General features: G+C 32.2%; 6 protein-coding genes and 1 long non-coding RNA gene across 12 annotated transcripts; 3 read left to right on the forward strand and 4 right to left on the reverse strand.

Annotated features, from left to right (window-relative positions):
* Window positions 1-2883: 2883 nt before the first annotated feature.
* On the reverse strand, window positions 2884-5873 carry LOC122586778. 6 transcript variants are annotated; one of them, XR_006322072.1, is made up of 8 exons: window positions 5851-5873; window positions 5462-5543; window positions 5280-5350; window positions 5084-5179; window positions 4658-4718; window positions 3497-3637; window positions 3358-3413; window positions 2884-3278 (listed from the first exon to the last, which is right to left on the reverse strand). It is a non-coding gene; the product is annotated as an uncharacterized LOC122586778 (long non-coding RNA). The 6 variants fall into 6 exon arrangements; XR_006322067.1 differs by having other exon boundaries at window positions 3358-3637; XR_006322069.1 differs by having other exon boundaries at window positions 3358-3637; window positions 5462-5540; window positions 5851-5871.
* A 3651-nt stretch (window positions 5874-9524) lies between these two features.
* Window positions 9525-11841, reverse strand: LOC122588257 (protein FAR1-RELATED SEQUENCE 5-like). Its single transcript, XM_043760375.1, has 3 exons — window positions 10272-11841; window positions 9646-10181; window positions 9525-9563 (listed from the first exon to the last, which is right to left on the reverse strand). Exons 1-3 carry the CDS (start codon window positions 11839-11841, stop codon window positions 9525-9527), a joined length of 2145 nt encoding a protein of 714 aa, XP_043616310.1.
* A 4606-nt stretch (window positions 11842-16447) lies between these two features.
* Window positions 16448-19641, reverse strand: LOC122586777 (protein RER1B-like). The gene is made up of 4 exons (XM_043758764.1): window positions 19487-19641; window positions 18025-18398; window positions 16781-16961; window positions 16448-16688 (listed from the first exon to the last, which is right to left on the reverse strand). The coding sequence occupies exons 2-4, from the start codon at window positions 18372-18374 to the stop codon at window positions 16632-16634; spliced, it is 588 nt and encodes a 195-aa protein (XP_043614699.1). The 5' UTR covers window positions 18375-18398; window positions 19487-19641; the 3' UTR covers window positions 16448-16631.
* A 2890-nt stretch (window positions 19642-22531) lies between these two features.
* LOC122587072 (gamma carbonic anhydrase 1, mitochondrial-like) lies at window positions 22532-27198 on the forward strand. Its single transcript, XM_043759145.1, has 5 exons — window positions 22532-22722; window positions 24108-24251; window positions 25384-25509; window positions 25620-25771; window positions 26662-27198. The coding sequence occupies exons 1-5, from the start codon at window positions 22608-22610 to the stop codon at window positions 26854-26856; spliced, it is 732 nt and encodes a 243-aa protein (XP_043615080.1). The 5' UTR covers window positions 22532-22607; the 3' UTR covers window positions 26857-27198.
* A 942-nt stretch (window positions 27199-28140) lies between these two features.
* On the reverse strand, window positions 28141-31789 carry LOC122589653 (proteasome subunit alpha type-1-A-like). The gene is made up of 2 exons (XM_043761973.1): window positions 31332-31789; window positions 28141-28819 (listed from the first exon to the last, which is right to left on the reverse strand). Exons 1-2 carry the CDS (start codon window positions 31680-31682, stop codon window positions 28349-28351), a joined length of 822 nt encoding a protein of 273 aa, XP_043617908.1. The 5' UTR covers window positions 31683-31789; the 3' UTR covers window positions 28141-28348.
* A 4753-nt stretch (window positions 31790-36542) lies between these two features.
* On the forward strand, window positions 36543-43045 carry LOC122588425 (auxilin-like protein 1). The gene is made up of 6 exons (XM_043760535.1): window positions 36543-36908; window positions 38792-42008; window positions 42087-42152; window positions 42243-42332; window positions 42430-42606; window positions 42691-43045. The coding sequence occupies exons 1-6, from the start codon at window positions 36574-36576 to the stop codon at window positions 42724-42726; spliced, it is 3921 nt and encodes a 1306-aa protein (XP_043616470.1). The 5' UTR covers window positions 36543-36573; the 3' UTR covers window positions 42727-43045.
* A 1388-nt stretch (window positions 43046-44433) lies between these two features.
* LOC122587233 (50S ribosomal protein L31, chloroplastic) lies at window positions 44434-45163 on the forward strand. The gene is made up of 2 exons (XM_043759344.1): window positions 44434-44619; window positions 44700-45163. Exons 1-2 carry the CDS (start codon window positions 44542-44544, stop codon window positions 45039-45041), a joined length of 420 nt encoding a protein of 139 aa, XP_043615279.1. The 5' UTR covers window positions 44434-44541; the 3' UTR covers window positions 45042-45163.
* The last annotated feature ends 26926 nt before the right edge of the window (window positions 45164-72089 follow it).

The raw sequence follows: 72089 nt of genomic DNA on the forward strand, positions 1-72089 counted from the left end.
CTAACTAAGTACTAATCTTGCACCAATATATAATATAATATTAAAGAAAAAGGATCATCGTGTTACCTTTGTCATTTCCGGCTCCACCATGGGCCCCTTTCCTTTATCCAGGTTTAAAAGGATGAGCGCATCCACCATGTGACGGAATGACGCCTGAAGCTCTGAATTCATTTTCTTGAGTTTTCGCGAATGAAAGAATCGCTCATGGATCATCCTACGCTTAATTCTTATACAATCAACAATCAATCTCATAGCATCTCTTAATTTGTAAGCCATCCTCAGAATGAGGCCATGGTTAACTGGAAGCTTTTTAACAACGCTGGCTATGCTAGTAACTATCGCATTTAGTTCAAGCAATGTCTTACTAAAGAAGACACAGGATTTTGCAACTTTTGCTACTGCCTTGATACTAATATCGTAAATATCTTCTGTGGGATCCATTATTGTTCTGTTTCCAAGAAAAAGATTAATGGGTTTTGTGATTGTAATTTCAGTGAAGGGTGTTGACCAATCTTGATCGGTTTTAATCAAGATTTTATAGCTTTATTTTTGACTGAAAGAGAAATCTGAAAGAAAAAAAAAATGAAGAAGAAGAAAGAAAGAGGTTGTTAGTGATGATGATGATGATATTTTTTTGAAGGTTGTTGACAAGGGCGGGATGATCTGGGGCCTTTATATGGCTTGACGCATATTTCACGAACCAGTCCCTCACAAATGGGCACTTTGTTTAATTAAGCAGTTTCTTGTTTTTGAAATCAAACTTAAACCATCGAATTCTTCTTTCCAAATGCATATGGGCTAATGAAGCCTAGGCCCACATGTGAAGTTCAAAAGTGTGGATTCGATTTTACCCGGTTAAGCAGTAAATTTGGTTTCGCGATTTGGCTTTTACCCGGTTAAAAAGTAAAGCAAACCATTTAAAAAACCGAAAAAAACCAAGCACCGATTTTAAATTTGGTTTTGCGTATAGTTTGTAACCGAAAACCGATTTTTATATTTGTGTTTTGTTTTGATTATGGGTATACAATAATGAACTTGGTTAAATCGAAATTTCTGAATAACTTATACTATTATTATCTATTAGTTATGGTTGATATTCTTTTTGAAACACAAATTCTGGCCAACTGTCGAATACTCCAATTGCTATTAGTGCCTAATAAACACAAACTAAAAAGATATAATCAACTTTTGTGAGAATAACTAAAACATCAATACATTTTTAGTTTTCCACAGAGGTTTTACAATGGAAAATACTGGCCACTAATACAATTATGGATGACAAAAATACTCGTATTTGCTGGGAATCCGATAATCGAACCCGATTTGACCGGGCAATCCCCTAGTTGACCGAGGATAGGGACTGGTACGGGAATGTAATACTATTCCTCGATGGGAATGGGGACGGGCCGGGGATGGGAAAGAATAAATCTCCAATCTCCATACTCAAACCCGAGAAAACTATAAATGTTCATTAGTTACACTTTAAGTTTTTTTCTATTTTTTAGAATCACTTTAAGTTTATAGCTTTTCGTTTCAATACTTTAATATTTGTTTGAATTTTAATAAATACATAGGTTTCATAAATTTTATGATTATAAAAACTAAATGTGAGGATTCCCCAATTAATCTTAGATGGAAGACAACTTCATATTCACTTCCCTTTACAAAAATGGGTGAAAGAACACCAAAAGCAATTCATTATGGTGAATATATAATTTATAGTGGACATTTTTGCTTGGTGAATTAACAATTCCTTTCGATACACGAAATCACACATTTGTAACCATCCATCTGTTCAAGTTTCCGATTCTTTAAGTTTTGAATTTTGATCCTTCTTCCATGTAGAAGAAAAACGGTTCCTGATAAAAATATGAAGGAAGATGGAGTTGTCCTTTGTTGGTGAAAAACAACCACCATTTCTTCCCTGATCCAATTCGCCTTAAAGACGACAACAACAAGGTCATATTAATAGTTTTCCCCAATTCTTATAATTTCTTATTTGACTTATTTTTCGTTGCTTCTAGTGTTTTTGAGCGTTGAGATTTCTTTATTAGTCAAGAAAGTAGTAAACTTTGAGACCACATACAACATTATATAGTGAGCTAGAATTTAACCCCGCGCGTTGCTGCGGGCTTCCACATAGCTACTCGCCCGCATTATGTATACATGCCATAATACATGGACTTGTAACACAAATGGATAAACTTAGGAGGATTTGCAGAAAGAACAAACCCCAACTTCAACTCTTTGCATTGTTATGTGTCCTATATCTTGTAGTAAAAACATCATTGTATTAGAAGAATAAAATTTACTAAATGACTACATGTATAATGCATAGTAAGGAGTATATCTGGCTTCATTTACATACTTGATATCTTTTCTTTCTCGGTTGTTCCTAATATGTGTATTTATGGACTAAAGGTGGGAATTGGTGTTTTGGACCAAGTGTGACTGAAAAGAACTTTAAGTCAAATTTGTAATGTTCTAAGTGGATCGAAACTGGTCCTCTCGAGACATCAAATATTATTTAACCGATTTCTTTTAACGTTAATTTTCAGATAAGTAACGTTGTAAATATGATTCACTGGTTTAACAGGTTAAAAACTAAGGTTTAACAGGTTAAAAACTAGCTTTTATTCTATAAAGGTAGAGTAAAATATTACTTAATTTGACAGCAATGGTGTCAGGTTAAACACGTTTGAATACACTTTGGGTAGCGTCCAAGTTTCGATGCATAATGCCATTTCAGATGAGGTTCACATGAGACAGCTTGATATCCAGTGTGATTACACAAAAACTCTCAGAAATCATAACCTTTTAGAAGGGATTCTCAAATCTCAACCAGATAAAACCATGCAAGTGTACAAAGTAACAGCAGTGCTCTTTAATCAACTAAGGTTAAATACCATCAAATTTCAGTCAAAAACATACGAAATAAGTTGATAAAAGGCTTCATGATGGCATTTCTTTGCATTGACTTTCAAATATTCATCATGGAATTAATCTCACTTAGTGTAATGCAAAAGATGTGGGGTCCTTCTCATCATATGAAAACTAATTTTTTAGAGTAACATATGCATCTCTAAATTTACACAGGGAATAAAGCTGAATTTTATGTACCTTGCTAAAAAACGGTTTTTCAGCAGTATTCAGTAATAAGAGCATTCAATCTTTTTCAATAATGTTATTGTCCGTCTGAGGATGCATTTGGTTGTTAACCTTTGCCAATCCCTTACCGGCTTACCGTATATCAGCTGACACTGTTGAGGTCAGGATACCTTAAAATGTTTATAAGAATAGTATGAGATCAAAAGCAAGCCAAAACAAACTGACAAACATTAAACACATATTACTTACCCATAAGTCACATACGGCTCCACTTCCTGTAGAATTTTCAATATCCTCTCGTTTGCCTTGACAAAAACACCACTAAAGAATCGGCTCAGTCTAGTTTTACAAAAAGAATCGGAGAACATAAATAGTACACAAAACATACATAAGACGTGAAGAAGAACAATCTTTGATGACAGATCCCTGTATACGCATGACGAATAGAAGCTTTGATTTGAAAACTTGGATGCTTTAATAGTTCAATCAGACGTTTTGCCTAATGTGTCATCGTAATGAGATCGAGTTCCTGGAATTGAGACATAAATAAGCATAGTAATATTAGTAAACAGAGATTCGTCCATCAAGTATTAGTTGAGTATGAGAAAAACGTTCACTTTATCACGAAATTCTTTGATAAACTGTTTGGGTTTCTTGAATCTTAATAATTAATCTATCAACCAACAGCATCAATGATATCCTTTAATAAAAGCATGTAAATTTAGCATGTATCCGCCAGTATACCAACCATTTAATAATACATTACTTTATATAATGATAATGAGTTAAAGATGCCCATAATAGATTTATAGAACATAAAATACATAACTGATACCTGATAGAGAAAAAAAATGAAATCCTTGCAAGGGGTTTCTCTGTCCTTGTTATGTTCTTGAGTTTTTTGAAGGGATGAAAAAAAAAGGAATCCAAATGATCTTAAAATAATTTGTGTTCTTGAGTTTTTTTTAAAGGATGGAAGAGAAATGAAATGATAGGAAGTGGAGTGATAATCTAGTCGATTTTGTTCCTTAAATCTTCCTCCCACTTTTGGGATGATTTGAAAGGATTGATTATCTTCTAATCTCATCTCATCACTTCTTTTCTTTTCTTTTAATAAGAAACTCAAGAACATAGGCTTCCTTGCAATGAAAGAGTTATTTCGCTGATGAAAAAGTGTTCCACCTCTTTTGTCATTTGATGAATTTTTATTAGTTCATCAGACTTACAGTTCACTTAATTAGCTTCTGATCAAGGTTATATCGTAGACTTTTCTCTAAACGGGTATAATCCAATTATAACTCTGTTTCTCATTTTGCAAAATGTACCTTTAAAATTGAAACGATTTCAGGGGATATATGAAATGATAAAATGTGTGTTTTAGTATGGCATAGTTGGTAAAAGTAATAGTGGGTATACTCTATGGCACCGCTATAAATGGCTTGAACTTGCATTGTAGCTGGTATGAACTGCTGCCTCATATTGCAAAGTTTTGACATTGACCAATATTAGATAATGCTCATGTGACATAAACCCAAGAATCAATACTTACCAGCTCGTAGATAGCATTCACATAAAGAGTAGCTCATGAGCAGGTCTAGCTGTTCATATATCTGCAGAAAAAGAAGTTATTAGCGCCTTTTAGTTGGCCATTGTGCGAATGGATAAAATCCTAACAAACCCCTTTAATACCCCAAACTAACTGATGCCCATAGGTCCAAAATGCCCAAAGACATATGCAAATGATGATCACTAAAGTAACAGAATGCTTAAACAAAGCAAACATGGAGTTTTCACCAATCATAATGAGATAATAGTACTTGAAAGGTTTAAAGGTTTATTTATATATCACTTATCAATAAACTTTTTTAACTTCATAACCCAAACAAACATCTAAAGGCAGTCTAAAAGTAGAGGGGCAAGCAAACGCACACATAAATAGAAAGAGACCAAGGATTAACGAATAAAGAATGTACACCTTCTTTTGATAGACCAGCTAACGTTCGTCTGTGTTGGATATGGGATAAACGGCAAAAGTGTTAGAGCCACTCTTCACAATATTTGCACCTGGAACCTGCAAAATTAAATGATCTCACAATCTATCATGTGCTGCATATGCATCAAGAATGGATTATACTGGTCTAATATAAAGTTTACTTGAAAATTAAGCTTACCTGTTGCATTGGACAGCAAGTACTTAAGCTTTATAAAAAAAATTTATCTGGAATATGATCAGACATTCAAACTGATGCAAAAAAAATCAACTTAGAGATAATTAGTGATTAGAAATAACCAAAAAAAAATTAACACAGGATGACCGTTCATTAATCTGTTAGAACCATAAGTGGGATCATACCTTTCCAAATTACCAATGTGGCTGGAATAGTTTCAATTTTCAAACTATATGCTTTGTAGTCTTAAATATATCCTCATCACTTCTACAGCATAAATGGAAGAAATATAGGGTTATTGGATTTCAAACCATTCACAATAAAATGATAACTATTGAAATTTAAATTAAAAAAGAAATTAAAAATAAAAGGTAAAAATCTAACTCTGCAAAGTGTGGGTGATTAGTAAATTAAAGGAAGAAGAAACATATGCAAACATATGTTGGTAACAAAACAAGCAAGCTTTATAGCCCTAGATTTCTTTAACATAATCTACGGAACAACTTGTAAGCAAATATTAGATATTTAACACTTGATTTTATTACCGGTAATGAAGATTCTGGAAAAAGAATACCTGTTGAGTGTTGACGAACTGAGCGGCCAAAATTTAAGGTTAGTGACAAAATTTAATATTTATATTTAGGAAAATGATAATGACAGCTCTAATAACATATTCCATGCTTAAAAACTTGTACATTATATATTAAAAACCGCTGCCTGATTTTTCTAACAGCAAGATACAAATTTTAATACACCCAATTAGTTTTTACTGACAACCCTAAGGGTTGTCATTAACAAAACCCTTATATTTATACTAATATATTTACTATAATGTCAATTAAAATAAACTAGTTTTTACCCCCGGGCGTTGCCCCGGGAGGCGTTGCGTCATGTAAACATTTAACATAACAAAACTTTTGTGCCAAAAGTTAAAAAACTGAATGAAACTTTCATGTCAAAAGTTAAAAAAACGCAAGTTATGTGGTAAAGAAAATGAAACTTTTGTGACAAAAGTTAAAAAACGTAAGTTATGTTTTAAGAAGTAAAAAAAAGGAAATTTTGGTGACTAAGGTAAAAAAAAACTCAAAATTATGTGGTTAAAAAAAACGAAACTTTGCTGACGAAAGTTGAAAGACCAAAAGTTATGTTGTAAAAAAGTAATGAAAATAAAATTTTCGTAGCAAAAGTTATAAAAAACAGCAAGTCATTTGCCGAAAAGTAAAGAAAACGAAACTTTGGTGGCTGAAGTTGAAAAATAAAATTCAAAAAAAAAAAAAAAAAAACTTTTGTGTGGAAAGTCGAAGAAATGAAAGTGATGTGACAAAAAGTAAAAGGATGAAAAATATAATAAATTTATGTAATAAAAAATAAAATAATGAAACTTTCTTGACAAAAGTTAGAAAAACTAAAGTTTAAAAAGTAAATAACACGAAAATTTCGTGCAAGAAGTAAAAGAAATAAAAGTTAAGTGACAAGAAGTAAAAGTTTAAAAGTTTCTGTGATAAAAAAATAAAAAAGATTGAAGTTTCGTGGCAAAAATTAGAAAAAACAGGAGTTTAAAAACTAACTAAAACAAAACTTTCGTGCCAAAAGTAAAAGAAATTAAATTTATGTGAGAAAAAGTAAAAAGTAAAGAGTTTCCGTCATAAAATTAAGAGAATGAAACTTTCGTGGCAAAAGTTAGAATAAAGTTTAAAATGTGAGCATCTTTTATAACTTTCGTTAAACACCTTAATAGAACATAAACGATCGTTTGTTGATGAGGACCTTTTTTGCAAAATATTTGACAACAGGGACTACTATTGAGGAAAAAAGTTTAACGATCGTTAGCTGAAAAGGACCATTGCTGCAACAAAGTTAACTACAGAGACCAATCCTATTGAAAAGGATCTGGGCACGAAAAAAAAGAAACGCAAATTATATATATATAGAATTTATACTTTTTATATAATAATTTTAATATAATAAATAAATAATAATACTTAATATATATCCGGTAGAAATAACTAATTCATCCATTAGAATAATAACTGATATTACCAATAAAATGATAACTAATATTTATCCAATAATATATTTTATCATGTATAAAATTAGTTCATTATTTAATCTAAATATATTAAGATTTTAAGAATAATTGTACTATAATTTTTATTGAAGTGTTTAGTAATTGTCATGACGCATATAAATTTTTTAATGGGCAAATACCGCTAAGTATGTCACAGTTTAGTAGTTTACAACGTTGATGAACATATTATATTTTGTAATATTCAAATATTGCTAAGTATGTCACAATAAACAACTTAAATGAACATATTTTTAAAAAATATTTCAATATAAAACTCAAATGGATCAATTTTTATTACTCAAAATAATATGTTAAACTTTAGACTATAATAAATTAACTTTCAATATTGATAACGTCATAAGCCCCGTGTATTAGACACGGGCCTAAAATCTAATTATATTTACTATAATGCCAATTAAAATTATTTTTATTATTAATAATTATATTTTAGTTAATATTTATATTTTTATATTAACAATATTAATATTTATTATTAATAATTTTAGTATTTATATTATTATGTTTATATTAAAACTAAAATTTATATTTTCTTATTATTAATATTTATTATTTTTATTGTTTATATACTTTTAATTATTTATTTATTATAAGAGTTCATTAAAGAGTATCATTTTCATTTTTCGAAGTTTGAATTCAAGTTCTTTTAATTAAATTCCATTAATTCTGATAAGTTTTAAAACTTTCTAATTCTTATTTCTTTATATTCCAAATTCCTTTTACAGAAACGTCCCCATATTGTATGTAATGTCATGAATGTTGTTAAATGGTTAAAGTATGAGACAACCGGCTAAATAGGTTATTTGGAGCGGTTTTATCACATGGACTACCACGTGGATTTTTGTTTATATGGGGAAAGGGAATTTGTGGCTGACTTGTATCCAACATTGGGTATAGAACCCATCAAAACTACGTCATTTCATTAAAAAAAAAAAAAAACACGGCTCTCAAATAGAAAAAGGATCCTCCACATCAAAAACCCAAACATCTCTCAAATCCCTAAATCCATCCCCATTACAACACAATCTTGATCCTCAAAACTGTATTCCTTGTTACCAGATTGTTATTTATGTAATTTTTAAGGTATCTCTTTTTTGATTGATTAATTTGATTTATAAGGTGTTCCCATTTTCTTAATGTTATTTCGCATTCATTTTTCATGGTAATTTTATCCAATAACACTTGCGTTGATATGAATTAGTGGGATGTGATTGAATTTCCTTCTTATTTTGGGGAAAGATTTGACTTAACACTCATTGGTAATTTGTGTTTTATAGAATGCATACCACTTGTTCAAGGAAATGTTTCATTAAAATATTTCATATACATCTTAATATCAGGTTCAAGTCAACTAACTTTGCAAGACAAGACGAAAATGGATATAGGAGGGAAAAAGAAGACCAGCATGTGTTTATTCTGAGATGAAATTTCGCGATGACGTTTTGTTCTTTTTGTATCTTTGTTTGTACAAAGTTGAATGTATACTTTTACGCGTAATAAAGTTTTACAGTTTTTTGTGCAATATCGTGTGGTAGTCGATCCTTGTTTCCGCTTGCTTAACTAGTTAACCAGTAAATTTGTGACCCGTTAACTTACTTGTATTCTACTTACTTGTATAAAGGGAAATGGACACTAAAGGGATGTGTCATGTTTATCATAACTTGCTGCATTCTTGAAACAAAATAACAAACAAAGATACAAAATAGGTAACGGTATGCAAGAAGCAAAAATGCTTTTGATCATTTCACACAAGATTCAAAAACAAAGATGAAAATCATTGGTTTTTAATGACACAAAGATACAAAATAGGTAACGGTATGGATGAAAAACCACCAATTACACATTGGTTTATTTCACAATAAAGATGAAAATCATGATATCCAAGATGTTTCTGATAGCTTTCTAACAAAATCCAGCATTCTCTTTAGCCCACGAGCAGCAATCACAACAACCTACACCAAAAGTGTCACTGTTTCTTTCCCAAAGAATCATTAACCTGATACATATTCATACAAGTAAACTAATGAAACATGTGATATGACCAATGAAAGAATTATCAATCAACCTGATACATATTAATAAAGGTACCTTCTTTGTTGGACACCCAGTTTTGTAGTGACCCAATCCTCCACAATAGGAACATGTCTTCTTTTTCCTTACTTCTATAAAAGGCTTAATTCTGGTTGCCTTTTTTGGACGCCCTGAGCGCCCTTTAGTGTTAGCACGACTAGCAGGATCCCTGACTAACATTTGGGGCATCGCGTCTACTTGAGAAATTCGTACATTAGAATCTTTATTTTTATTCTCAAGCATAGTTGGCTTTTTACGCTTCATTTGCTCTTCTAAAAACTTCAAGAAGAAAGCATTTAGCCTGTTAATTTCATTCGGAGAGTCTCTTGCTTGATCAACGGCTTTTGTATAGTTGTTATGAACACACCATAAAGTTAAGGCACTAACTTCATTTTCACTATTTGGGTCTTTGATACTAACACTACCAGCCCTATACCTGGAAGCAATTGTCCACCTAGGCAGAATGTAATGATCAGGAAGGGTCTCAACATTCTTCTTCTTCATTACATATAAGATATGCTTGCATAATATCCCATGTGTTTCAAACAAAGCACATGAACACCTAGCATCCACCTTATTCAAGAAGCAAAACTTGACAGTTCTCCAATATTTTTTATCAACATTCAGTTGACCAACCTTATAACTACTTTCTTCCATACTCTTGCTTAAAGTCTCATGAGTTAAATTATTAGTTGCTTCTATCCATTCCTTTTTGAAGACCTCGAAAATTTTTCTAGTATAAACTTCACCTACCAATTAAAAAAAGCGATATGATATAATTAGATAAATTAAAAGATAAAAATGTAAACCAAGAAACATTATGGATCCTAAAAGTTTACTAGCTTTTGCTTCTATTGGATGAACCGATGAAAGAACCGGCAACGTGTTTATAGTCTGAAAGTCTTCATCTTCTTCGGCAACCCTCCGATCATCTACAGCTTTATCATATTGGATTACAAACTCATTCAACATGGTATTTGAATTAACATATCCATCAAAGTAAGAAAGGATGCTCTCACTTCGTTGGCTAGTTGTCATGCCTGCCAAAAAAATATCTTTGAAGAAAGCTTCAACCCAAAAGTTTCGTAGCTTATACATCTCCACCATCCAATTACTACTATCTAAGTTATACTTAGAATTTATAACTTCCCATTGGGTTTCAAATTCCTCGGTTGTATCACTCTTTACCCATTGTTTATAAGACTCCTGGAAATCACTAAAGCGGGATGCAAATTGGTTCAAATGTTCCAACTCGTGCCTGTTAATGTGCCAAACACAATAGCGATGTCGGGTGTTTGGAAAAACTTTGCAAATTGCATTGCCTATAGCTTTATCCTGGTCGGTTATTATTGCAGCAGGATACTTGTTAAACATGCACTTTAGGAAATGCTCAAATAACCATTGGAAAGTCTCTTCCTTTTCGTTTTCTAGCAATGCACCACCAAAAAGTATAGATTGACCATGATGATTCACCCTGACAAATGGAGCAAATGGCAACCTAAATCTGTGGGTCATATACGTAACATCAAACACAACAACATCTCCAAATTTCAAATAAGCATCTCTTGATCTTCCATCAGCCCAAAATATATTTCTTGGAGATCCGTCGGCAAACAAGTCAATCTCAAAGTACTGGTTCAAATCTCTTTTTGATTTATCTTGAAGATGTTTTATTAGCCCATAAAACTCTTTGCCTTTGTATTGTTTTCGTTGCTGAGACAAAACATCAACGCATTGCTTAGAGGTAACTTCAATTTCAAATGGAGACTTAATTGCATTTACAGCTTTCTTGATTTTTGAGGGCCTCAAACCCGACTGACCAAGGTTCAACATAAGAGATCTCCAAGCCATGGAGCGGTGAAACTTACTGTGAGAACGGTGTTTCATTACTTTTTGCGGTGTAGTACTTAACTCATGATTGTATGCATCAATAAACTTATCCACACGCCATTTACCGTCTTTTGTTTTTGAAACGCGAAGTTGAGCGTCACAACCTGTTCTTGTTTCTCTACGACTTTTCTTAGAATCCCCACTAGAACCATGATCCTTCACCTTTTTGAAGCCTACTTTGTTGCACACAAACAACTTTTGATATTTCTCATTTGTTGTTTTATTTTTATAGTCCCAATGAATACGTATACCAAATCCATGTAGAAAAGCATATTGATTATAAAACGTATATGCATCTTCATGGGTATTAAACACCCTCCCGATAATATTATCATCATTAAATGTATTTCCATCTTCATAAGAATCAAGATACTCACCAGTACCTAAATCCACATCCACATTTTGACTGTTACATTCAGTTTCTAAATCCACACTGTTAACCAAATAACCATTTGCATCGATATCATCAATCAAAGGAGTTTCAACCAACTCGTTTCTTGGTATATTATCCAAATGCATAAGTTCCTACGTCAAACAAAAAAAAGGGCAGATGCAATAAAATATAAAGAAAACTATTATTATACTTTCAAAAAGCCAGTATACATAGACTGTGTTGAAGCTATAATTCAGCTATGATTCATGATAGCAATTAATAATAGTCTAAATATATCGTTATTCAACAAAGGAAACATTATAATCTAATATTAAGGTATTAAAAATAAATATTTTTACCATGATATGATGATAATAGAACCTGCTTTTGCGATACTGTGAAGACTTCGAGACTTGAAATTCCAATGGAAACCCCTTATGATCAAGATTGTGTTGCGGTGGGGATGGATTTAGAGATTTGAGAGATGTTTGGGTTTTTGATGTGGAGGATCCTTTTTCTATTTGAGAGTCGTGTTTTTTTTTAATGAAACGACGTAGTTTTGATGGGTTCTATACCCAATGTTGGGTACAAGTCAGCTACAAATTCCCTTTCCCCTATATATATATACTAGTTAATCAGCTCAACTTCAACCCGGACAATTTTAATAAAATTTTAAAAGCAATAAAAATCTAAAAAAATTTCTATAACTTTTGTTATTGATATATTATAACCCGGCTTGAAGATATTAAATTGATTAACACAATAATTATATATATTAGTACCTATTGCATTAATAAAACATAAAAAGACATTTATGATATTATATAAAAAAGTATTTATTTTGTTTTCTACTAAAAGAATAAATTTGTAGACATCATAAATAAAATAAAACATTTTGAAAATAATTAATGGGCTGTTTATCTTTAAAATTTTATTAATTAGATATGACATTATAAATAAAATAAAAACATTTTTAAAAAAATTGTAGACATGCCACATCATAATTGTTTCTAAAAATAGTTAAAAAACATTCTATAACTTTTGTTATTGATATATTATAACTCGGCTTGAAGATATTAAATTGATTAACACAATAATTATATATATTAGTACCTATTGCATTAATAAAACATAAAAAGACATTTATGATGTTATATAAAAAAGTATTTATTTTGTTTTCCACTAAAAGAATAAATTTGTAGACATCATAAATAAAATAAAACATTTTGAAAATAATTAATGGGTTATTTATCTTTAAAATTTTATTAATTAGATATTGCATCATAAATAAAATAAAAACATTTTGAAAAAATTTATAGACATGCCATATCATAATTGTTTCTAAAAATAGTTTAAAAAACAATCGTTTTTTATTATATATAAAGATATATATATTCTTTTTGACATGAAACAAAGTCATCCACACTTGGCAATTTATTTTAACATTTCCCTTGCGACATCTAGCCGTCTCTCTCTCTCAGTCTCTCTCACTAATGATACGACCAGCATTTTTCTTTCTTTCTTTTTTCTTATTTTTAATCTATCAGTAACTATTTTTAATTTATTGGTAAGTATGTAGTATGTTATTTGCTAAAGAAAAATGATTGGGATGATTTTGGATCCAAAGTCCAAACCCGGATGATGATGTTGCTCGTTTAAGATCTTAATTTCTTGATTATGGTGATGATGTGTTAACAAAATAGTATCTGCGTGAGTTTCAATTTTCCGTCCATCATCGCAGCACCACAATCTCCGGCCACTTGTTACCTTTTCTATTGTAGGTTTGGATTTACATACAAATCTTTATCAATTTTAAGCTACAATAACATATGAATGGGTACGTTTTTCCGGCCATCTGAGCGGTTTACATTTTTCCGGACATTGGTGGTTGTGTTGGTGAAATATATACACACACACAGTATATTTAGTGATAGTGATGACTTTTATGCAGTGACGTAGTAATATCATACTACTTTCACACATGTTAGCCCTTTTCTCTGAATCTTGATCTTTTACTTTTTCCTGTAGATCGATTTTGACTTTTGCCTTTGCTAGCTCTTGCTTAAACGGTTCTTAAGTCAAAGGGAATGATGATATAATCACATGAACAGTTGTACAAGTGCTCGTTTATTCATTCATAATTGGGTTGTGTTATTTTAAAGAGTTAATCATATTACTGGTTTCATACATTTCCTTTCGAAATTACGCTGATCATACCCAATGTATGCAGCAATGGTCGCAGTAAATACTGACTTGTATTTCTGGTATTACCATTGCGGTATTTCCGAAATTTTTTCAAAAAAAAAATTTCCTCACAAATTTTTTTAAAATTGTTTTATTACACTTTATTGCTCTTTTTGGTTATTCGTGAACTTTAAAACTTATATTTTGTTATGAAATAGCTATTTGGTATTTTTTTTAGTGGATTATAAGTTTATTCTGACTATTTTCATTAAATTGTAACAAGTTTTGGAGAATTTTTATAAAAGAAAAATAAAACAAATTAAAAAAATATATAAAAAAAATTAATAACTAAACATTAGGTACCATTTTAGTAATTAAGAAACATATAGGTATGAAACCATCAATATCGTGCAAATGTTAGGTACCATTTCAGTAATTAGGAAATGCGATATTACATATTTACCCCTCACGTGCAAGTCACGTGGGGGAGGTTTTAACGGCCAGCTGACGGCGTTAGCCTCCAGTATGGTCCAAGTGGAGATTTACATACGTTGGGTATGATCAGCGTAACTTTGAAAGGAAAGATATGAAACCAGTAATATGACGCAAACGTGAGATACCATTTCAGTAATTAACTCTGTTTTAAATGAAAAGATTCTTGCTACCACTGGTATATTTTTATTCATTAAAATGCAGTTGTAAAACTTGTGTATTGTCGTCTATATTTCCCAATCTTTACTCTGTTAGCAGAAAGCAGTTGAAACTTGAAAGAGATGAAAAGTCAGGACAATAGCTATGCTTTGTCATGAAAGTGTATGAACTATATGTGATACCTTTGTACATTTAATAGTTTCGTAAAAGGAATCTATACCCTCCAAGGCTCCAACCGCTATAGGAATCGTTAGCAATCATTTGTATCAATCACATTTATACAAGTCCAACTTATCCACCACTAAATCTTTGGCCTAACGGTATCAGACAAAGACGTAAAATGTAGGGGTGTGTGAGATTACCTCGAGCATTTTTGGCTCATCGGTCAAAGTCTATCTCTTATGAATATGACAATGCGCTAGAAAACATATAATGCAGTCCACAACTACAATAGATCATCTTATAACTTGAAAATATACAATAGATCGTCATCTTATAAATCTTTGTTGTGCTACAACCCTAAATGCTAATCCCCCACATAAAGAGTTATTCACACACACACAATTGGTTCAACATTTATTATTGTTCAATAATGGTAGGTTCACCTTGAAGCAACAATCATGAGCTTTTGATGCCACAATTATAACTTATATACCACCAACTACTCTATTATCACTTGTATCATTCCACATCTTTTGGCAAAAAATTATGCCTAGTCAATGGTCGCCTCGAAATCACGACGTGTTATTTAAATAGATTTTTTCTTCCTATCCTTAGAACCCAACTTTCTTTTTTATCCTTCCTGAATATGAGTAAAGAGCATTTTTCTATGGAAAAAAATATGACCAAGTTGGTTCGCTACATAACTATACAAAACGAACCAGGTTAATCAACAACATAAACCAAATTCTCAATGAGTTGATCATGGCAACTTCACATGATTTAAAGTTACCGTGCTTTGCTTTTTGGTATAGGATAAACTTTTCGTGTCACCACTAACCTCCAGTTCAAACGTAGTTTTGTGTAAGAGGTTGCGATGATGATCGTGATGGCGATGGCGATGGTGATGGCGACAGTGTTGATGATAATGCAAGCCTTTCTTTCCGGGGAAGTCCGATAGATCCGAGTGCTTTTCTGGACAATAAACTTATTTCTTTCCTATTGATACTACCATCGGTCATTTCTCCTGAAATAACATACCAATAGATATTTCAAAGATTATTCGTGTTTCTTGAGTGTAAAGAAAGTGTCAAGATTATGAATGGCATATATCAACCACGATACAAGAAGATTGAGTATTTGAGCAGCATGAATGCCAAATGATAAATAGTGCCATAAGATTACATACCATTGTTATCCAAGAGTTTTGCAGAGGCAGACAACCGAACAAGGATAGGTGTGATGACGGTAAGAGCTGCCCAGAAAAACAATATTACAAAAAAGATTCTTCCGAACATTTTTTCAAGAAATGTAGCACCAATCTTGAAATCTTTGTCAGATGGCCTATATGACCAAAACTCATATGGTGTCTAGGCAGAGGTAGACCCTTTAATTAAGATAAAATAAGGATAGACTAATATAGAGACGTGAGCTGTAAGGAATAAAATTTTTAAGCAAGATAGTGTTGTTAAGAATATAGGATTATTAAAACCATCCCTCAAATAACTATACTTCGTTGAACATGAAAAAGTCAGAAAGTACTTTACAAAGAACTTGGTGACTTTCTTTATATAGTATTTGGGAAGTGGTTTTACCAATCAGGTACATACAAGTATGACAAACATCCTATCTGGCAACCTTCGATGAACCAAATTCCATTTGGTGGGGTCAAATCTGTAATTATACATACCTTGTTTCCTCATGAGCTTCTCAAACAAAAATTCCACCTGTAACTCATATATTTATATACATTGCAAATAAACCAGCAGACACTATTATTATTAGGGAATCACGTAATCTCAAAAGATAATGATTTGCTCTTGTAATACTAGAACTCCAAAAGGTTTTGCTTCTATAATGGAGAGCTAAAAACGAGGGATGAAAAGAACGAACTAATAGGCTAATACTACTATGCTATTATGAATCCTACTCGACCGCTCCTTCAACCTCGGTGACTTGGTGAACCACCGGCTACAGGCGACTTCCTTCCACCATATTTCTGTCAAATTTCAATAATTTTTAATACAAAACAAGAGATAATTTTCTTTGGGGTTGTTGGGATTTAACGATGAAAAACTTAAAAGTTGTTACCTGCTTGCCAATGTTAAATGGGACATATTTGTATTTAATCATGTGCATGATTTGACGCTTCATAGTGAGAGCAAATAGGACAATCCAATAGCAGAGCAGTATTGGCCAGAAAACAGGAACATCAAATAGAGAAAAGAACGTCATCAAGAAGGCAACAATGAAAGCCTTCGTGATGGCATACCTGAAATTATGTAATAAACTATTCAGAAAACATCACAAGATCCTAAATCAGTTAGCACTGTTATAGCAAAAGCATATGGGTCTAAACAATAAAATGTAGCATTAAGATGATAAATCTAATCATAATCCCATTTAGAGGGATGCTTATGTTCCCACTGTCTATGAAATTACATATTACAAAAACACTCGACTGCCTATCTTTTTATGAAACACTATGTAGAAAAATGAGAAACACTGATGATGAACATGAGCTAAATTAACAGACATTGTCTTGTATATATATTTTTAAAAAATTGAACTATATGTATACGTGTAACACTTCTCAAGTTGATTTATAATACAGGCAGGTAAAGATTTACGGGTCCCAGAGCAAGAGTGCAAACTGCAAAATCTTTTCAACGGCTAATTTGTAACTAACACATATCACTTAAACAAAAAGATGCAATGAACAACAAAAAAATTCCCATCACCATGTTCTGAAATGATCTTCACTAGATCAGACATTTAGATGTATTAGAAGCTAACATCTTTCCAGGCAACAACAAGTTATTAACAGTTCAGGACAGGGGCAAGTGTATATAGTATTATATGTAGAAAAACGACTTGGATGGTTACATAACTCAGTAGAATTATAAAAGTCAACCCATTGCTGGCTGTTTCTTCTTAACACTTATCAACACAGATGCAAACAAATATAGTTATTACCATAGCTATCATCCATGTAAAAACAGAAGACTAACAAATAATGACATGATAACATAAACATTATTTATAGCATGACAGTATTATGATTCATGCAACATTACTCAAACAATTACGAGCCTAACTTACGTTATCCTATTCTATAAAGATATCAAAAATAGAGATCTAAAAGTGTGGTCTCATGTCAGCATGATGATTTCTTATACAGGATTGCATATGTACTAAAACATTATCTACTTAGACATGAGTATCCAATTTTCACAAAACCATACTTTTTGACTAATCTGATAGATAATTAAAATGTTCAAAAAGATAGATGTAACATTATGATGATGATTTTGGAGAATCGACAATAAACTCACCAAAACTTGAACTCTGGAAGGCGGCGGATAAAAGGCCTAAATTCATCTGACTCTTTAGTAGGCAGAGCAGCGCCATCCAAAGCTTCCAGCTCTGGATCAACCTTTGGTGAGAGAAATCCAATCAACAAGTTCAAGATATAGATTCCAAGACCATAAGAGATAATATAAAACCCTTGAAGATAATAGACCCGCAACACATAAACTGAAGCAACAGCAAGCGTCCCGAGCCACCTATGAACAGGAAGCGGGGTTGACTTATCCAAATAAAACTGAAACGCCCTAGCGAATTCAGCTTTCCACTTAGCCAATGGTGCCATTGGGGAAGCAGCATCACTCCCTATTCCTTCCATGTTTAAACCAACCTTCAAAGACTTCTGTACAAATTAACAGCATAACTTTAATATGGCTTTGCAACATAATTAACAACAAAAGTACTACTACTGGTAACCTAAATTAATCTGTCGAATTAAGCCGTTTGGTGTTATATTATATATATATATATTGTTCTTATTTTGATTGTCTCCCTGTATATATATATATATATATATATCCAGCAAATTTCCCGAACAGAGCTCCTAACAGGAAAAATAACTGCGTTTGGATGTAGTTTTTAATAGGAAAACCACTGCCCTGGAAAGCTCCAAACAGCCCCTAAAGTCTCTAGAATAAAAGCTACTAAAAAAAGAAGAATGAAAACACATCCTAGCTTCTAGCTCCGGCATGCAGCCCCTATACGTATTCTACTATAAAACTTTTACTGTACATATCGAACGTTCAGGCAGTCCTATCTATATCTATACTTCTATATTTTTATATTATAAAGCAAATAACATTTTCAACTTTCAACATTCAGCTTTCAACAATTCATCAAAACCATGTTACATCAATAAACTACACTACTCCCCGCCGCCGTCACGACCACCACCAATTGCCGCTGCCACCGCCGCATCGCGCGGGTAACGTTCGATTGTATATAATGGATAATCCTTAATCAGGTGACCATTTATCGCAAACGTGGCAAGTGTACAAGCTGCCACATCATTGAAACCGATACCACATCACCGGTTTACAAGTCACGTGATCTCTTATAAATTACTGGTTACCTAATGTAATAACTAATCGGATACATCGAACAGCAATATACACAATACCAGGTTCTAAAGTGGAATATCAGCTCAATAGTTAGTATACACTATGACCAAATATGTATTTATAATAACGAAAAAGAATATCTATTGTAAACCATAACAGTTACAACTGAAACAACTATAACTAAATTTCAGCTTATTATGCACAATTATTACTATTACTATTATGTGTAGATTCATAGATTATTAGGTGTTAAATTAATTAACAGGATTAAATAAATAATTATATTTTACAAAAATATGTATAGATAGGGGGGTTAAAAGAGAGCTGAAACTGTGAGTGCGAAATTAGGGTTTTGTGTGTGTGATGATACCTTAAGCAACGATAAGTATGAAGATACAAACAGAATAAAATTGCACCGCTTGCACCCGATTGATTGATTGATTGATTGATTTGTGTATAGGATTGAATTTTGGATGTGATTTTTTTGTTTCAGTTTTTATTACTCGTATTATCTTTTCTTTTCTTACTTTTTTTTATAAATATTTTCGTGTGTCGTTTCATTCGATTGAGTTTTGGGACTACGAAAAACGAAGAGAAAGGTGGCCCCGTTTGTTTGTAGTTATTTAACATGTGACTTTAATACTTTTTGTTAGTAAAAATAATATTTGTAGTAGTTGATTTGTATTTCTATTGTATTTTATTCTCTTATTGTAAGAGCATAGGGTATGGGTGGTCTACCCCGACCCCGAATCTCTATTGGCATCTTGGCGCCGACAACCCCTCCATTCCGCTACTTTCGGCGTTGAATCTTGATCCGGGGTTCTGCGTCTTAACGCCGATGCCTGGCATCATTTTCTCTTTCCTTTTTTTGTTCTGTTGTAGTGTTTTAGTAATATATATATATATATATATATATATATAAAATATACATATTATACATAGACTCACCGATGATATGTTGGAAAGTAGCAAGCATATCAAAGGAATGGTTTCACAGTGGTCATATTCTGGCGAATAGCTTTGCAGAGAAGAGAACGGGGCACCAACTATGTTTTTGCACTATTACAATTTTAAAACAAAGATAAAAAATGTGTTGGATGTTGGGAAAAGTCTATACGCCATCTATCATTGACGGACTCATTTTCATTTTCTAACAATTTCTAATTTAGTCCCTGAATGATTATATATTTACAAAGTAGTTATTTTAATTTTATGTTAGTGATTTGTGAATAGATAGTTTATTTTTTATTACCGTATAGTTTATTTTTTATTACCGTATATTTATAATATAGAATGAATATAAAGTAGTCTGAAAATTAATTCTGTAAGTTATAAAAAAAATGAAAAAAATAATGTTATGCGTTATGCATCGTTCTGCATCTATAACAACTTAAAAGTGATAAATCGGTGAAAACTGATGTAGCATTGAGATGATGTTCTGAATTTTATAACCATATGCTCTAAATGTTTAAGTATGGAAAGGACTTAGTGTAAAATGTGTATAAGTTTATAAGCCCCTTTCATAACAACTTTGTGTAACATTTCACCATTTTATGCAATCTAATCATCCCATTTTACACACTAACCGTCATTGGTACACACTAAAGCTCGATTTCTTATTGATATCTCTCCAATATCATTTTACAAATTATAAATAAATTTATGTATCATGAAAATTGACATTGACATATAATATATTTTACTATTAAGCACGATGCATAGCATAGTAACCATAGCTGAAGAACAATATAAAAAAATTTCAATATTATTTTATCATGTGGTATTAAAATAAATCTGAAAACCTCGTTCAATACAAACTCAACAAGGGCAAAAAATATCAAACGAATCATAGAACAACCACATTAAAATAACAACGTAAGTAAAATACTAATTAACGCGTGATATTAAAATAACCATAAAGATGACAGTAATTACAGAAATTTTATTGTGAACAATATTTAGCGACGATTTTTCTAGTGCACAACAATTGCCTTTTATAAGGTTAAGGAAATATAAGTGAAAGTTCGGAAAAATGAATTTGGCTTTGACATTAAATAATTTATTTTCTTTGATACTGGTGAAATATATAGATTAGAAAGAAGTTAATTTTATGGTTTGATAATAGAAATAGTAAATTAAAAAGCGAATTTGCATAACAATATGTATTAAAATCCTTTATCAAGATGCCGAAAACAATAAATATGAGTACATCGGACTAATATGTTATAAAACTCAAAAATAAGTTATACTTTCTATTAGAGTTATTGATATAAAATTAAAATGACATGGAAACAATGAAACTAAAACATCAATACTATTTGCCACTCTAAGAAAAAAATTGTTCTGGTGTTTTTACAAGCTCTGTCATTACATTATGTAACCGCTACCAAAATACTTTTATTTCTTTACAAAATCATCCGTTCCAAACGCTTTTAAATTCTTATTTGTTATTACGAGTAATAGTACCCACACAATGCGGCGGTGAGATGGTGAGGTGATAAATCATAGGAGGTGATAAATCATAGAGTGTAATAACCAAATGCCTTAGCCGTACGGACTCCGTACTCGGATTTAAAACTTCGTCGAAAATATATCAAATGACATTTCTAATGAAAAACATGAAATTTTAAGAACACCCATGCAATTTTTATAATTTATCGATATACGGTTTTTGAGATAAAAGATTTTGAATAAAATATAAAATAAAATGATTTATGGACGAGAGAGAAAAAATGAGTGGTTGAGATTTAAAGGTATTAAAGGTATATTAGGTAGAGATGTTTAAATTAGTGAATAAAGAAGAAAGATAATTTAGGTGGTTTAAATCATCTTTTGAGATTTTAAAAAGGGTTAAAATGTTTTATAAAATAGTATAGATAAGATATAGATATAGATGTTTACTACAAATAAAATGAAGCATATTTCCACGATTTAAAGTAGTACCACTACTAATATAATTTGACCATATTTTGCTAGCTGAGGAGTATTATCACTTTAAATCCACTAAAGGGTTAAAAAATTATTCATTTGTATACATAAACTTACAACTCATACTATTAATCAAAATCTCAAATATAACAATTACGAGTACATTATAGTATGAAATATTATTATAACACATAAGATATGTTGGTACACAACCCAACTTCAAATCATATTTGTATTATCCACTTTATTTGAAAGAAAACACACATGAAGTTAATAAAGAATGTACTCATGTAGGAGTAATTGAAAATTTCATTTAATTTTTTATTTTATTAAATTTTTTGTCCTGGGGATGTTAAAAGGAAGTGAATTGGAAAAAGCAACTGTACAGTACTTATATCGAAGGGTATTTTGGTCAATGATGGTAAACCACAAAGGACACTTTAGTAATTTACCCTACCCCTGGGTTGTTTGGCATTCTCATTTCATTTCAGCCGAATAACACAGTGAGGTATTGGTGTAAAAAGGGGGATAAAAGTAGCAGTCAAACAAACAGCCGATCAGCCATGGGAACTTTAGGAAGAGCAGCTTACACTGTCGGGTTTTGGATCCGGGAAACGGGTCAAGCGATGGATCGTCTCGGTTCACGCCTTCAAGGCAACAACTTCTTCAAAGAACAACGTATTTTTTTTTTCTTTATTTAATTTAATTAATCCTCATTTTCAAGTTTCAGAATTTAACATATCATTGGTTTTGCTTACTGGGTTTATTTGGGGTGATGATAGACATCATAAAGATGATTACTTTTGTCAAAATGCTCATCAAAGATTTCAGATTTAGTAGTTTTTATTTGCTGAAAAATGATCTTTTTAGTACTTTTGTAGTGGGAATTTTCAATTCCTTTCTTTGCCACCCACAAGATGTTTGCTTAGGGAAGTTCGAACCTGAAAGTCCAAAGAAGTGGCATATTGTTGATTCATATTGAAATCATAAATTTAAGGCCTAAGAAAAAATGGCATAGAAGTTGGTCAAACTGCTTAAGTTGGGTTTGTTTCTTAATTTTTGTTAGATAAATCGTGGTAATGGTTATGACTTTTTTACAGACCTTTTTTTTTTCTTTCATTTTTTCAAGTAAGAAGTCTCGATGTAATCCTTGAAGTGCTAGAGTGTAGTAAGTAAGGTACATACAAGTTTAATTGCATTGTTAACAATCATCCAAGTCAAGTGAAGTAGGCAGAATATCTATAATCTATCTGATGTATATTTGTGGAACTTTCGGATGTATCATGCAAGAGGTAAATAAATAAGTATGTTAGTGGGAGCTATAGTTTGAGAGTAAGTTATTTAGTAGTTCGTGTGGTATTCTGGCTTGTGCTAATTACACTATAAGAAGTTTTTTCTAGCTGGCTGCTATTGCATCATATTGAATGTAAAGATTCCGGATATTTTTACCATTGATATGGGGGATAGTTTTCAAAGAAGCTACTCTCTCTGTGTCTATGTGTGTCTGTTTGCTTGTGTAGTTATCAAAAGTTAGTTTTCAAAGAAGCTACTCTATCTGTGTCTATGTGTGTCTGTTTGCTTTTGTAGTTATCAAAAGTTTTGACAAAGTTATCTACATAAAAATGCTGTCTAGGCCCAGGGATATATATTCTATTAATTGAAAATTTATCAATATTAAAGCCTTGTATAAGTTCAAAGCTGTTGGCATTTAGTAATGTAGCAAGGTATATTAGGGTTGATCTCTATAAAGAAGAGGTGAAGGAATAATATCTGTCATCTTTAGAGAATAGCATGTTAATAATATCCCCGTACGCAAAGTGTATCTTTGTAGCCAAGTATGGAAGACATGACGACAAAACAATATTTGCTCAGAAATTTGTTGGATTGGGTGCGGAGCTTTCTCCTTTTTTTTCCGGGTTTTAAATGGTCGATTAGTTTATAATTTTCTGACACTTATAATCTGTTGTTAAATTGGATATGTCCTTTAACAGTCATTGAATACCATCATGTATTATGTATATAAGCATTCTCTCAACCATCATCGACACTGTCTTTTTTGTCAGTATCCAGACATCGGACTCTTATGAATGTATATGACAAAGCCCCTGTGGTTGCTAAGGATGCATTTGTAGCCCCAAGTGCTTCTATCATTGGAGATGTTCAAGTGGGAGCAGGATCATCTATCTGGTATGGTTGCATTTTGAGAGGTAATACTCAAATATTGTGGTTTAATTTATTTATGCTTTGTAGTTTCCTTTAGCTGCAATCAATTTTATTATTTGTAGCTGAAACAAAAGAGGATTGTGTTGAACTTGCTCATTTTGTAGTTAACATTAATTATGAACTTTTGACTGATACCCTAAATTAAGTACGTGCTACATGATTAAAGTAGATAAGATTAAACGCACACACACACGCATCAGTGCTGTAACACATGTCCAAGCAAACTTGAAGGAAGATCTTGGCCGTATTGCTGTCAGTCTACCTGAGCATCTTAAGATTATATGCCAGTTTGATCTGCATATTTGATAAAATATACCAAGTTCGTTACTTGATTGGATTGACTATCTAAGGATGTGTTTTTCTTAATGTCATTTGTGATTTAGATTCAAGCTTTAATCAAATTCTACATCTTACCCATAGTAGTTTTGAGGTTTCTTGAGGAGTTGATCAAATTTCGACTATATTATAGGAACTAGTTTTGCTTCATTGGAGAAAAAGAGATCTGCCGTCTTCTTTTATGAAGTCAAAGTCTCTTTTTACATTATTTGCCAAAGTCAGTTGTTTTATACGGTTAGTGAGGGAGTAATTTGTAGGTGTAAAACATGTCATCAAGATAGTTGCAATGTTAGATCATTTTTATCCCACACGATAAAAAATAAACTCTTTTTTTTAACAGAGAAATTAGACTAAAAAAAGTAACCTGTTTCACATCTAATGTCGAGTGCAGCTCTCGTTTTTGAATGAGAGTAGTAGTTTTGATAGTGACTTCAGTTAATTAAAAAGATAATTGTCATCTTTAATGCAGTTATGTGTAGCTATTAATTGCTTTGCTCCTCATGATTGGAACTTCACACAATTTACTTTTTTCTTCATTATTACTTTTCTTTGACTCATCATTGTCTGTAATTTCATTTTCATCATATTGATGAACCATTGCTGTTCAACGTTACTTTATAGACATTCAGTAACAATATTGTAAACTTCAAGATGCTTTTGTTGTTCCAGTTATCATGCTATCTTGTACTTTTTCTCGTTGTACTTTACTTCATTTAGTAATCATACTTGTTCTTATATATATGCAGCTATTATACTGATAAAATATTATTTTGTGTATAGGTGATGTGAACAGTATTAGTATTGGATCAGGCACTAATATACAGGACCACTCTCTTGTGCATGTTGCAAAATCTAATCTTCCTGGAAAGGTTCATCCAACAGTGATTGGAGATAATGTGACTGTTGGTGAGCACTTTTGATAGGACCTAGTTTTTTAATGTTTTTGAAAGCATGGCTTGACAAGAATCTATGTTTTGATCATTTCGTAGAGTGATTTAGATTAAAATATGATGCAGGTCATAGCGCTATTTTACATGGATGCACTGTCGAGGATGAAGCATTTGTTGGTATGAAGGCTACACTGCTTGACGGGGTAGTCGTAGAAAAGCATGGCATGGTTGCTGCTGGAGCCCTTGTAAGACAGGATACCAGAATTCCCAGTGGCGAGGTTCTAATCTCTTTTCTTTCTCTTCCATTAGTAGCTTTACACCTACCTTATAAAGATTTGACAATATTCACCAGAGTGGGTAAGAGAAGCGCGATGGGTAAACGATTAATATGGGTTTTTAGGCTAAGTTGGGTTAGATCGACCTGCAATTTTATGTTTTGTAAATTGATCGCCGCGTCTGTATTGTAAATATGCAGTTACGAACAATCCAGCCATAGTCAAACATCTTTAACCTGTTCGCTTTCTTGTTAAATCTTTTATCTAGACATATTTGACTGAATATAGATAAAACGTAGCCCAAGTCGACTCATCTACAGCTAAATCGGTATATATCTTTGCTGGAGGCTTGCATCAGAACGGCCTACCCCACACCCTTGGTTATCCTTCAGTATCTTGTATCTGGGTTTATAGCTTGACTGCTTGACTAATTGGCTTTGTAGGATAGTTTACAATGTTTTTGCTATTAAAAGTTGAATTTTGCCACTGTACAAGACGATAGTCTAAAGAATGTTTTCTTCGGATGTAGAAACTTCAAGTTTTGTCTTAGAAACTATGCATTTTAAGCTAATTAATGTTAGATGGATTCAGTCTTTTATGCCGATCTTTATGGCAAGTTGATAATACTGATCTGAGGTAAAAACAAGTATATATTTAGCTCCTAAATACTGGTATCACCGTTAGCTAGCAGATGAGCTTTACTTCAGATTTTAGTGGCTGCTGTGCTCATGTAGTTTCTATTTCATCAGATATTAATAATGTTTATTTCCCCAATAGGAGATGTATAGGGTTGGTGATTATAACGTTATAATACTCTCTATTTTCTGCACTCCTTTTTATTTATTTATTAAAGTTAGTTATGAATAGGATGTTTAATTGGGCTTTGGCAACAGGTATGGGGAGGTAATCCTGCCAAGTTTCTGAGAAAGCTTACAGACAAAGAGATAGCTTTCATCTCCGAGTCGGCTGCCAACTATGCCAAGCTTGCCGAAGTCCATGCCACCAAGAATGCAGAGCCTCTTGATAAGACCGAGTTCTTAAAAGTGGTACAAAAGAAGGTCAGTGAAGCCAAGACTTTGGTTCAATGATTTTCTTGACGTTACTGGGAAAAAAGGTTTTCTCGTGAATAAGTCTGTCACGAAGGTACTTATTTTTGAGCTTCCTGGTGAGTTCGATGTTGACGAATGCCTGTCTTAAGCAAAGTTTATGGATATTGGATTATCGATCTCTCTTTTTTCAAAATAAAGAATAAACTTTTTAGGCTTAGAAGTGTTACCAGTTACACCTTGTTGTATCGATTGTTTACCAGTCTAACATCGAAGATTTAAAACGGATCAGGTGTAATTTATGAGCTGGTCAGTGTGGATTTTGATTACACATTCAAGTTATTTGAATCATATAGCCTAAATCTTATTGGCTTAACGCCTTAACCAATGTGTTGATCTTAGTCTAGACTACCAAAGTATGGATATAATCACCGAGGTTTAAAAACTAAAAAATTTCTTCCTAAATAATACTTAACTTGACATTTAATAAATGCAACAAATGTTTTTACGCGATGTCAGTTTTTCATAAAATGGCCGGGGTTATCGCAATATCAATTTTGTTACATCCGATTCATAAATTTTTATACATTAGCACCAAATATGTGTATTTTATGTACAAAGATTATTGTAACATATACTCGAAACATGTTAGATTAGTTGTGCCATTCTAGATGCAAGTTTTATGTTTGGCCGAGAGCACGAATGTGTTGGGAAAATGAACAAAATAAATATTGAAGTAATGTTCTAAAAAATTTTGATTTATATAAATTTTGATATCATGATGATAGACATAAGTTGTCTAGCTTCTGCATTTTCTTAGCATCTATTTTTTCACCCTTTCAATTTGAAAAGCGAGTTTTATTCATTAATTGGCACTCTATTAAGCTAGAGTCAAATTGTGAACATCCAACATGGTTACAATATGTGAACTAATGTTGAATTTAAACTCGGCATTCAAAATTAATTGTTGAAGTTAATTTTATCAACAAATTAGAAACTTGAGCATTTTTTGAGGTAAGAAAGCTTTCCAATCAACTTGTCGAAGTAAACCTTCAAAGATACCTTAAATCTATAGGTTAAGACTAAAGCAGTCCAAGCTATTTACAGAAAAAGCAGTCAAATCTAATTAAGATATTAACTTATTAAGCCTGCATTTTTCAGACTTATTGGCACCTGATTCAGAATGGCAGGATCAAACGGTTTTTTACTTCAGGATCGGTTCGTGTTATTACTAGCCAATCTTCAGTCATTATTGGTCTTAACCAGGGACAACAAATGCTTCAGATCAGCAAATTAACTAGATGAATCACTGAGTCACGTATAGAATTCTGGAGTAACAACTGCAATCAAATATATTTAAAATGAGAGTTCAAAGGAGGACACTTTAGAAAAGGTTTGCAGTTTTCACTACTGAAATAAAAACTCAAAAGATGAAAAATAAGAACACTGCGATTAAAAGCTTCCAACAGAAAGTAACACGATGTCCATAGTAACTTCTAAAACAGACGATAGGAATATAATGGAGACATCTGTCTTAAATATCCATTGGAGCAGCCTCTTCTCCTGCAGCAGCTCCTCCCTGATCAGCAGGGGCACCACTAGCCTCCTCTGCAACAGCCTCGGTAGCAGGTGCTTCTTCCCCGGATATCTCAAACTCATTAATCAATGCTTGTACAGTTGCTTGGTCCAATATAGTGAATGCTTCTCCTACTCCAACCACAGAAACTGTGCACACAGAGCTAGTAAGTTTTTCTCCTTGTAAGGTCTCTCTTATGGCAAATAGGGCATCCTTAATAAGGTCATCACGTGAAGACTCTGTGAATTTCTCAAACTTGCGCTCCAAATAAGTTTTGGCAGCTTGTGAGCGTGAGCCGATGGCAAAAGCTTGATATTCAAAGTAATTTCCACTAGGGCAGTTGTAGTAGAGGTGGGCCCCGGATTCATCTAAGCCAGCAACGAGCAGACCCACACCATAGGGACGTTTCCATGAACGTTGGGTGCAAACCTGTCAAATGTGACTGATGTAAAAAAAATCTGATTTTTAACTTGATGCTTAACAACCATTATTAATGATAACCAATAGCAGTTTAAAATTGACCAACATGTAGAGGAAACATGTATATTACTAGTATTTAATATGTTCTGTAGCAAGCCATTTGAGTTTAATATTCGTCCCCAGGAATTAACTTAGTTGAATCTAATAAGATACAAATCAACATATAAAAGTGACATAATCACGAGGAAAGAAAGTTTTAGTTTAAGGGCAAGTAAAATTACGTCCCTAGAATGCTATATGAGTAAATACGATTGCCTAAAACCAAGAGTATATATTTTACTAATGGAATGGTGAAACAAAGGTAGCAAGGAAAAAACGGAATGCCTATGACATGGGTCACCAATAAGTTTGTGTTTCAATCTCTCTATAGTGCACCAAAATTGAACTCCAATAAGCAAGAAAGGAACTTGTATGCATATGGTAATGTTTACATGGTATACCAACAGAATTTATTGCAGGTAAACTCGTTCAACCTCATTCATCTTAAAATCAGGAACAATGTCAAACAACCAAATGCAGGAGGTGGACAATACTAAAGGGAGATTTCTTAATTATATTAATTCATTAGAGATGGAAGTGTGTCACCACTAAGAAATAAAATGGATGATGATATCATTGTTCATTAAAACTCATAAAGCTAGCAGCTAATTGGAGTGAATATGTACATGAAGGTTGGTCTCCAATTTCACCACTCTAAATGAAAACATGCCACAAATTAACCAGGAAAGGGATCGTTGGAACTAGCTCAACAAGGATAGATAATTAAATTACATAATGAAACATTTCTCTTTTTTTGGGGGAAGGCGGGGTTTAAATGTTGCAACCAAGTTTTGAGCTCAATAAAATCAGAGACTATAATTACATATCCCTAACTCCCAAGTGGTATGGGATGGGAAGAGTCAATGCTAGAGACAAACCAAGTGTCAAACTAAACCAAGCAATTATACGTTCTTTCTAAAATAAAGGCTAGCGGCTTTGGCAAATCAAATGGATCAATAACTTACCATAACATATCAGAAAATGCAACATTCTTAAGCAAGTTATGTATTAACTTGTAATTATATTACTATTAGCACGAAATAAGCACAAACATCAAAAATTTTAACTACAGACTTGCTACATTCACTATGATGTTAACATCCTCTTATAAACGGATGTTCTCAATAGAAGACAGGCATATCCTTGAGGAGGAATGGGGTGCCTATTTTCAACCGTGGCTCCTATTTCTACATGCCTCGTTATGATCAAAATCGATGTTTAGTACCAAGAAAAAACATAAATGCCAAGCACAAACGATTAACAAACAAAGCTTCATAGAGCTACAAGACTATAGCCCAAAAGGTTGGCGAGTATTTTCTTTTAAAGTACAAAAAATGAGTGCCCACACACAGTACCAAGATAACCTAAAAATGGCACAAGCTGCCAATAAACAAATACTTAATTAAAACAGAAGTTCTAATGTAAACTCACTGTGGATATACCATTGCGGCATTGCAGACTTCCCCGACTCTAATATCAGTTACCATCCACATAATAAACTTCAACAGCAAACTTACACATAACCATGATTACACTCTTACTTTCAACTTTCACCATACCAAACTACCAGCATTTAGTATTTAACTAACATTACAGCAATTCTAACAAGAAAAGCAACTACCTCCTTCATCTCAGCTCATTTTTTTTCCAAAAAAAATGCAGCTACTTACACTCCACCAGTTTTCAAACTTAAACCACTTCCCTAGTTCCCTATAAGTTCATACATATATACAAGCATTATACAAGTAAATAATCTGGTGACCTCAATATCACCCACCCGCAGAAATATACATCACTTATCTCCCAAGTCCCAATACAATCTTTTATCTACTATTAGCTTATCAGACTTTATATACATATATAGGGTCCGGTTCCTATAAGAACTCACGAGAAAACTTTTCATCATAAGATATAGCAAGATAATCACAATATTCTGATTATTCAGCCACGATGGATGGTTATACAATCATATAAACTGCAAAAGAAAAGCTTTTTACAAATCTTTTTTAAGGAAACAATCAGAGGGAAAAACACAAAGATTTACAACTAAATTATACAATATAATTGTCTTAAGTAAGAAAAAAAAAACTGTCTTATTTTCGCTTTGCATAAAAAGTTGTACTTTTATTAACGAGCTCCTCAAAAAATTTGGAAAAAAAAAAACCTGTTTCAAAGAGTTAAACGTCTCTTCTCGCACTCTCACCGAAACTTATCATACTCTAAACCTAAATATATTTAAGATATAACTTAACTCGTCGATGGAAACTAAAATATTCAGCAAGTATCTCAAGTAAACCCTAACCCTATCAATCATAAAGATACATACACTTACAAAACAATAATTTACATATTATACATATATAATTATAGTTAAAATAAAATAAATAAAAAAGTATGAAGAAAAAAAGGAGAGAGTGAATACTTGAGCTTTATCAGCCAATTGAACAACAAGACGGCCAACAGGAAGCGGAGACTCATAAGTATATCCGTAATTTATGCATTCAGATCTCATATATCTCGACAAAACCCTACCGTCGGCGGTCAGACCGGCGATAGCAACGCCGATATGATCATCAACCTTAAATATCTTCCTCTGGTGAGACGATAGCTCACTATTAGCTTTGTTGACGCACGCGAGAACCACGTGAGTTTTGGATCGGAGACCTATCGCTGCTGATCCTTGCTTCACTGCTTCCATTGCGTATTCCACCTGAAACAATCGCCCCGCCGGCGACCATGTTGTTACGTCGGTGTCGTATTGGTTTCTGAACATTTTGATTTAATTTTTTTGGCCGGAAATTATGAAGGCGTGGGTGTTGTTTTGAATGGGGGCTTTTCTTTTTGTTCAAGCCAGTGTCTCTGTTAAAAACTAATTGATTAATTACAAGTTAGATATATTTATTTATTCATTGTTTTTATTTTTTATGGGTTATTTATTATTAGTTAGATGGGCTTTTATAATAACTTCTGGGCTATAAAAACGATTTCTCAATCCATTGGGCTTTAGAAGATGAAAGATTGAACAATCTTATGATTATTGGAAACCAACAGAAGTTGGTTCCTCGTGATAATGAAACTGCTAGAAACGATCCATTGTAGTTACATTTGCACAATGACACATGATTTGCCCTTGAAGGAAAAAAAAAAAAAAACTTGGTTACATTTAGTTTCAGTGGTAGAAAATTATCACTGTTTTCTCCAAAAGGTATTAGCAAAATAAATAAAAAAATCGTATTCAGATGTCTAAGGTGCCTAACCCCATGTTTAATGCTATTTGCGTTTAGTTTTGTCGTTTTGCTTCTATAGTGTTGATTTTAGCATTTGCCCATTGACGTTGTATATTCGAATTGCCACGATACCTCATGGCTTTGTAATAAAATGTTTTGTTCAAAAATTGTATAACGAGTGGTTTATTTTAGAACATTCAGACGAGATACGACATCAGGATAACTTCACCGCATAATGTAAAGTCTTGTACGTATCCTAAAGAACGAGATGTTGAATTGTTTACAAGTATTCAAAGAAAAAAACTTCAAGGCTTGTTATCCTGACCTGAAGATCGAACTCAATACATTGGATAAAATCGAAAATATTTCTGACTAGTTGGGTTGACCATCATTGGTTAACCGCTAACACATGGGTGGTTAATTTTCGTTAGAAATTGGAAAATATATAATTAGCAAAAGTTAATTAGTTGTTGTTGCTGTTGCTGTGGAAGGTTTTCCATCTAGAGTAATAACTTCAGTGATAACTAATTATATGGTTACACTATCCAACTTAAATTTAGTTACGACTTACGACTACTCAACTACTTGCGCAACTTTCTTGCTAATCAACTTCTTCATTAATTCGATCCTTAATCAGCTGGCCTATAAAAGCTAGCACGTCTTGTCAAATCACGACTATATATGATGCACACACTACAATAAAAACTTTTAATTAAGTGTGTAAAAATTTGTTAATTTATTCACATTTTAAATTGTGTTAGAAAAAGTTCATATCTAGAAGTGTGAATAATTTTTAAAAATCATAATTTATACACACTCATTAATGTATATCTTTAAAATTATACTACTATATAAAAATTATACCCCTATATTGAAAAGTTAAGATTTTTGAAACATACGAAATTACCATTCTACCCTTAATGAATTAACTTACACAATCATTATATTATCTTCTAAAAGATATACACTACTCTTTTAAATCAATTATTTTTATATCAAATACCTACACCACTTTACGCATCTGCCGCCACCAACGGTCGCCGCCGTCGTCACCATCCGTCGATGCCACCACATCACTGTCACTGTTATTGTCGCCGCATTGTGCGAGTACCATGCTCGTAAATGTATTAACAAAGTGTTTACATTTAAAAGTGTAAATAAGTGTCAAACATTTTCACACTTAAAATGGCGAAAGTTAATTTGTAACACCTAATTTCTTTACGTTCCCCTCGTGTGAAGAAATTCAATGTTACAATTTGAGTTTTCACATTATATAAATGTGAACAATTAATATATTTTTATACACTTGGAAGTGTGAACTCATTTTTCCCACATATATAAGTGTGAAAAAACTAAAAATTTTGAAATTTTTTCACACTTTTAAATGTGGGTTATTTATATACATTTTTAAATGTGAAAAAATTTAAAAATTTGTTCACGCTTTTTCAAAGTAAGTGTGGACAAATGACATATTTGTTGTAGTGACAATTAAAGTATTTGGCTTTGCTACGTCATACTAAAAATCGATACATGTATATATAAAAAGGGGGTAACAAGTATGCTGCTAGAAATACCATACTTTTATGATTTTGTGAGGGGGGGGGGGGAGATTTTGTATTTATACATGTGATTTTCATGAGGGGGGGGGGTTGTGATGGGGAAACATATTTTTTCCCTACTGCTAGAAGCATATTGGTTTTTCCCATATATAAATGTGTTTCTAATATATAACAACTATATGGGGTGAGTCGATGTGTATCTAATTATGGTACGAGGGCTCCATTACCATTTTTATGAAAATGTACAGTAATTTGTGTATTATGATTTATCTCTTAGGTGATGTCCATGTGGCTGTATGATAGACGATGTCTCACCTTCAATTTAGGGGTGTTTCATGTTTGTTTTTCTAATGAACCCTGTCCCTGGCATTCAAAAAATAAAACTAAAAAGATAATAATTGGTGTTTAGGAATTTTGTCCTTTTATTATTGGAATAAAGAAAGAAAGGAAATCCAAAGTAGAATCCATGCAAAAGATGTTACAAAAGGCAAATTGAGATCCAATCTCTACCAAAGGCGAAGAAATTGTATGATTAGCCAATGGTGGTATACGAAGCTTTATGATGTGGATGACTAGACCATTCATTAGCGACCAACAAGGGCCTACTATTCTTATTCATTATTTACAAATCTGTAGATTATGTAATTAATCATATTTTAAACAAGTTTAAAAATCTGATATTGACATATGGATTTTTTTTTTCCTTTTCTATTTTAACTTTTAATATGTCATGTGTTATTGACTTATTGTCAGGTTCTTAGGCATATTTGTTGGCATAAATAGTCTTAATTTTTTTCATATGAACAATAAAATGGGTCAATTAAACAATGTTGAAAGAAAATATAGTTGTTCAAATTAACTACAAGTTATGATTAAACTTGGAATTGGTTATGAAATTTCGAGTGTATATATATATATATATTAGGGTTTAGTTCGTCAGAATGCAACCAACTATGCTCAAAAAGTTATAGTGTGTACGGAGGACTAACGTTTTTTTTATTGTATGCATAAACTTAATAAAAAAGTTTAAATCATTTAACTTTTTGTGACCGACCATCAAAATACACGTGCCTGTTCAAAAATATTTTTTTTGCATGTGACAGCTCATATGGGCTGCCACGATACACATTGCATTATTTGAATATTTTTACTAAGTTTATGCATGCAATAAAAAAAATGTTAGCTCAGGCACACTATAACGTTTTGGGCATAGTTTGTTTTATTCCGGCGCACTAAACCTTATATATTACCTTATAAATCATGACTCTCTTTAAATTTTTTTAAATAAATCATACACCCAAACTCCATCTATTTATTTAAATATCTTTATTTAATATATTTGCATTACCCTTAATGAAATTATTTACAACATACATCCTTCAACCATTAAAATAAATATACTATCTCTTTACACCAATTACTTTTACATTAATAATCACGCCGATTCCACCACCGTCGTTACCACTCTTAATGTACAACATCCGTAGCATCACATCTGTGGTATGCATCGTTTATGTTTCACAGCACTGACCAAGCCACAAACGTCTCCACATCTTCTCATGGTCGTATTTTATTCATCAAATGACAATTTATGCCAAATTCAGTTAATTGTGTTTTGTGCAAAATTGCAAATAACACGTCTATCCATTGACCAAACATAACAATGTTTGATTTTGGACTTGGTATACCAAATTTTTATTCCCACTAAACCACTAATCTATCCATGTACCACACGAGGATTAAAATACGAGTTCTTTTCCTTTATCAAAGAAAGAAAAATATGAATAAAGAAATATATTTTTTTGTGATATGTTGACAATGTGAAAATAAATATAATCTCTTATCACTTATATTAATAAAAGAAGATTGTGATGATGTCATGATAATATAAAAGAAACTTTCATAACATGTTAATATATTTTTATGACATCATCATAAAAATAGGCAAAATAAAATAAAAAGAAAACTTATTACAAGATATTATGATTCTAAAATGATTTACAAGATAATCATGAAAGGTTTCTATTTTACTTAATCTTTTTGAAAGAAAAAAAACCTAAAAATCAAAACCTGTATAAATAATTAATTAATTTTTTTTAGCTTCTTTTTCAAATTAACTAATTAATATTTTTTTTTCTCTCTCGATGTTATGGTAACTAAACTAAAATATAAGTATTATCAAAAGGGTTGATATTGAAGTGAGAAAAAAATTGTAGATTACAATTTGTTATTATAATATTATTTTAGAGTTAGAGCAATGAGATTTGAATTATCATTAGATTTTTAATATAGTTAATGTAGTGTATATATTATGACTTTTTTAATAAATTATAATTTTAAACATCAAATTCTATTCAGTTCATAATACGCGGGTTGATTAGCTAGTTGTAAATAAACTTGAATTTATTACACATGGCCTACGATATAGGACGTACTATTTTATGTATTTATGTTGTCAAATTAATTTTTAGTCAAGTCCAAACATTGATTCACTACTTTCTAACCATAATAATTAAAATATAAAAGTACTTTTACGGTTTTACAATATATTGGATTCCAAAATAATAAGTCAATCAATAATTCAAATTCATATACTTTCAACCAAACTAGATGAAATCCCACAAATACCCTTTTAGAGCCATTGAATTTTGCACTTTCACCAAACTTTTAGTCCTCTCCCACCTTCCTGTCCTGTCCTGCATAATTCTCCCCTCTCTGCAAACAAACAAACCCCCTCCCCCCACCTTTTCTTTTATATATATATTTTTTAAACTTTCTTTTTATATATGTCATAATTATTATTCTCTTAAATTAATTACTAAATATCCAAAACCCTAAAAAACCGGAGCTCCAAATATACTTACTTTTACTTGCTAGAATGGAGTCTGTTTCACGTCCTTTCCACAGACGAAAGCTTTCAAACAGTTATTCCGGCAAGAACGCTTACGAAGGCGTGTTTTCCGGCCACCACCGTCGTCGGAAGTTTGACGGAGCTCCGGCGGTTAGTGTTAGTGAGTATAATGAAATATTTGGGTCTAATGGTGGTGGTGAAGGCTCTATTCCGGTTATTGATCTTACTAATTTACAAGAATCGTCTGATTGTGTAAATTTGAATTTGGAAGTTAAGCCTGATTATACTCAGATTTTCGGCGGTTTTCGTGACAATGATATTGCGGTTAATTATCAAGATTTGATCTTTCGTGATAAAGCTAGGTACTTTACTGATTATATATTTATGTTTTGGGTAAAAGTTTGTGTTTTTATTGTTATTGTTTGTTTTGTGTTACAATGTACATACTCAACGAGTAAACGACTACACGGAGAGGGATGCTGTTTAGGCTAATTGGGGAAAGTGGCATTGAATATTTGTATATATGCTTTTGCTTATGTTTGGTTTGTGTAGATATATTGGGAGGTAAAGATATAAGTTAGGGGTTATGAAGTTTTTGGTCTAGTTAGCTTTTTTAGTATCAAGTAGTACTTATAATGGGCCATGAACATTTGGATGATAAATAGAAATTTGAGGAAAAAAGTAGAAAGATTTGCCATTTTGGAGGGGTAAGACCTAACTGTTAACCCTTAATGTTACGTGAAGAGTTTAATGGATGTTTTGGTCACCTATCTTTAATGTTTAGTATGCAGCTTATGTGAGTAAGGTAGTGTTTTGTCTGCTGTTGTGATTAATCTGTTAAGGGTGAAGGAATGAAGGTTTGGAATGTGCTTTTGTAGTTAACGACGAGTTGTCGAGATGAAATTGTCGGGATGATATTTTGAAGTGGAAGTGTGTGTTTGTACATTGTGGAATATAACATTAATTTGTTTATAAGTGATGTCTTGTTTGTATATGCAATTCTGGCTTATTTGAATTAGATGACCTATTCTTCATACTGAAAGTCACAGTTTTTTTCTTCATTTGTTTTGGATATTTTAGGGTTTTGAATTACACACGTTTATCTTTTTCTAGATTTTGGACTTCATTTAATGTAGTGTAATGATGTTGAACAATTAATTTTTATTGGAGGAACGACTTTTTGGTTTTATCTTACGGAGTTATTTAACTATTTATGCAAGAGTTACGATGTTGTGGAAAAAGAAGTGTACTTTTCTATGCAAGTGTTACGAGTTGTGGAAAAAGGAGTGTACTTTTGAATGCAAAAATTATGATGTCGTGAAAAAAGCAGTGTACTTTTGTATGCATGTTACTCTAATCAGCCTACTATGTATGATCCACTGATGTAACTCATGTGGTGCTCAGATTATTCCTCATTTATTGATATGCTAAAACAGCTAAACACCTCCTTACTCCTAAACCTGCAGATTACGTAAAGGGCATGGTAACAAAGGTCGTCGTAACTATCTTCAATGCTCTTATGTAACTGTAATTTAGGTAGTGCTTGGGTCATTAACAAAACAAACGTCGTGGTAACTATCTTCGATTGTACAAGTAGTTTAGGTAGTGCGTGGTTCATTAATATAATTTCTTAGGCATGGAAGAGGTTGAAAAATATTATTTAGTAGTGCCATTAAAAAGTTGAGACATGAATATGAAGAGGATTTGTATCCTTGTTTGTTGTCTGTGATCATGGTAGCCTTTTCCTTATTGTAACATAGCTTTGTTTATGAGTGATAACTTGTATGTATTTGCAACTTGGACCGGCTATAAGTTGTAGGGTGTTGCAAGCCCCATTGTTTTAGATATTTTAGTTATGCAAATTACACATGTTATATTTTTCTAGATTTGTGAGATCATTAAGTGTAGTAATGAATTAAAACAAGTATTTTGTGTTTGTATCAGTGTTTGTACTTTTGTTTTTAAACTTGATTGGACCATGCTCAATTTTGTGTGCTGCCACTTAACTAACATTGTGACTTAGCGCTTCCATTTTTGATAGCAAATCTTGACAAATATATAGCCAAGTAAAGTATGTTTTAGGTTTTACGCTGTAACGTATCAACTGCCAACATAAGATACATCCGATGATTAAATGACAATTTTTGCATGCATAACAATCTTATGCTGTTTATTCTGTAACCAATTCCCTTTCTTGTGATTGTTTTGCTTCTGAATTCTATTTGTCAATTAATATGGTTTGTAGGGCTCCCTCATCAACAAGCCACAGCTCCCAAGATGCAGATTATTTGCCTGATCAATCTTCCGATGACTTGAAGCAGTTCAACTTGTCATATAACAAAATCAGCCAGAGGAGTAAAGGCGGTTTAGATGGGACAACACATGTCACACAATTACATGCTGTACCTGGATTTACTTGTTTCATAGATGAATCTGCTTCTCAACCAAATAAGGAAACCGAGAACCAAAAAGCATCTGTAACAAATACAGCTCCTGAGAGACAAACCTCCCAAAATGGTATGGAATCTAGAAGTAAACATGGTGAAGATAATTCCCTATTTGGTGATGAGCGTTCCAAGACATTTCAAACCGATATCAAATCACATCCCTCAGTAGTAACATCGTCACCTGCAGCTTCATCAACCAATGAAGCACCTTCTCAGCCGAAGAAGGAATTTGAGAAGCAAAAGTCCTCTGTTACTAATATTCATCTCAGTGGAAACTCTAGGAAGGGGGATTACCGTGAGAAACAAACTTCACAAAGAGCAGTGGAATCTCGAAGTAAAGATTTTCAAGAAAATCTGTTGTCTGATGATATAAATGTTAAGATATTTCAGGCTGAACCTAAATCACATGTCTCCAAAGTATCATCACCTCCTGCACTTTCAGCAACCGTTGATGAAGCAGCTTCTCAACCAAAAAATGGAACCGAGAAGCAAAAATCGTCTTTGACAAATAATGTTCATCCCATTGTCAACTCTAGCAAGGCAGACTTACAGGAGAAACAAACATCCAGAATTACTGTGGAGTCTAGCAATGCAGATTGTAAATCACATGCCTCCAAAGTATCATCACCTTTTGCACTTTCAGCAACCAATGATGAAGCAGCTTCTCAATCAAAAAATGGAACCGAGAAGCAAAAATCGTCTTTGACAAATAATGTTCATCCCATTGTCAACTCTAGCAAGGCAGACTTACAGGAGAAACAAACATTTAGAAGTACCGTGGAGTCTAGCAATGCAGATTGTCCCGATGAATCCTTAACCGATGACAGATACTTAAAGACGTTTCAGGCAGATCTCAAATCACATCCCTCCAAAATATCATCACAATCCCCTGTAGCTTCAGCAACCAACTCAGATAAATATTTTGATTATGAAACGAGATCAACTGCTACAACTACCGGAACATTTAAAGATACTCCTGGAGAATTTCCTCCTGTTTTCTTTGATGAGGAGCTTGATGAGAATTCTGTGGCGGCTGTTTCTGCAGCGGCTTTAAGAAAAGCTATAGAGAAGGCTCAAGAAAGTATACGGATTGCAAAGGAATCAGTAGGCAGAAAGAAGGAAGGTCTTAGAGGATTTTCAAGCAAAAGTTTCAAAGATAGCTTGAAAGTTAAAGCTAGAGTGCCGATTGTAAATACATGTGAAGAACAGAAAGAAAAAGATGATAGAATGAAAGCAGCACAAGTATTTTCAAATGGAAGAAGTCACCATAAGCATGTTGGAACAGTACTACATTCAGACTTTGCAGATGGCGAGAAGCTTTTTGGTACTAAAAACGTTATAAATGACATACATGGGAAAATCTTGGAAGCAGTCAAGGACTCTGAGATCCCATTAAGGCCTCCTCATGAATTGAGAGATAATAAGATCGTTTGCAATTCTGAAGAAGTGGTAGATGAAACAAGGTCTTCTGAAGCAACTGAAAGTACTACATATGAAGCTCCCCAGAAGGATAATGAGAGAGCCAATGATTTTCTTGTGCTTGGAAGTTGTGAAAAGGGACCACGCGAGTCCGGGCATGATTTTGACTATGACGAACCCGATGAGCCGAAGGAGAATAAACATGATTTTAGACCAAGTATTACTCATAAGCTGGCTGAAGAATTGAACAACTTAACCGTGTATCAAAAGGTGGAAGATGAGACCCAAGACCAAAATGGTTACAAAAAGAGATTCATTGAAGAATTGGGGTTATTGGAGAATAAGAAGCAAGAGGTTCTTGAACAAGAATCTGATGAGAGTCTAGCAAGTGAAGAGAGTAATTATGAAGCAAGTGAGAAGGTGCTTGAAGATGAGAGAGAACTAAAAGACACTGAAAGCCAAAAGGTTGAAGATACAGGGAAGAAGTTTTATGATATCCGTGAAGTGGAAACGGTCGAGAATGCACCAAATTATGCCTATAGCTTAGGAACTAGTGAAATGTCTTCAAAAGAGGAAGAGAATCACAAAGCAGAAGAAGCATCAGAAAAGGTGGATAAGATTGAGGAACCACAGAATTACGCGTCATCATCAAGTGACTATGATGATGCAGAAGAAAGTGAGAGTGTGAGTGTGCATTCACAAAAAGCCTGCAGAGATGACCAAAACGATAACAATCCAGACTCAAGTCAAGAGATCGATGATGTCAACAGCTGCTCAACTCAAGAGTTCCTAGTAGAAGACACAGAAGCAGTAGAAAAAGTGATATATGAGAGCATATTTGTAGATCAAAGATCCTCTGAAGGCAGTGATGATGAATGTGTTGATGCGTCAAATTCTGGTTTAGCTGACGTGGATTTTGGACAAAATGATGTACGGTCTGAATCATCTTCAGACACAATGCATGGTATGGAGATTGAAGTTAAAGAATATAAAGAAACAGAAGAAAAAGTTGTTTCAGTGAAGGAAGGCGACAACAACCATCAACAACTTCATGAAGAAAGACCTGAAATTAGAATAAAGGAAACAGGAACATCACAAGAACCCAAGGATGAAATTAGAGATTCTGGGCCAAGCAAAATAGTGGAAAAGGAGCAAACCAAAAGGATCAAGGAAGTAACAGCTGAAGAAAGGGAGCGGGAGAGAGTAAAATTAGCTGTGGATAGAGCAATTCGTGAGGCTCGTGAACGTGCTTTTGTTGAAGCTCGAGAGAGAGCTGAAAGGGCTGCAGCCCAAAGAGTACCTGTTGAAATTAGACAAAAAGTAATGGCTGACTCTCAAGACAAGGTCGCTAAAGCTTCTGATAAAGCTTCCACACAGTCCAAGCTTAGAGCAGAACGCGCTGCAGTAGAACGAGCCACTGCAGAGGCTCGACAACGAGCTTTAGAAAAAGCAATGTCACAGAAGAAAATCTCTGAACCAAAAGTAGTAGTGAATGAGATCAAACAGACCTCATCTTCTGTAACTCATACAAGTACGGAGTCAGCTTTGAGAAGTAAAGCAAAATTAGAAAAGCATAACAGAATCATGGAACGCGCGGTATGCATCTTGCCAGTGTCCATAATGGAACTACTTCTTAGTTGTTTCCTAAAATTGTATTCTGGTGTTGTGTTTCAGGCTCAAGCTCTTGCGGAGAAAGAGAAGCGTGATCTGCTTGTTCTTAGAGAACAAGCCGAGAGAAATGTAAGGATTTTTTGGATCGTATGTCTACTGGTTTACCAGCTGTTGGTGCAATCTTGTCTCTAACATTGTGGTGTCATATTGTAAATGCAGCGGTTGGCAGAAAATCTTGATGCTGATATTAAAAGGTGGTCAAACGGAAAAGAAGGGAACTTGCGTGCACTGCTTTCAACTCTGCAATATGTATGCACAAGCTTCTACCTAACAATAGTGTCCAGAAAATTTCTTATCCTGAAATATAGCTCGATTTAACTGTGAATTATCTTATAAAATGTTGCAGATCCTTGGAGCGGAGAGTGGTTGGCAACCCGTGTCACTTACAGAGATCATAACGACTAGTGCAGTTAAGAAAGCTTACAGAAAGGCCACTCTTTGTGTGCATCCTGACAAGTTGCAACAAAGGGGTGCAAGCATTCAGCAGAAGTATATATGTGAAAAGGTTTTCGATCTCTTAAAGGTATGCAAACCTAAGCTTATTTATTATTGATTGTTATACATTTTAGAACTTCATTATAATCTTAGTTTCCATATGTGTCTATAGGCAGCTTGGAACAAATTTAACTCCGAAGAAAGATAGCAGCAGCATATGAAGCCGCACAATTTCTGAGTTGGATGATGACTTTTCAATCACCCAACTAGTATTTGTAATTGTAAGATTTAGTTCAAGGTATAGGAATTTTCTTGAAATTATTATGACTACCGAATTTGGTAAATTTGGATTATATGACTAGTTTTTGTACATACTATTAGTTCCCATTTTTTACTTTTGAATGTTTGGTAGAAGTCCAAAGAATTACAGAAGGTGAAATTACAGTAGGAACAGGTTACAGTCTGGTACATGTATGTGCTAGCCATTTATATTTCATTTTTAACAAGGTTGACGGGGTTTGGATTCAGCTTGTTTCACACCGTAGCATTGTCACTGGAATTTGTTAACTTGTCATGATTACAATTTTTCGGAAAATATCAGTAGAAAGAATTTCTAACGACTTCAAAGCGTATATCTTTCTCCATTAATATCGAGTTTGACCACAAAGAAGGTGGTAAACTTTTTAAATTTGGAGTAACCTTGGTTATTTGTTCTGAATATTAATGGAGTAACCTTGGTTATTTGTTCTGAATACGAGCATGGTCCCGCGCAATGCGACGGTAGTTGTAGGGAAAACGGTCTAGTGTTGTTGGTGATGGTACTATTCGTGGCGGTGGCGGAGTAGGTTGATGTAATTGTGATAGTGAAAATATTTAGATATAAGAGCTTAAAGTGTTAATTATTAAAATAAAGATTTATAGTGTATATTAATTCCTTAAGAGCTAAACATAAAAAGTCAAGGACAATTCTGGTAATTCAAAGGTATAATTACCTAAAATAAATATATTTAGATATAAGAGCTAAAGTGTTAATTATTAAAATAAAGGTTTATAGTATATATTAATTCCTTAAGGGCTAAACATAAAAAGTCAAGGACAATTATGGTAATTTAAAGGTATAATTACTTAAAATAAAAAAAGGGTTTTTTTTATAAGAGAATATAGATATTGATTAAAGTCAATTAAATGTTGTGCGCAAAAGAAGAAACAAAGTGTTTTCTCAAAATAAGTTTTAAATTAAAGTTGACTATGAAAAATCATATCGCTAGGCAAATCAACATTATAAAACAATTTTTAATTATCAAATATTATTAGTGATACATATATATGTATATTATTTTTCTTATATGTATAGATAGTATTTTTTTTTTATAGAAAAAATAATTATTTAAGACAAATTACTTTATTACAAGTAGTAATTAGATAAGTATATCTCTATATCTTTGTCTCTATCTCTATGTTGAGAAGACTGTAATTTATATAAATAGTTTATTTCATCTACAAATTTATTTTTAAAGTTTTGTTCTTTTTTATTTTATTTATTTATGATGGCATAAAGACTTTCTTTTTAAATTTATTGCATTTTTATTTTTGTTATTTAAGGATGTTTTTCTTTAAAAAAATATTTTTATTTTCTTTTAAAAACTCTAATACTTTATACATGGTAATCATTTCAATAATTTTGTCATAATAGAATTTTAAATTATCAGCATATTATGCGGGTTAATAAGCTAATTGTAAGATATATTATTTTTAGGTTATAAGTACCGTTGGATTGATGCAACTTCAATGATGAAGATATATTTTTATAACATTTTTATCAATATGTCTAGATTGAATTCGGGTTAATAAGCTAGTTTTAAGAATAAATGGATGGAGGAAAGAAATGTCTATCTGAATTTGTATGTAAAAACCCAAATCCCTTTATTTTCCTGAATATCATTATCCATCTATTCATCTCCTTTCTTTCTTTCATCCTCTCACAACCCAAATACAAAAAAAGAAAAGAAAAAGGGGAGTAAAAATGGCATCAATGATAAACCTATCCAACACCTTCCTCCACAGAAACCCACCACCACCATCAACACTCTCCATGAAACAGGTCTCTTATTCCATTCTCACCCCTCCATCTTTCCCCATCTTTACAAAACTAACCCCTTTACTTTTACTTCTTAATTTCAGGTATCAGCATCTGTGAACCCTTCTCACCCAAAATGGACTTGCAGGAAGAAAGACATCCACCCAGAATTCTACGAAGACTCCAAAGTCTACTGCAGTGGAGAACATGTTCTGACAACAGGTGGGACCAAGAAAGAATATGTTGTGGATGTTTGGTCGGGCAACCACCCGTTTTACCTGGGCAGCCGGTCTGCTAATTTGATTGATGCTGATCAAGTTGAAAAGTTTAGAAAAAAATTTGGTGGATTGGGTGGGTTGGATCAGCTTATGCAGATTCCTACTCTTAAGGGTGAGGTCATTATTCCCCCTAAGCGAAAACCCGCTGGAAAAGGCAAGAAGAAATAAATTCAGGGTTTTTTTTTGTGTTTTTTTAATTTGTATCGCTTTTTATTTGTTTTTCGAAACCCTTTAGTACTTGCTGCTGCGTAATTTTGAATTGCTCGTAATGAAATGTTTGTGTTTTACTTTTTCTTTTATGCAAAAAATGGATGTGTTTAGAAATTGAGGTAGATTATATGGTAGTTTGTGATTGTTGAAAATGTATAGTTCTATGTGTGTTGGATGCTTATATTGTGTGTATCTATATATTGTTATATTGTATGTATCCGATGGTATTTTTGCTGACATAACATCCATATAAGTTGCAATGTCAGACAAAGGTACAATCGGATACATAAGAGAACAATATTTGATACACACAATAGTAACTTTTAAACATGGATACATATTATAGATTTCAGGATATAGTTGAGTATAGTTGTAAATATAAAAGAGTATAAGTGGTCTTGCAATGATAAAGAAGAGGAGGGGTATGTGCAAGTTTTCTCAAGATGTGGATGTTGGCGTAATGCATATGATTGGTTAACTGCTTTAAGACCCATGGATCACAATCACGAGTTCATGTTCTTTGAGGTAAGTCCTGTTTTTCTACGGGGCTGATAAGTTGCTATTTATATATCATGTTTGTTTTGTACATGCTGTTTTTTTGCTTCAATTGTGCTGAATACTATATAAGCTTTATATGACAATGCGATGAAAAGAACTTCGTATTTGATCAGGGAGAGTAACTAGATTGAGAGTCGTATCACCTTAAGCCCCTGGATTATGAAACGAACTTTGAACTAAAGCCGAATACAAGTTTGTGTTTATCTGTTCTGTGGTAATTTTACTTGTGTCTAGTGTTTGTCATGTATTACTTTTGACTTGGAGTTTTAGTTATGAACCCTGCGTATTTTTTTTCTTTATATTGGTTTGCGTTTGGATTAATGTATGACTGCATATGTGGTCTGTATAGTGAACTACTTTGGTGATCCTATTTTAAGTCTTAACGTCTTAATCTTATAGTTGGATCAGATTTTGTATTGTGTGCAGTCAATAGTTTGATATACATCTTTGGCATGGGTGTTCGATATGAACTTGGTTATCCATCCCTACAAATGGTATTCCAAGTCATTGATTGCTGAAAACAGGAAGTCACATGTCCAGGTTAAACTGGTTGAGAGTCGATATATGGCCAATCTCCAAGTGTTTATGCTTAGCTTTGTAGGGACAGGGCAGTCTTGGTTCATTGGAGATTGGAAGTGGCCAAGTGGGTTCAGGACACACTGATTGCTTAAGCATAATGCTGATGAGGTTAACCGCAAAGTGGGTTTGGGTGCGGTGAGCATTTGAGGTGGGTCAGCTACCTATGTGTGTTGATTAACAGAAACTGAAAAGTGAGCAGGCGGGTTAACAGGAGGAGTCGAAGCTGGAACAAAGGGGTTTCAGTGGAATGAGAGAAGGTAATTTTGGGGCGGGTGCGTGAAGGCAGGAATGGGGCGTCACTCGTCAGTGGCAGTAGGATTGGGTCTCTGGCAGTGAAGAGAATAGGAAACAGGGGACAAAAAGCCCATTTACCTAAGCTCAGTTGTGAAACAGAAGTTCTTCAGGAGGCTTTCAATGTTGCTTGGCGCAATCATATCATTCTTGAGCTTATTTGGCAAATTCAACTGGCCGGCTATAATAATGATCAAGAAAGCCTAAGGGCGTTTAGTTTGGGAAAAAAACATCTCTTAATTTTCCATTTTTGTTTTCCAAGAAAACATAAAAGACAAAAGTCGCGATCAAATCATGGTTTTCCGCAAAAAAAAATTAAGAAAAAAGCATTTCCACTATTCAATATGAAATTAGAAAACACTTCTTTATTGTTTTCCAGTTTTCATTTTTAAAATTTTTAAAACTCAAATTATGTTAACTTTCTACCTACGCCCCATCCCTGCCCCCGTTCACCCCGCCCTCACCCTACCCCCAACCTCTCACTTAACCAAGTATGTTAAAACATGTACGTCTAGCTTAGTATGTTAAAACATGTGCGTCTAGCTAGTTAAAACACTAGAAGTAAAATATGTAGTATCAAATATTTTTCTGTACTACTAGCTAGTTAACTTATTAATTAATAATGTACGTTTATATATCATCACCACCACCACCACCACCATCATCATCATCATCATGAACATTGATCTTGATGACCACCACCATCATCATCATCATCATCAGGAACATTGATCTTGATGTTAAATATGAAAGCATCTTTTTTAAGCTTTGAAAACTCTCCTGCTTCATCCTTCTTCTGGTTCATCATCCTTTCATCTTCGTTGAACTTGGGATTTTTAGCATGAAGTCTCCACCAATTTCACTAGGAAGAAAGTATGCCTGGATACCTTTCATTTTGAAATTCAAATAATAATCCTCTTTTGGTAACCAAAATGTGCTTTGATACAGGTCATATCTTGCTTTGAATTCATCATAAAATACCCATTCTATTTTAGATACGTTGAGGTCCACTGACACCCTCACGTTTTCATGAGAAATGACCCCTTTCATTGGTACGGCCACGTAGAGGCAATTACTATCCACGTCCAGGCGGTTACCTAATGGCTTAATTTTCCTATACGATAAGCCTTCATCCGTTCGGATAACCCAAATCGATTGATTATATCTAATTCATCAAGGTAAAAAAAACAACAACGGTTATCCATTAGTTAGGACTATATGTTCAAGTATGCATGTACAATAGCTAGCAAAGTCCAATAATGTAATAAAAAAAAAATTAAAAAGAGAAGTAGTTAAACTAATTACTTTGGTATATGAAGTCAGAAATACTATAAAGGGCCTTGATTCGAGCTCGCTCGAGATTATGCTTAAGACCATGACCAATTTGGTGGTGGCCATCACCGTTGATGGTGCTAAAGAAACAGCGTTGATCATGACGAGTAGCCGCACGTGATAATGATGAGATGACACACCTTCTGGTGATGAGGGGAATCCGCCTGCCGCCGGAGGAAACTGATTTGTCAATGAACCTATCGACGATCGACCTCATTAAAAGCTACTGTATAATTAAGATTGATCACAAGATGTACAAAGCAGACAATCACAGATTTTAAAGAAAAACATACCCTTAAAAACCTAACCCTGCACTTGGTGATTAACAGTGATTAAATGGGCCGTCTTACTACAGGCTAAGGGATGTTTGTCCATTCATATGGCCCGGCCCACTAAATAACATCAAACTTTCGTAAATGCTGCATATATATCTATCATACTTGCGATATAGAACACGAAAGGGATGAGATATGTTTCTATACATCTACTTGCGATGTAGAACACGAAAATGATAATGACAGACCTAAGGTTGTCACTAACAACATATTACATGCTTAAAAACTTGTACATTATATATTAAAAACCGTCCTCTGATTTTTCTAACAGCAAGGTACAAATTATAATGCACCCAATTAATTTTTACTGATAACCCTAAAGGCTGTCACTAACAAAACCCTATATGGATATATTTAATCTTAGAAAATGTTGCATCAATTGGACAATCGGAATCCGAAATTTCAGATTCGGGTGGCCAAATCCGTTATCCGAAAATTCGGGAAGAGCAAGTTCAAAAACATATATGAAAACAATCTTATGACAAAATTATCCATAACATTTTTGCACTTAAAAAAAGTGAATATCCATAACATAGTTTTTCAAAAGGGCAAATCCGAAAAAATACTATTAATATCCTTTAGAAAAATAATAATTTTGTTACATAAGCACGAACTGTTGCGAGGGAGAAATTGTGTTGCCCATCGCATTCGCAATCATCATCCTCTTCATCGTTCCCGTCATCTTCATTGTCATCATCCTCATAATAAGTACGATTGACCTTGACATTAAAGATCCTTTCATTTACAACTTCATCATCTTGTTTCTCATGTTGTTTCAACTTGGGAATAATTAATGATCTCAATGGTTGAATTAGCAAACATCTTATTAGCTTTGACACCGCGTGTGGTATACATTTTAACAGGTGAATCAATATCTGGTAAATCGATATAGCAAACATACTTTTTATAGCCTCGGGTGGCTTCAAACACTCCATCACCTTCGCCAATGATGGTAAAGGTTTTGTTGTTCTCAACTGTAACCTTGATGTCATCTTCCTGTATCTCAGCCATCTATATGAAAAAGTGTAGAGCTTCATCAGTTTCTTTACTCCTACCTGGCCTAACCAACAGACTAAAAGGATGCTCAAACAATGTTCTCTTATAAAACCGACTCATCCTCCTTGTTGTTTTATAAACCCATCTGAGATAAAAGACAAACAAAAATATCAATCTTAAATTAGTTTAGCAATCAAAAGCGCTCATCACCATCATTGAAACTATTATCATCGGCATATAATCAAAAACTAGTTTGTTTTGTCACATTATTTAGCAAACATTTAGTGGACACTCGATATATATACATCACTGAGTCATAACGCTATCTATCCTTACGATTATGTTACCAATGGTTCACGTTGCTCCTATATCTCAACCACAACTAATCAAGTCTACGTGAAGCATACTCAAAGGTTCCAGTAGAATTATACTATTCTCAAGATTCTACTGCATATGTAAAACGTACAGAAGTCTCATTTCAGTTTTCAAATCACAAACGCCAAACTAACCACACACAATGCTCTGCACAATAACCGCCCTCCTGGGATAGATTAACAGTTGTTACAGCTACTAAACAGTCATTTTGATCAATGAACAAGTAATAGAATATCGAGCATCAGGCCACCCGAACATGCCTTATAGTTGTAAAACTTGAAATCCTAACTACAAAGTGAACTAATTTTACATTGTGTACAACTAACAAGATTTTCAAAAAATCATAAAAAGGTACGTATACCGTATAAAATTGCTAGTTTAAGCATAAATAGCACGCAAAAATCCAAGAAACAATGTACAGATAACAACGGGCCGGCTATGAGTAGCATTAGTTAGATACGATACAGGTGGAACAAACCAAAAGGAGTAAATAATCAAGAGCACAATAAACTGAAATCATCGTCATTTTAGCTAGTAATCGGTGTGCGTCGTTGGCAGGAAAATCCTTATAAGTTGAAAAATTCAAACACTCGTCTATGCGTAGTAAGAATTCCAGCTTAAAATTGAATAGTTGAAAAAAACATTCAATAGAGTTTGGGTAAATTGTGTTATACTTACTTACCAAAGAGAGATGATGGAGGGATATCGTGATTAAGTTTAGGTGCATAATATGATGCTCTACACCCTGATGGAAAACGGAGGAACAGGCCCAACCCAAACGGAAATAGCCCCTAACCCACTTAACTCCAAGTCCGGATGAAAATCCACCCGCCTAAAGGCCACTGGTAGTAAAACCCAGTGGCCGGCTCTTGAAATTGACCGAATTCCCCAGTCATACTTCAGATGTCTGTATCAGTTGCGAAACTAGAATTGCAAGTGCCCGTTACACAAACTTATTAACACTAGCCTCATATTCTTATAGTTGGATCAGATTTTGTATTGTGTAAGTAAGTAAGTAACTGCTCAGTGCCGCCTTCCGCGGGTTTTGAGCCCCAATACCTCGACGGTGTATGGGGAGGTTAAGATGTAGACAGACCTTACCTCTACCTAAGTAGAGAGGCTGCTTCCAGTTTCTACCTAAATGGTAGAAAAGGCCCTCCAACCTTTGCATGGGATGAGGATCGAACCCATGACCTCTGTCTCCAGAGGTAAGGGTGTTTACCACTGATCCAACCATGGTGCTTTAGATTTTGTATGGTGTGCAGTCAGTAATTTGGTACACATCTTTGGCATGGATTTGGGCTGTTTACAACATGGACCAGAACTATCCAAACTAACTCAACTTGTTTAAATATAGAGTCAAAGACAATAAAATAAAATACAAAACATCCAAAGCACAATTACTAGTTACTATTTGCCTATCTGTACTTATATACTACTATATAAAAATTATAACCCCTATGTTGAAAGTTTACATAAATGAGACATGTGAATTGACCAAAATACCCTTAATGAATTAAATCACCATCAACCTTTAATATTAAATTACACCATTAGTCCATTATATTATAAAATATCTTTACTAACCCTTTAAATTAAATACCAATAGATGCCGCCACCACCGTCATCGCCGACTTACCGTCGCATTGCGCGGGTACCATGCTCGTTAGGTATATGTAATTCGGTCATTGTAAATTATTGGTCAATAGTTTAACCATGCATTGTATTGGGTAATTAACTGACGAGTAAAAAAACTTGGCCATGGTCTAGTTTTTCACATTAAGCTTAGTTGTGCCAAAGGGTCGACGATTGGGCTTGAAGTAATCTTCTTGTGGTCAAATAATAGTCTAAATTTGTACTCACCGTCTCGCACTATACTATCTTTCTCTTGTATTACAGAATACAATTAATTTGTCATATATTGTAGGCTTGTTTTTTTTAACAGATCATACTAATACTAATTAGATACTCACTGCATCAAAAAGGAAACGTTTTCATTTTAGTCTTTTTGGGACTACTTATTTTGCTACTTTATAGTTTTGATATCTATAAGTCTATGGCCCATCCTTTAATTCCCTGTTTGTATTATTCAAATATTGGGTAAGAATTAACCTTCTTATGTCATCATATAAACGATTAGATCTATGATCATCCCTCCAGTTCCCTGTTTGGTAATATCCGAAAGTTGATTGAACCATTTACCGCTCTGATTCATCATCACCTAAATTTGTTTTGTCACTCCTTGCTTTTTGCAACTCTATAAGCTAAAATGGGTTAAGCTAAATCAAACTCCACCATATCTATAATCATTCATTTAGCTCCTTTTCCCCCCTTTAATACTCAAAATAGACCGATTTAAACCACAAAACGACACATATATATCTCACGTCCATAAGGTTCCTTCTATTCATTGGTAACACTAGGAAAACAAGTCTAATAAAACGCAGTCAAGATAAATTAACATACTATATACCTTCCTATAATCCTATTTAACACATATGTTAACTATTTCACAAACGTATTTCTGGTTTTTTTTCTTTCGGTAGACGTATAACTATCTGCATTCCATCTTCGCATACCCTGCCCTTATAGGACTGTGTATGGTTGTTGTCGACAACTTTACTGTTAGGTATTATCAAGTACGACGTGTAAGAATCATATATGTTTTAGCTTGGTTGATCTATCTTTTTCCATTTTCTATTATTACTGTTTTTCACTAGTGGCTTAGTTACACTAGAGAAAGGTAAAGTGTTTCTCTTCAGACTTTATTGAATATAAAATTTTGATGTTGAACCTTAAAGGGTAGTAAGCATTATTGGTGCAAAGCATTTAAATTTAATAAATAATTCTTTCACTTTAGACTTTACATAATTATTTTATTTAAGGCATCACTATCACCATTCATAGTATCTAAACACAAACATAATCTAACTGGTTAGAATTTATTTGAAAAGTTTTAAAAGCTATTATAAGGATTGAGTAAAAGGAAAATGGGTGAACACTTGGTAAAGATGTAGATTGTGAAAAAAAACATATATATGTTACTATGTTAGGCATGGCCCTTATTTATATTTTGAGTTTAGTGTTTTAGATTTTATTTTTTGGGCTTGATATCATTGACCTACTTAAGAAAACAAATAGGCAAATATACTTAATGGCTCAGCTTAAAAAAGGGTCACCGCGCACAATTGAAGAAATAGTCACTCAAGAAAAGAAAAAGAAACGAAACAGTTAAAATAAGAAATTGAGGAGTCCAACAACCAATTTTATCTCCCAAGAAAGATGTCCATAATAACAACTCATATATAAGATAAACTATCATTTTTATTTTTATTAATTTTTTTGTTTATTGTTGATTTGAAAGTTATTATAAGACCTCAAAATTAATCTCGTTTAAAAAAGAAAAAAAAACACTTAAGCCAACACTCCTATAATCAACCTAGATTATGAAAATCGAGTAGTAGACTTTCTAAAACACATTTTAGATAGAAAATCTCACGAATGAAGTACAAAAGATAATAATGTGGTCATATTAACTTCCTTAAGCAAGAGAAAAACTTATTTGGAAAATATCATTTTCATAAATAATCATTGCAATAATCATAATCATTTGTTAATAAAATGATACATTCCAATCGATGTTTGTAAGGATGGAAACACAAAGAAAAATATAATAAAACAAAATATGTCGGTCTAATATATGAGGACTTTGTTAATATATACAACTATATGTGATGTAGATTTTATTTTGTTTTACGAAATTAAATATCACAGATATCTTACTCTTTAGATTTGAAGATTATTTCCGTGTATAAACATCGAACACTATCTGGTTACATCTCTCTTTGTAAACTTAAAAACGGCCGATCCTTCAACATTATTATAAACCAAGTGGTTGGTATTCTAAAACCAATATTAAATATATTATGTTATTGTTAATATTATGTTATTGTTTTATATCTTATAAGTATACATATCAAATACTTAATAGTTGTGATATATGAATAAAATATAATTTCACTATATCTTAGTATATTAGCTATAAGCCTATAAGCACATGATTTTATAATAGATAAACCGGCCAAACCAAACCGGTTTAATTGGTTTTGGTTGGTTTGGTTTAAGACACTACTATGGACGGTTTGGTTTGAAAAAACATTAAACCGTTATTATTGGTTTGGATAAAATTCTTAGTTAAAACCGTACAATCCGGACCATGCACATCCACACCTATTGTTTTATTTGTTTTACTTTAATATTTTTTTTTTTACCTAAAACCTATAAATCAAATATGAAAATTGCCGATCATTCAATATTATTATAAAGTTTAATTTAATATAATTCTCAATGTTAATCTAGAGGAATAAAACAGTATACTATAAAATAATCTCCCTTAAGTACGCTACCTTTATTTTATTTTTTTATTTTTTTCTGATAAATTAATTGAAGAAGAATTTCAAAGAATTAAGTTAATGGATGTATTCATATTTTGTAATCAATTATGGTCAATCTTAAAAGAAAAAAAAAAGCGAGTTTCCTTGAGCAATAGCTATGTTGGAAGGACTACACACCCCATATGGAAAAGTTTTGAGTTCGAGTATAGAAGCCATGCCTTCGGATTGACTGTGCTGGTGATGTGGTCAATCTTTATCAGACGATGAAGAGGCATGCAACTGAGTCCAATCATCACTGCTGTTAAAAAAAAAGTAGGAAGTTCTTAGCTAGGAATACTAAGGCAATTAAGGTTTTTCCGATATTAAGTTGGTTTTCTTTTAAAACGGTAGTGAAACTATTACCATCGGTCATGCCCTTAGATTGATTGTGCTGGTGACGTCAATGATCTTTAATGACTGGTGAGTAGACAATTCGGTTGAGTCCAATCACTGTTGTCCTTAAACAAGAAATAATGATAAAATGTAAAATTAACGTCAAAAGTGGTAAATTATGGTTGTCTTGGTTGAAAAGTTGTCATCGTATATTACAATCTTATCCTATATTATTGTAACACGTAAAGATTAATTTCCAACTTTTAGACTTTATAATTGCGGAGAATGTAACCCCACGACATATAAAATTCGAACTCTAAATGTTTGTTTAAGAAGATTTTAAACTTGAAACTTTTTGTAAGAAAGCTAGGTGTCTTGATATATCATTAAGCCACCTTAATGATGGTTTATATTAAACTATCATCCTATAAATTAACTTTGATGAGAAAATGCGTAACCTAAGAAAGTAAAAATGAACTGAAGATGTAGGTTGCAACAAGTATGTTTAAGTTAAAATTTTCAAATAATTTTTTGAATGTAAAGTATTACTCGTAGTTTTTAAAAAGAATTTTCTTATTGAAAATGTTGGGTTCTGAAAAGAGTACACCAAGTTACCAACTTATAAGATAAGGTGGGATAAATGACAAATTGTTATATTCCAAAGGTTGGCATCCGTCGTACCACCCGGCCACCAGGCACCCGCACGCCCACCTTTTGTCTCCAAAACCAAATTTATTACACTTTTTTTTTGTGCATGATTGAAAATAAATCGGTAAGTAACATATAATTTGGTTAAAAAAAACTTGAGAAAAATGATATAATTCTTTAAAAAATCAACATAATAATATTTCTAACAACTTGATTACATGACAAGTAAAATTCATTAAGTCCCTCTTCTAATTTTAATATTTTAATTTACCAAGAGTCACGCTTGAGTCATTAAAAAGAGTATTAGATTGAATTTTTAAGAGAATACATAATTTTCCAAAAGTTAATAACAAGTTTTGAAATCAAAAGTACTGTCATTTGAGACTTTTACCCATTAAACCTAAAATCAAGTTACCAATTGTAATTTCCCTAAAAAACATAGCTAACCGAAACAGACAAATTAAAATGGTTAAAAAAATGATAAGTTATGTTGTTATTTCAATTAAAATCAATAAAGAACAATGATATATACTACAATTAAGTAACCAACTTCAATAACAACACATGGTTTGTTTTTCCAATCAAACTAGAACGTACCTGGTGAAAAGGTCTCGTAGCCAGAAGTCAATCAATCCATCGATTCATTTTATGAGCGATGCGGCGGTGGTGACGGTGACAGGTGGTGGTGACGTGTAGCGGTAGCGACAGTGGTGGAGGTGACGGTGGTGGTGGCGATGTAATGGCGGCGACGGTGTTGGCGTCGGCGATTGGTGGAAATGGTGGTGGTAGTGGCGACAAATAGTGTAAGTTATTGATGTAATGTGGTTTTGATGAATTGTGAAATATTGAAACTTAAATTCAAGGAAATGAGATTTGTTTTATAATATAATATAGATGTAAATAGAGAATGGATTAGAGTTTGACTGTAATTTTATATGAGTTGAAATTGCTAAGGGTATTTTGGGTACATTTAATGGATGAATGAAAAAATGTTGAATTTGTGAGGATAATTCAAATATTTTAAAATTTTAATAAAGTAACGAGGGGGGTTGAATTTGTTTTATAAGATATTGTAGATATAGATATAGATAAAAAGTAGGAGAAATGCTAACTTGTACCTTCCATATTAAAAGTCCGCCCCTGATTTTCATGATAAATATACAAACAATTTATGCACCTTAAACACTGCCCATTTAACAAACTCCAAAAAGTAAATATCACTAATTTTTCTTAACATCATTATTCTTTGCAACATCATTAGAATATCATTTTTCTTTGCAACATTCCTGAGACGTAAAACAAGTTATAATAGCTCATAGACAAAAAAGGAAAAGTATCACAAATCTATTAATTTTTTTTTGGAAAGTGTCTTAACTTTTGAGAAATTTTTTTTCTTTCCTTATCTTACCTTATTTATTATTTTAACCAGGAAAAAAAAATGCATCTACCATTTGTTAGACATTATTTATTTTATGTTATCTTTTCTAATATTATATATAATATTTAAATATAAATTTACATACTTGTTTTTCAATTGGAATATCATAACAATTATGACAAATACATTTTTAGGTTTTAGTTAAAATAAAACAAGTTTTTAAGTAAAATAAATAAAACTTTTTCTTCACTACAAATAACTGTGCATCATTAAGCCATCGTACATCAATTGGTTTGTGAATCTTTGTGCATCAATTTAACCATGATCTAAGGGTAAAGATCTTGTCTTATTTTAATAATTGTTGTACAATATCCAACCTCTACATATTTATATGCACGTCTGTAAAAAATTTTGATGCAGCGATCAACTAAACTGGCCGTTAGCCACCATCTTTTGATCGGTACTGAATGAATTTTACGAAGATACAACTTTTTGAAAATGTGGATATACTTCTAGTTTCAATTAATAGACATAAGGAACACAAATTTAAATATAGAAAAATGATAACTACAACTTTAGAGTTGTCATTAAGGTACATACAATATTATTATTTATTTATTATTTATTATATAAAAGTATCTTTAAATCTAACAATAATATTAAAAGAGAAACTTAAATTCAACCATGAAAAAGTATGAACCATTGGATGCAATTTCTTTATTAAGTTTGAGTCATTGATCAACAAAGATGATGTCGTCTTTGACTAATCTTTTAATCAAGATCAATTTTAGTCCTTTCAATATTAATAGTTTTTTATTCAATCCCTTTATAAATAAATTAGATAATTAATTATATTTGGCATACGTTTATTTAATGTTTATGGTTTGTACAAGAACAAACAAACTTTTGCAAATTATAAAGTTAAGTAAATATTATATATAGACGTTTTTTAATGGCATACATTGTCACGTTAATGGTAAAATAATTAAGTAAAGTTGTTAGATAAAGTTCAAAAGGTTACATGTAGAGTGTATAAAAATTTATATCTTTCGTATAAAAAGTATACTTTCTGAATTTTATTTTAAGTGTACAACTATTTTATGCACCTTAATTCCAACATCCTTGATTGTTTTTAACAATACTCAAAAGTTTGTTGATAATAGAAGATAATGAGGTTATTAATGCATGATTTGTTATTATTATTATTTTGGGCTTGAATTCTGTTTATTGTATTGCTTCCACCTTAAAATTTTTGTCTCATTTAAATGTTACTCGTTTTGAATATTTAAATAGAATGGGAATAAATACGTAAAGACAAATGCTTAAAAAGTTTGGTTGACGTCGTTCGACGTCCTTGATAGTCGTGTAACAAAAGAAATTGTAATGTTAGTACGTGATAAAGTTAATTTTTTATTATTATAATTGTGAAACATATGAAAAGTTGATAGTCTAAAGATATATAGATATTATAATAATTGTGAAACAAAAAGTGTATGACCAATATCACAACTTAATGAATAAAAAAGTTAAAAGAAGAATATATGAAAATTAACTCCATATAAATATTGATTCCAGTTTAACTTTTTTTTTTTTCAACTTTAGTTAAATAAAAAGAGAAATAAAAAGTGTATGACCAATATTACAACTTAATCAATACGAAAGCTAAAAAAGAAACATATGAAAATTAACTCTATATAAATATTGATTCTAGTTTACCTTTTTTTTTCAACTTTAGTTAAATAAAAAGAGAAACAAAAAGTGTATGACCAATATCACAACTTAATCAATAAGTTAAAGAAGAGACATATGAAAATTAACTCCATATAAATATTGATTTTAGTTTACAATTTTTTTTGCAACTTTAGTTAAATCAAAAGATAAATAAAAAGTGTAGAATATATAAATGCGGTCTTATTTTTTGTTGTTGCAAAAAAAGCCAACTTAGGTTTTTTTTAAAGTTGAGAATATGTGAGAGTTTTTTTCTAGGTGGTATATATATAGATAATAATAAAAAAAAAATTTATAAGATTTTTTTATTAAAGGTCGGTTATTTTTTATTAAATAAATATTTAAAAAAAATAGAGGATTAATAATGAGAGAGTATTAGGCTAAAGGAGGGTGATTATGGGTGTCAAGTGTACTCCTAACCCCTCTTTTAGTTATATTATAGATGATAATATAATACGAGTAATTTTTAAGGTTTATTATCATCGTTAAATATGTGATTAGTTAAATATAATTATCCGCATATTACCCGGACATTAATCTAGTTTTATGGTAAAAATACAATAATTTTGTTCACATTAATTAAGACCCCTTAATTGTAATACACAAACCCTAATAGATATGTGTCGTTTAGATACTTTTATCGCATTGATTGAAGTGATCTTCTTCTCATTTTATGAACCTTTTGAGTTGCGGTTTAAAACGAAAAAGATCTCAACAATAAATTCAAGTACCTCATTTATCTATTTTTGCTACTTCGACCTCCATTTATCTATTTTTGCAACTTCGAAGTAACTTATCTGCAACTTTACAAGCAAAATTTGAAAATAAGTAGTTTGATTTGTTAAAATCATAAACAGATTCTTATCTTTTTAAAAATGTAAAATATCTAATGCGATGGTGTGCAACCTAGTCGAACAGCATATGAATATATAGACATCATATCATATTATCTACGTATATGTATACAAACTAGGTGAATAATCGCGCGATACAACGGTAATGATGTTAGCGGTAGCACAGCTTGACGATGGCAGTGACTGATGTCGGCGGTGAATAGTGTAGACTATTGATGCAAATAAGTAGTGTAGTTATCTTAGATTTTCAGGGGTAGATATCATAAATTAAATCATTAAAGGTATATTAGGTATTTAATAAGCTCATGAATAATATTAGTTATATTGTTAATGACATTTTTGGTTTTTCATAAGTAAAACGTTGGAAAGAAAGGATAGTTTATTTTATATAATAATGATAATAATACATATAAAAAAACATAATCTATCTATTATATATTAATAAAAGAAGATTGCGATGACATAAGATTTTTTAAAAATTGTATTACTATACATCCTTTTAATTTAGTTATGACGTCATCATACTTTTTTATTTAAAATTCAATAAATCTTTTTCTTAAATATGTATCATTAATATAAATTTTTATTAACTGTCTGTAAGATTTTAATCACCCTATTTTTTCGTTATAATATGCCGAAAACTATGGTGCTTTTTTTCTAGATAAGTTTTTGTTTTTGTTTTTGTTTTTGCCAACCGAATGTGTTTTAACGTGTGTCTACAATTACAATACTATTGTTTCCGTTTAGTTTCGTTTTTTACACAATAATTTATCACAACTTTTCAACTTATTTAACGTTGTTATTATACATTTTAATATGACAACATATTTTAAATTTATCCGGATATCATTCGGTTTATTTGCAAGCGTTTATTAGTTAACCCGGGTTGAACCCAAGTTAATTATCTAGTTATATAAATACGGGCATATTTTTTTGTATTTTTCATGAATCTATCTCTTTGTGTTTCGGTTAACCAATACAACTATAAAAAATGATCTTCTTTTAACCATTGTGAAATTCATATATCGAAACGGATAATTAAAAAAATTGTAAAGGCTTGGAGACAAAGGTCATGGGTTATTGGGTTTGATCCTCATCCCATGTAAAAGTCGGAGGTCTTTTTTAACCATTTAGATAGAATCTCTATATAAAGAGAGGTAAAGTCTGCCTATATATTAACCTCCTCCATATACCGTAGAGATATTGAGGTTCAAAGTTTACGGAAGGCGACAGTGAGCATTTTTTTTTTTATTGTAAAAAAAAAAAAATTGCATTTGGGTTTCCTAGACACTATTTAATTAAGGTTTTGAGAATATTCACATCACAATGATTAGTTTACAAGCTAGATTAACAAAACTTTACTGTGTTTTTCGATATTTGAATTATGTGATTGTTAAAAGGAGACGAACGATAAAAGTTCCTTGGTTAATCTTAAAACTTATAAGAAGAAAATGGTTAACAATAATACATTTATGAAATAGATTATCATATCGTCATCTCATATAAAAAAATAGACGACTCGTTTTAACTTCACATCATATTATTGAACATAATAAAAATTTTGGAAATTATATTTGTTAGAAAATATATTATTTGTAAGCATCATCCATGCCCTATAAATGCTTTCCTTCCAGTACCTATCGTCCCCCACCCCCCTTATTAGTTATTACCAACAACACCACCACCACAACAACAAAAACAAACACACAATTTCATAGGACTTTCTCTGTGCGTGTGTGTGGTTTTTTTTATAACCGTATTGACCCGTTTTTCATTTTGCTTGTTCTGTTTTCCTCTGTTTTTTCCCCCCAAAATTCACACTCCATATTCACAAACGGTTTAAGTTTTCCACTTGAATACTTAAAACTATGGATTCGTATAGTTTTATAGATACTATTCAAGTCGAGAAGGCCAATGCACGTGCAAGATATAATCGATATAACACCATTGCAAAAATATTTAAAGTAATTGAAGTTTTTATCGCGGTTGCTTTGCTTTCTTGGTCATCTTCTCGCCTTCCTACAGTTTTCAAAGTATCCGCCGAGTATTCATATGTTATTTTATCTTATCTTCTAAATCAACATGTCGTGTTTTTAGTAGGGAATGTTATCGTTGTGTTATGTTATGTGCTTTCTTGTCACACTGAGACCGAAAAAGAATTTTGTGATCAAGAAATAATTGAAGAAAGTATTAGGTTTAGTTCTTCAACTTTTGTCAAAAATAGTGATAGTGATGCAGTTTCATATATAGAGGACGCGGTATCGGTAACAGTACTAGTACCGCGTCCTATGGAAAAAGAATTGCCATCCGTTGAAACTGGACGGATGGATAATAATAATAATAATAATAATAATGATAATAATAATAATAATGAAGAAAAGGGTGACTTTCAAGAGAATGAGATTATTAAAACGGAATCAGAAGTTGCGGCGGAAATGGCTATAAAGGAAGCGGCTAAGAGGATGGAGAGATTCAAGAGGACACAGTCTGCGAGATTGAAGCGAGAGATGAAGTCACTGAAGCCTAATAAGAGAGAACTAAGGAGGTCGGTTACTGAATCGAGAAGAAGCCACACCAACAATGGCTATAGAGAATCCAAGGTGTCGAATTTTGAGACGAACGAAGTAGATAGATTGAGCAATGAAGAATTCCAGCTTGTTTGTGAGGCTTCTATTTTAAGGTTAAAACAGAGGGCTAATGAGAAGACCATGGTTAAAGATTGAAGATCATGTTTTGCTCAATTAGTTAATTAATAATATTATATTATATTATAGTTAATAATAATTATTATTATTCATATATAGTACTATTTGATAGTGATGAAACATTATCCTTGAACAAAAATATTTTTGGGTTGGTTAATGTCCCTACTTAGGTTCCTTAGTTTGATGAGTAAAAGGATCTTTGTATATTTTCGGTAAATATTCGTCTTCCATTTATAATACACAAGTCTTTGTTTTTTAAGTGAAAATATATATGTAAGTATTAATAATATTTGGAAAGGATATGTTAAAGATGGTCATATCGTTCTAGCTATCTTCAAATTAAGTTCAAACAAGATATCATAATTCATTATATCTCTATAATTATAAATAATGATACATATTTTATACGGTTAGAAACAGTACAATAAATTATTGTGTTTGGTTAAAATAAGTTATGGAGATACCAACTCCTCATACATGCATGACTAAGACTAAGGGTATGTTTGGCATAAAAGTTTAGAGCTAGGGCTATAATTAAGGGCTTAGGGCTGGAGCTTGAGGTTGGGGCTAGGGGCTGGGACTTTTTTTTCAACTCTCTTCCTACGAGTTTTTATTTTAAAGACCTTTTGGGCTTTTAGAAATTTTTCGGAGCTAGGGCTTTTGATTTCTTATGTATTACCAAACAGGACTATAATTTTCAAATGAGCTTATTTTTAAAAGCTAGCTCTTAAAATCCCAATGTGAAACAGACCCTAAGTTTAACATAAAAGGATTACTGCAAATACTAAACAATTGCAATGTATATTCGTCGTGATTACTAAAATAAAAGTTAAAAAGGGAGATTTTAATTAGTTTATAGTCAATTGTCATTTTAAATTGTATGTTAAATTAGAGACCGTCACTTTTGACCCTAAGGTTTTGTAAAAGAATGTAAGTGAGAGTTTGCACAAATGAAAAAGGCACCATGATTGGGCTGTCGATTGCAAAAGTGATGATTGTTTTTGAAGTGCACGAACAAGTGACAAATGGAGATGGCGGATAAAAGACACCGGAATCAATGGCTTTTTACCATACATTTTACCCAAAATCATGTGACCATCATATCTTTGTTTTTAGATATTTTGTACATTTTTACTTTAAACCGATAATATTTACTTAAAGTATTTTAAGTTATTATGAATGTTTTAATGGTATCATTTAAAATTAAACAGTTTTTCGGTCTAGCGAGTAGCGTCCTTTTTTTTTTTGAAACTCGATGACCCATAGTTTTCCAAGCTGTTGCCTTCGATCGGGTACCAGTTTTGTACGGTAAGACTGGATGGATTTTATGTCTTCTTCTCACTTCTATTCAAACATAATACGGAGTAACTTATTGATAGGCTTAACCATAGTTGTCAAACTCGTACGAGTCAAAACAAAGGGAAAACGAGGTAATTTGATTTACTCCAGACTCGTAACATGACTCGTGTTTTGTGATGCGAGTTGGTCCGAGTCAAGTTCAGAGTCACGAGTCACAATTTTTTAATTTTTTAAACATAACTTTTTTATATGCTTTTAAATTTAATTTGATTTTAATAGTATCTTTTATTTTTAGCTTAATATATCAATACAATACAATAATACTACAATAAATACTTGCACATAATTATAAAAATATATATTTTCAAATATTCTGACTCTTACGATTCGAGTCACGGGTCAAAATATCAGATTTTGAGTCGAGACGAGATTTATGAATCGACAAGTATGGGGCTAACCCAATCTCTTGCATACTTACATCAGGCCATATGTCAAATTATGATATATTGTTTCATTCATATTAGTTTCATGCCGTCTCCGACAATTTAAAAAAATATGAAGACCTGGCTCGAAAATAAAAAATGGGCTCCTAAAGTTTAGTGACATATTAATATTACAACGATCATTGTTTTCGACATTCAACTGACAAAATAATATAATATATTCGTATTACTAAGCAAATTGTGCGACTCTTTGGGCATTTTTATTCGAATAAATATGTCAAATCAATAGGTTATATATAATTAAATAGACCAAAATAGCTATAAAGTTAAAAAAAATAAAATATTATATTAACAAACAAAAGTAACTATATAATTAAATTAGAAAGTTCATAAATAGTTATAATTATTAATATTATATGAGATTATATGCATACCAAAAAAAATTTAACCAGGTTATGGTTTTTGACTTTTTGACATTTATAAGTCTATCTATACTCTATACGTTCACATACTTTAACTAAGAAAAGGATACTTATGAAAATAGAGGTAAAGTATAACATTAGGTAATAACAAAGGGTAGTAAAATGAAAAATATGAAAAGATTTTCAGTATCATCTTCATAAAGCATATACCTATAAACATCAATCATCTAGAGAGCTACGTACATATATATAAATAAAAATATATAGAAAATTTGTGGGCCCTTAAAAGTAGGTGGGCCTGGCTTAATAGCACCCCTTGCACCACCCTAGAACCGACTCTGAGTTTCAAGAAGTCTTTTGAGGGACTAACAAGAGCAAAACTTGCATTCGACAAGAATCAAACTTCCATCTCACGAGAAAAGCCCGGATCCTTCTAATCACGAGACTGGTGGTCATTGGCTTAGTTAAATTTTAGGTCACTAAAGAATATGTTAATGAGGCCTTTCATTACCGTGGCGTAATGCAAAATACATAGAAAACAAAACTTATGTTTATATTTTGCGTTACGGAAACGAACAAATTAAGTTCGGTTACTCAGGGTAGCTTAAGCCCGCTATATAGCCCCATTTCAAGAAAAACCCCATAAGGTCCTAGCCAGATTTGAACCTGTTGGAACCACGTTAGTGTGATCGTCACTGATCATCTATCATTCCTGATATGATAATTGACGATAACTGAAATCCCTATGTCTAGTAAATATATAATGGACTTATTTACCCTTAGAGACGTAGTATAGGGTTTTCGATTAGGTGATTGTAAACTAAGAGGACTAATGGTGCACACATTAAACACCAAAGGGGTTGAATGTGTAAATACTCTCATTATAAATAGAGAGTCATAAACCCTAAGTTAAGGTTAATGAGACGTTAATCCCTACACACATAATACCCTAATTTTCGTGTGTGTATTCCTCTCTAATTCGTGCATCATGTTCCAGCCGAATTACTCATCCCATTATTACTCAATCATCTTGTTATGGGAACCCGAAATCAATAGCAATTAAGGGTGATCAAAATACGGGCCAACCATCAAACCCGTTTAACCGGCCCAAAAAAAACCGAGCCCGGCCCAACCCGTTAAGTATATAGTCCGGTCCACGGGCCAATACTTTATGAAATTTCGGGTTGCGGGCCTGAAAGGACCAGACTCGCTAAACCGAAAACATAAGAATTTTTTTTTTTATATCAGTGGGTCGAGGACTCCCCACTGCGCCGCAGTGGATATCCTCGACCAGAACTTGAACATGCCCCACTGCGCCGCAGTGGGTTCGACACATCTCCCACTGCACCGCAGTGGGAAGAACCAAAATTGTTTCCGTGGGATTCCACTGCGCCGTAGTGGGCAAAGTCACCCCCACTGCGCCATAGTAGACCACCTGACAGCAACCCTAAAACTCATTTCGACCATGAACAACTTGTAACCATCAAATTTCGAACCAACAGCTGAAAGACACTTTCTAGAGATTTATAACAACTTCATAGACACATTTTAAACACGATTACAACATAGTTTGTTTCATAAATCCAAGATCAACCCTAACGGGTCATTTACCCGTTTTGACAACAATATCGCCCAAATGCGACCATACCAACTTCCACAAACTTTACAACTTGAACATTTACAGAAATGTTACCGAAACATGACTCCAAAACAAAATGTACCATGAGCCAAAGGAGAGGGACAACTAGGTATCTACACCAAAAGATTGTCATCCATCCAAGGATGACCTAAATACCTTCAAGAGCTTCCAAAGGTTACTTCAAGCTCTAATTCAGTTTTCTTCAAATCAACAACACTAGTTACTTCTTCCGGAACTACCTATAAGAGTGTAAACAACTAAAATATAAGCAAAGGCTTAGTGAATATACTTGCATACATTTACGAATACGAAGGAGGGCATAGTACAAGGACTTTCACATGTAACATATGGCATCGTTATGTCACATTTACATATTCACCTTGCACACAAACAATACATATATGGATCCATATAAGCTAAACAATCATATCTATCGGGATTCTTAGGCCCCGGGGGTTCTTAGGCCTCAAATCACATCAACTATCGGGATTCTTAGGCCCCGGAGGTTCTTAGGCCTCATAAACAATGCCCCACATGGGCTTCATGCCAAATCAATTACCATGCTTGGAACATTCACATCTTATGGTAATTGACCCAACGTAAACATAAAGGTATGCAAATATATTCACCTCCTCCGCAACAAAGACAACAAAGCTAAACAATAATGCTCAACAAGCTCAACATATGATCATATCATAAAATGCATAAGCTTTTATTCACAATTTGACTAGTTTAACCTAGCCATACACAATTACTAGCCTTTTCTAAACCCAACTCATTTGTCATTGAGTTATTTTCATTCTTATAATAACACTTGGTATCTCATTCTATCATTTTTCATCATCTTTTCAATAACTAGCCAAAAAGATTCATCTTTTCTCATAACTTTAATTTATCACAAGAGCTTATCAATTTCATAATCAAACACATTATATAACTCAATGACAACTAGGTTAACTAAGGAATTGGGAAAAATTAACCATAAATCATTTCTAGTAAAAGCCCCAATTTGGTTCATCCATGAACCCTAATTTCAAAAGAAAAGATAAAGCTAAATTTGGGGAAATTCCTTACCTCAACAAGGAAGACAATTACTTAGGGTTTTTAATTTACAATTCCTTCCTCTTTTCTCCAAATTTTCGGCCACCACCAAAACCCACAACCCTAACTTTTGATTCTTGAATGGAGATTATAAGTTGGTAATGTTTGATACAATTATTTCTCTTTTGAGTTAGAAGAATTAAGCTTTTGAGTTTGAAGAGAGGAGATGGAATTACATGAAGATGTAGAGATGAAGAGAAGTGGAATATGACTCATAAGTCATATGGATGGCTGACACTTTCAGGAGATGCCACGACTCATCCCACCTTTTTGTGGGTATTTTACCCGCTATCCGCTAAAGTTCCAACTAAATTAACCTCATATCCAAAAATAAAATACTAGGAAATTAATTTAATGTCAAAACTATAAAAAGGGGTTAATTTCTTTTACCTTAAAATCTTCGGGGGGTCAGGCTAACCCGGGGAAAAACCCGAGAACCCGCCAACCCAACCAACATTAACATTACATTGTTATATGACTCATGTAGGCTCACGTAAATATATATTATATATTATAATAATATTTTTACTAGTATTTTTATATATTTATATATGTATTTCAATATTTAATTTGGTTTTCATTTTCATCCAACAAAAAAAAAATTTTTAATGTAAAATCATGTTAATAATGTAATTAGGAATTCTCACATATATTTTTAATGTTGTTGTTGATAGTTAAAGCACAGCCAAAACAAGAACTATAATGAGATATTCTATTATAGTCAAACCATTATTACGAAAACCATAACACTTAAATAACCATGAAATATATTGCTATTATCCGGGTTACGGGTTGGCCCGCAAAAAACCCGAGCCCGCATGCTAACCCGGACCGGACCGACCCAATGAAACATGGGTCGGTCCTTGGTCCACATATTTCATATTATTCGGGTCACGGGCCGGGCCGGGTTGAGGCTGAGTCGGGTCGGTTGAGCCTATGATCACCCCTAATATAACAATTATGCTTTATGCTCTTACAGGTTCCACATGACGATTGGGGATATTATATCACTCGAATCGAATCATGTTTATTCCAACCGAGCCTTCGATCTCATCAATAAAAGCTGGATATCTCATTACTTCATTTGTGAGTCAAAACATTGAATTGAAGTAATAGCTAAAGCTCGATCAAAAGGAGCAGGATATGTCTGTGATGAAAGAAGATTACTTGAAACTCTGTTGCAAAATAGGAACAATAACCTTGTTTCACTTAAATAGTCAATTACTTGAAATGTATTTAATTTTCTCATTTTAATTAGGTTAATATATATTTACATAAAACATTAAAACTTTAAACCACGAGAATTTAATAAACACATATAATTAGATTAAGATATGTTTATGAACCCGATTTGCCAACCCAATGGGTTGGTAGCATAAATACAAGTTGAGTTGCCCTTATCCAATTGTACCCAACTTCTCCAACAACAGAAATTATAATTAAGTAATCAGTAATGCATCTCTTACTTTTATTATAAAAAAGAATTATTCTCAGCTTTGTTTTATTACTCTTTTTGCCTACTTAACAACTATTTCATAAAATTAAAGCTCAGTTTTAAAATACATTAAAACAGATGCTAAAGTTAAATGCAATTGAAAACGTTATTAAAGTTTCTTATGAACAAATTATGTGCCAACTGAAACAATAATCGGGATACACAAATATATAATAGGTATTATGCAGATAAATTTCTAGTAATGATCAAATTAGTTTTCTTTGTTATTGGTAGTATAGATTTCTTAGATATACTTCTTGCAACACCTTTCTGGCTTTCTTAATCCCAAGAATAAATTTCATATGTGTATATAATAATAAAAATTACTTTTAAGGTTCTCACATGTTGAATTTTGGGGATAAATTTTGTTCAAGAACCAGACACCTTGTTGACTATATCCACTCTTAATTAGTAATAATTGCACTTTGGATCTAAGGTAGGGCTGCAAAGTGTTCATTACAGGAATATTAGTTATTGTTTAATATATGCATACAATAGTTAATCACCCTTTAAATATTAGAAAAGGGGTATTATCCACTTCGAGTCTTTGACTGATTATATAATGAAACTCTACGTACGTACTGTATTCCAAATTACTCGTATTAGATTTTTTTATGAAAGATGGCCACTTAAATATGATGAGTACGTTTACCTATTTTTTATTTGTTTAACATCGCTTTTAATTAAACATATATGTTGGCTGTTCAAAAATAAGAATAAAAACAAAACATGTTGACTTTCTTTTCTTTCTTTTTTTTTTCTTTTCTTTTCTTTTTAATCTATACTATCTATATAAACAAACTACCCCTTAAAATTTAACACTCTACCTTTAAAATCTCTAATTTACCCTTTTAATCTATACTACCATCAAAACTTTATCTCTGAAATTCCAAAAATACGCTTAAAAAATACCTTACGCGTGTCCCTTCCCTTCCGTGAAGTTGCCCACATAGTATACCAAAAAAACACACATGCGTTACTGAATTTAATAATCAATCAACATAATTACGCTCACTCTAAAATAGCAACGGCGGTTTGCACTTTCTACCTGACTAAGAAACACTTGAGTTGAATCATACATTCATGTAATAACACAGTTCGCTACTTAACCAGTGTTTTATTCTTATGCTCCACCGCATCGCACGGGTACAAAGCTAGTTTAAAAAGGTTTAACAACAATAACATTAATGTTTCTTAAATACGGTATAATCACTTGAACAACATGGTCTTTTTTGCTTTTTATAAAAATTTAAATTTCATATATAAAAGAAAATCTGAGTTATATAGAATTTGTCGGATCCAATTGTTAATTGGTATTACAAATATTATTCAGTTAGCTAATTACGTACATTCTTGTTGATAAAAAAATTATGCGCGAGATCGATGTCATATATTAAGATCAGCCACAAATTCAAGTATCATTTATTAAAAGAGAAAGAAAATTAGTAACGTAAACATATATAAAAATATTTAAAAACACATGTCATATAATGAAACATCTAATAATACAAATGAGATAATAATTAGCGGTCGAACATCATTACAAGTAGGTTCAAAAACATTACATCTTTTGTTTTTTAAATTTTTGAGGGGTAATTACAAATAGATTTCTTTTACCTTCAATATTGAATTTTCTTTTGTAAATTTAGTTTTGATTCAGACGTGCTGAAGACAATTTTAACCAACGATTTGTTGGGTTTTCAACCCTTTCCTCATAAAAAATACATTGAGATGAGAAATCCAAAACTCGAATCCGAGACCTTGAAAAAAACTCACATCTAGGACCCACAAAGTAGATTTTGAAGATACTACTGGTCAACTCATTTAAGTGGAGTTGGTTACCTTAAATATTAAATTATTAATTGTTAATTACAATTCGAAATTCAAGACCTAGTGTTTCAATATTTGATGTGAATTTATGAATACTAAATTGAACTTCAAAAAGACACAAACCTTAATGTTGAAGGTTTTGTATTTCATTGAAAATTCTGAAAGACGAGACTATTTTGTTAACAATATACGAGTATATAATTTCCATAGAATAAAAGAAAGAATAAAAGGTCACCATCAAGTCATTATAATTTTATTTCGAAGTATATATAATACCCCACTTCTATTAAACATTTTGTTACTTTTATTCTTTCTCAACAAATATTTTATATTTATTTGTTTTTTTGGTAAAAAGGATGCCAGAATTTGTTTCTTAGAGAATGGCAACCACCACGTTTCATATGTTTGTACTAATAATAAATTAAATATCTAACAAACGAAAAGTTCTGCCAACAAAACGATTTTTTTTTCTTTGTTTTTTACCGAACAATGAATTTCCCATGGTATAATAATTTCTCTTCTTGCAACAAAAATGCCTAGTTTTGTCAATAATATGTCAATTTTATAAGAAGTTGATAGTCCATTTATAGGTTGCAAGAAAGATTTAATTTTCTTACAAACAATTTTTTTTGGAAAATGATCATGGCAACCTTAATGGTTGTCACTAACAACATATTACATGCTTAAAAACTTATATATTACAACATATAAAAACAATAAAAAAAATATAAAAATATTAGTTTTCATAATTATATCATTAAAAATAATAATTATTAATGTCTACAAACTTAAATAAGGAAATAATACTAATTTATTAAAATAAAATTAAATCTAAAAAAATTAAGTAAGTTATATGACATCATTATTTGATTTAATGACTCTAATTAAAAGTTGAACTTCATCTAAGGGTACATACTTTTTCAATTATGAATTAAGGTTTCTTTTTTATATATATTTAGAGATAATTTGTTCTTTTACTGGCTTGACTACTTGCATAATACATTGACTTTTATAAAGTGATCTAAATTTTATTATAGAGATTTACAAACATAAAGACTCAATTTAGATTATTTACCATAGCAAAAATACAAGTTGTTTATATTAATTTCACTTTTAAATAGTATGAAATTTTTATGAATTGGTTCACACTACTTAAAAAAAATATATATATAAAATTTTTATATTTATTACAAATGCAAAATGGATGAAGATCCTCTAAAGTTACAAATAGTATGAAATTTTTATGAATTGGTTCACACTACTTAAAAAAATATATGTATAAAATTTTTATATTTATTACAAGTGCAAAATGGATGAAGATCCTTTAAAGTTACTTGTAACTTTATATGTAAAGTTAGAAGAATCTTGACCCTTGATTTAAATTCAAGGGTTAGGATCACCAATTTTACCTATAAAGTTACAAATAACTTTAGATGATCCTCTTTAAAAGTGTGAAAGTCAATGGGTGACGCCAAATTTCCTTATGCAAGATATGGGGAGTTATATCATTTCAAAACCTAAGATTGGATATGTTTGATCGTTGTTCATGATTTTAAGTATGCATTTAATTTTTTATTATATATATATATATATTGAAAAGTTATTTTAGAAATTTTTAAAAAAGCAAAAACTTTTAAAACTTTTTAAATTAAGCCTAATCATTGATTATAACTTACATGATTTTTTTAAATGGTTTTGAGCTATTTAAGTGTAATTTTGGATTTTACAATTATGTAGAGACATAGATTATCATCCGTTATACAATTCTGCAGATAATATATACCATGATCACATGTGCATGAAAAGTGCTATGAGCACATATATGCAAGTCGATCACATGTATGCAAGTATATTGTAAATTAATGATTTTATGAGATTGATGGTAATCAAAATGTATATAGATAGTCATATGAACATTTGTAAGCAATTATATAATCATATGAACATGTATAAGCAATCATATAGTTAATAATTTAATTTAAATAAGGTTTTTAAAGATTTCTGCTTTTTTAAGAGTTCTTAGAATAACCTTTCTATATATATAAGTAGTATAAAAAACTAAATGTAAATAACTTAGGTGTGAAAAAATAAAGGTGACTATATAGATAAGTTTTGTTGTTGGAATGTATTCGTGTTGAATCATATAAGTAGATGTTATTTCAACAAATAATTGAATCTAATTAGTTAAATAAGGTTTTCGTATTCGAAGAATAATGACCAATGATTAGCTTT

The sequence above is a fragment of the Erigeron canadensis genome, chromosome 2 (assembly GCF_010389155.1).
Source record: "Erigeron canadensis isolate Cc75 chromosome 2, C_canadensis_v1, whole genome shotgun sequence".
In the NCBI taxonomy this organism is placed as follows: Eukaryota; Viridiplantae; Streptophyta; class Magnoliopsida; order Asterales; family Asteraceae; genus Erigeron; species Erigeron canadensis.

Bases quoted from the DNA above. Each gene is read 5' to 3' on its own strand.
- LOC122588257 (XM_043760375.1), bottom strand. From the start codon at position 11,841: ATGCATTTGGATAATATACCAAGAAACGAGTTGGTTGAAACTCCTTTG. The intron at 10,182-10,271 runs GTAAACTTTTAG...TTTAATTGGTAG, and splicing joins TCCAATAGAAGCAAAAGCTA to GTGAAGTTTATACTAGAAAA. The intron at 9,564-9,645 runs GTACGAATTTCT...AAGGGCGCTCAG, and splicing joins ATAAAAATAAAGATTCTAAT to GGCGTCCAAAAAAGGCAACC.
- LOC122586777 (XM_043758764.1), bottom strand. From the start codon at position 18,374: ATGGAAGGAATAGGGAGTGATGCTGCTTCCCCAATGGCACCATTGGCT. The intron at 16,962-18,024 runs GTGAGTTTATTG...ACATAATTTCAG, and splicing joins CTTCCAGAGTTCAAGTTTTG to GTATGCCATCACGAAGGCTT. The intron at 16,689-16,780 runs GTAACAACTTTT...GAAATTTGACAG, and splicing joins CATTTAACATTGGCAAGCAG to AAATATGGTGGAAGGAAGTC.
- LOC122587072 (XM_043759145.1), top strand. From the start codon at position 22,608: ATGGGAACTTTAGGAAGAGCAGCTTACACTGTCGGGTTTTGGATCCGG. The intron at 25,510-25,619 runs GTGAGCACTTTT...AATATGATGCAG, and splicing joins TGGAGATAATGTGACTGTTG to GTCATAGCGCTATTTTACAT. The intron at 25,772-26,661 runs GTTCTAATCTCT...CTTTGGCAACAG, and splicing joins CCAGAATTCCCAGTGGCGAG to GTATGGGGAGGTAATCCTGC.
- LOC122589653 (XM_043761973.1), bottom strand. From the start codon at position 31,682: ATGTTCAGAAACCAATACGACACCGACGTAACAACATGGTCGCCGGCG. The intron at 28,820-31,331 runs GTATTCACTCTC...CACATTTGACAG, and splicing joins AATTGGCTGATAAAGCTCAA to GTTTGCACCCAACGTTCATG.
- LOC122588425 (XM_043760535.1), top strand. From the start codon at position 36,574: ATGGAGTCTGTTTCACGTCCTTTCCACAGACGAAAGCTTTCAAACAGT. The intron at 36,909-38,791 runs GTACTTTACTGA...TATGGTTTGTAG, and splicing joins ATCTTTCGTGATAAAGCTAG to GGCTCCCTCATCAACAAGCC. The intron at 42,153-42,242 runs GTAAGGATTTTT...TTGTAAATGCAG, and splicing joins GAGAACAAGCCGAGAGAAAT to CGGTTGGCAGAAAATCTTGA.
- LOC122587233 (XM_043759344.1), top strand. From the start codon at position 44,542: ATGGCATCAATGATAAACCTATCCAACACCTTCCTCCACAGAAACCCA. The intron at 44,620-44,699 runs GTCTCTTATTCC...TCTTAATTTCAG, and splicing joins CAACACTCTCCATGAAACAG to GTATCAGCATCTGTGAACCC.